General features: G+C 34.5%; 4 protein-coding genes across 5 annotated transcripts in view; 3 read left to right on the plus strand and 1 right to left on the minus strand.

The window, feature by feature from the left end:
* The window catches only part of LOC18589678 (beta-glucosidase 12), a 7,105-nt gene extending 5,458 nt beyond the window's left edge, over positions 1-1,647 (plus strand). Inside the window, exons 10-13 of the mRNA XM_007014752.2 lie at positions 21-52; positions 207-309; positions 1,209-1,317; positions 1,409-1,647. Coding sequence (XP_007014814.1) covers positions 21-52; positions 207-309; positions 1,209-1,317; positions 1,409-1,577 — 413 coding nt within the window. The 3' untranslated portion in view covers positions 1,578-1,647. The remainder of the gene's footprint in view (positions 1-20; positions 53-206; positions 310-1,208; positions 1,318-1,408) is intronic.
* Positions 14,910-30,265, plus strand: LOC18589722 (actin-related protein 4). Its single transcript, XM_007014818.2, has 20 exons — positions 14,910-15,150; positions 15,276-15,367; positions 15,490-15,645; positions 15,750-15,904; positions 15,989-16,049; positions 16,126-16,175; positions 16,702-16,756; positions 17,912-17,989; positions 18,106-18,159; positions 23,133-23,186; positions 23,268-23,328; positions 23,703-23,754; positions 24,021-24,087; positions 25,334-25,396; positions 25,500-25,562; positions 27,023-27,085; positions 28,297-28,361; positions 29,356-29,424; positions 29,623-29,700; positions 29,779-30,265. The coding sequence occupies exons 1-19, from the start codon at positions 15,138-15,140 to the stop codon at positions 29,666-29,668; spliced, it is 1,317 nt and encodes a 438-aa protein (XP_007014880.2). The 5' UTR covers positions 14,910-15,137; the 3' UTR covers positions 29,669-29,700; positions 29,779-30,265.
* On the plus strand, positions 31,434-36,135 carry LOC18589723 (beta-glucosidase 12). Of its 2 annotated transcripts, XM_007014820.2 has the most exons (13): positions 31,434-31,776; positions 31,955-32,024; positions 32,546-32,604; positions 33,424-33,499; positions 33,885-33,962; positions 34,065-34,152; positions 34,263-34,518; positions 34,609-34,724; positions 34,881-35,098; positions 35,212-35,243; positions 35,357-35,459; positions 35,634-35,742; positions 35,835-36,135. In XM_007014820.2, the coding sequence occupies exons 1-13, from the start codon at positions 31,618-31,620 to the stop codon at positions 36,022-36,024; spliced, it is 1,554 nt and encodes a 517-aa protein (XP_007014882.2). In that variant the 5' UTR covers positions 31,434-31,617; the 3' UTR covers positions 36,025-36,135. The 2 variants fall into 2 exon arrangements, with proteins under 2 accessions (XP_007014882.2, XP_017983197.1); XM_018127708.1 differs by lacking the exon at positions 33,885-33,962.
* On the minus strand, positions 52,430-58,243 carry LOC18589726 (linoleate 13S-lipoxygenase 2-1, chloroplastic). Its single transcript, XM_018127915.1, has 9 exons — positions 57,816-58,243; positions 57,366-57,634; positions 55,953-56,190; positions 54,912-55,232; positions 54,595-54,680; positions 54,158-54,268; positions 53,759-54,060; positions 53,413-53,679; positions 52,430-53,323 (listed from the first exon to the last, which is right to left on the minus strand). The coding sequence occupies exons 1-9, from the start codon at positions 58,156-58,158 to the stop codon at positions 52,564-52,566; spliced, it is 2,697 nt and encodes an 898-aa protein (XP_017983404.1). The 5' UTR covers positions 58,159-58,243; the 3' UTR covers positions 52,430-52,563.

The raw sequence follows: 72,089 nt of genomic DNA on the forward strand, positions 1-72,089 counted from the left end.
ATTTGTTCACTTTATTGCAGCTAAGCGTCATGGTATTCCAATTGGCCAGATGGTGAGGACAACAATAATCAACCTTAACTTCACATGTTTTGCAAATTGCATAAGAATTAGTCTTCCCATATTAATAATTTCGGATAGTTTTTTCCTTTTAAAAACTCAATTAAATCTTTTTTTCTTCAATTTCCTTGCATGAAATATTGTTGCAGGCAGGTTCAAATTGGCTCTATGTATATCCAAGAGGAGTTCGAGATCTTTTGCTTTATATAAAGGAAAAGTACAACAATCCTTTAATCTATATTACTGAGAATGGTAGGTCAACTTTATCTCTTTTCCATTAACATAATGTTATAATGTGTGTGTGTGTGTATATTAGGAGAGAAGGAAAATGTAAGACTCTTTTTGGTTGCTAATTTTTCTATTTACTATATGTTTTTTTTTAGACAATTTAGCTATATGCTTTTATTTGTTAGAAAAGGAAACAAAAGCCGATTTTAGAAAAGTAAAATCATAATTGATTATTAATAAACAAACTAATGTTTTTCAAAAAAAAAAAAACTAATATAAAGTGCAGCACCAATTTTAACAAAATTATTCTAACTAAAAGTAAAATAATATATTTTCTATAAAAGAAAATTTTCTCTCTCTTCTCGTATCTCTTTAAGTTGAATATCATTGAACTAATACTCAAATGTTTTTTTTCTCATATGTATTTCATATAAGAGATACAAAAAAATGACAGAGATAAGCTGGGTAAAATTATAATTTTGGTGTAGTAAATAAGTAAGTTGATTTTTCTTTTGATCTTTTTCTTCTAGTATTTGGTTGAAGGAAAAGTGTTTGCAAATGTAAAGATGCAGATTTTTTCCTTTTTTTCATTTTCACTATTCCTTCATCTTTGCAGTACAATTGCACATGTTGATTACTTAGTCCTAGTTATTGAAAGAATTTCATGTATAGAACGGAAGGAAACTAGAATTAGGTAATGATTTTCATTTTTATACATAAATTGATATAACACATGGAAGCAAGAAACTGGATAGAGCAATTTCAAAGACTCATAATTAGCTATAGGAAAATTTGTCATGTTTACAAACTCTTGCTATTGTTTCTTGTTGGGAGAGCCTTTAATTCCATATGGTTCCCGTTTTCTTTATTTAAAAAAAAATTAAGTCGGACAATAATGAAAAATATAATTCAATGCATTGTAGGCGTTGATGAGGTTAACAATGCCACATTGCCACTGAAGGAAGCCCTTATTGACAACATGAGGATTAATTACCACCGTGCACATCTTTCCTTCATTCAACTTGCAATTAAGTAAGTGCTTTTCTCTTTGATATATGTCTCCCTCACTCTTTTTCGTCGGTCCTAAAGATAATTATTTATCATGTTTTTGCTTCATGCATAGGGATGGTGTGGACGTCAAAGGGTACTTTGCATGGTCCTTGTTGGATAACTTTGAATGGATGAATGGTTATACCGTGAGATTTGGCATCAACTTTGTTGATTACAAAGATGGGTTGAAAAGATACCCGAAACTATCTGCCCATTGGTTCAAGAATTTTCTCAAGCATTAGAGCCATGATGCTCGATGTTGGAATCTCGTAATACTGACAACTTTTTTTATTAATAAAATATTATTAACTATTTCTAAGTGTAAAATGATTGTATGATAATAGAAGTCACATAAAAGATGCATTTAAAGAAGAAAAAAAGCTATACTTCATTGATAGCTCATGGGGTGAAGAAGCTGAATCAAAGACAGCTCCTCACCCATGTATACAAAAGAGTAGGAATAAGGACCTGCAAGAAAACACAAGCTCAATCAAAAATCAACCCCTGTACAATAATTCCCCATTGTCAACAAAAGCTCAATAAAACCAACACCTGTACGATCATTCCCCACTGCAAAAAAATGCTCACAGTTGATATCTCTGCAATTACTGGAGCAATCTCATACATATTTCTCAAATACAACCTCCATACTCCACAAGTACCGATCATATGCGAACCAAAACACATGCCAACTCTATCGACTCAGCACAGCCAATTCGATAATTAAAGTTCAAAGTGAAATATTAATTAAATTTCACTGGAGTAAAATTAAAATTTGGTTAAACTAAATTATATTAATAATTATATAATACTATTGGGCAAAAATTTGGGAGCAAACTTGGCAATTTAATTTTGATCAAACAATTAAAGGGCTCTCACCTCTGTTACTTTAGAACAAGGATGAAGGACAAATTACTGCAAATTTATTTTTAATTTTGTTTTTTATGAAAAGTGATTATATTAACACTAACATTAGCATGTCAGTTAAATTTTCAAAGCAGTTTGTTAGGGCTTCTATTAGCATCAAACCTGATTTATGCAATAAGGAAAAAGGAAATCTTTTTTAGCCTTTAAAAATAACGTGTTTTTGAAAATATGCCTCAAGATAATTTTAATTGTTTTTAACCACGAGAATAGATTTTGGGATAAAAATGCCCTTAATGAGCCATCTTCATTGACGTGCACTTGCAAACAGGCGAAAAATGGGAAAACAAATATGCGAAGAATTTGTGAACATCTAATTTTGTACAAAACATCCATTTTGTTTTGCACAAAATTTTTTTTTTGCGAAGCTTGTGCAAAACAAAATAATGTTACATGAGATAGTTTAGAGATTTTGGATATGGTATTCAGATAATAGGAGAAGAGTGATATTAAACCGAATGAGGAACCGGTCGTGATGAATCGAAAACTTGGAGAATGATGTGAAACTAGAAATCCCTGATACGGTGGCGAATCAAAAGGAGAAAGATGTGAATCCAAAGCACGTAATGGTTGTGCTACAGCAGGCCATATGTGACACGACTGTGGCAGGGTAGGGTTTAGAGTTTGTGAAACGGCATGTTGGGAATGTGTGACACGGCATGGTGGGAATGTGTGACACGGCAGGGTTCAAAGTTTGTAACACGCCATGGAGGGAATCTGTGACACGGTAGCGTTCAGAGTTTGTGACACGCGATGGAAGGAATCTGTGATACGACAAGGTTCAGAGTTTGTGACACGCCATGGAGGGAATCTGTGACATTGCAGCATTTAGAGTTTGAGACATGCCATGGAGGGAATTTGTGACACGGTAGGGTTTAGAGTTTGTGACACTCCATGGAGGGAATTTGTGACACAGTAACTTTTAAAGTTTGTGACACGCCATAAAGAGAATCTGTGACACGACAGGGTTCAGAGTTTGTGACACGCCATGGAGGGAATTTGTGATACGGCAGCGTTCAGAGTTTGTGACACGCCATGGAGGGAATCTAGGACACGGCAGCGTTCAGAGTTTGTGACACGCCATGGAAGGAATCTGTGACACGGCAGTATTCAGAGTTTGTCAAACTCCATGGAGATCTGTGACACGACAATGTTTATAGTGTGTGACACGGCATGGCTTGAACATGTGACACGACATGGTTTGAAAAAGAAAAAAAAACAGGCAAATAACGAAGAAACCGATTGGACTTCCACTAAATGAATTCAATGAATAAATGAATATTTATAAAGGAAATTGTGAGGCCATTTCATTTTAATTAAATATTTTTCAAAAATCGTAAATGTTTATGTGAAAGAATTTAAAGAGTTTGATTTGATTCATTCCTCATTCCCAAAGGTACCAAAGTGTTCGAATTTGTTCTTTGCAAGCTTGATGACACCACAACAACAATGTCGATTATCAGTGAAGAGGTCAGTCAGTCTGAAAAATAAAACTTTCTTCTGTTCGTTAATTTTTTGTTGGGTTTGTGTGATATGTTCGTGTCTTTTTCAATCTTTTTCAATTGTTATGTTTAAACTCTTTTCTTCCCAGTTTTATGGTCATACCAAAGTTTTGAACTACAACAGATATGGCGTGTAGTGGGTTAACTACTTTTTGATGTTTTTAGCGTGTCACGACATTGGTTATTTTAAGGCAGTTCGTGTAACAAGTCAGTAATTACACTAATTGGCATGTCAGCATTGGCGTGTAATAACAATTGACTTGATATGCATGGCGTGTAACAACATTTTACTTGATATGCATGGCGTGTAACAACATTTGACTTGATACGCATGGCGTGTTACAACACTTTATGTTATATGCATGGTGTGTAATAAAATTTTACGTTATATGTATGGCATGTAACAACATTTTACTGGATATGTATGGCGTGTAACAACATTTATTTCTTTCTTCAATATACCTTGTTGCACATTATGGGTTAACTAACTCGTGCATGTGTGCCATATTTTGCAGATGCAATCTAGACAGTATGAGGATCTTGACAGTTTGCTTATTATGCTGAGGGAGAAGTGGGCGTTCAATGTCTCTATTAACACCCATTGTAAGTGGTCGCAACTGCATTACATCAACGAGACTCTCTAAGAGAAAGGGGAGTACGATGGAGTGAAGCGTACGTGCTTCGGAATGTTGCTGGACGTATATCTTCAAGGCTACATTTGCATTGGTCTCTTGCATAACATCATGATTCGTCGAATCAATATGACAGATTCAATGGAGTATGAGCTATGGTTTGCCATTGGCAAAAGCAAGGTACGCATATCAAAACAGGAGTTCTGCCTTATCACCATATTGAAGTTTGGTCAAATGCCTGATATGTTCACATGATCGTACAAGGTTGTTGCAGACAAAATTCATGCGAGATATTGGAACAGGTAGTAGAGCGTTAAGCTGCAGGCATTGCTTAATATGTTTTGTGGAGGTAACTTTCAGTTACCAGGAGACGCCACTAAGATGGCACTCATCTTGATCACAAATAACATTTTATTTGGTCAAGACTATCGTAGACGAGTGACGCCTTGACTCTTGTCATTGGTGGAGGACATCGACACTTGGAATGTCTTCCCATGGGGTCACTATGTTTGGAGGCTGACCTTAGACTACCTTTTGAAGGGGTTCGAAGTGCCTGCCTCAAACTTGTAGAAAGATCATTTATGGTACAACATTTACGAATTCCCGTGGGTGATACAAGTACTATCACGCAACATTTTTCAATTTTCTTTTGAAATAATAATTTATGGTTGCACTCGTTTATCATTTACGGTTTTATAATGGTTACATTTGACTTGTAGTTCTAGGCAATTGAGGTAATTTCGGCCTTGCAAAAGATAGTTGCCCCCTATACTCCGAAGGACAACGTCTACCCATGTATGTGTAAATGGAAATGCAATCAGAAGCCAAAAGACTTCTACAAGATAGTTGAGATGTTGGAGTCATCTCAGCATGTGAGTGAACAGCTACTAATTTCTGTTGTGAATTTGTATAATAATTTTTCCTAAAATTTAATCACAATCTTTATTTTGCAGTTATGGGCAGTGGAGACCTTAGAGCCCACCCCGGATGAGGCCAGCTGGGAGTGTTTTGTGGACATCGATGTCCCGTTATTTGAGAGCCAACAATGCATGCCAATAGGGCACATGGAGGATCGGGCGAACTAGGGCTTAGGTGTGAGGGAAATAAGGAAAAACTTGAAGTAGAAAAGAGCCACTGGTGCCATGAAATGGAGGTGCACTGCCGCTGTTGGAGTCAATGAGCTGTCGGGCCCCAAGTTGATGAAAGAAGGGGACAACCATGGCAATGGCAGTGAAGAGCCAATAAGGACGGTTCTAACAGTTTGTGTTCAACAATTTCATATGTGATTATCGAATAACATATCTGTATTTGTAGTTTGACCATGCGACGATAACTCCACAACCACTGAAAGGTCCTCTTTAGACTCACAATGCTAACGAGCCTTCGATAAGATCGGTTCTAATGGTTTGTGTTAAAAAATTCCATATGTGATTATCCAATAACATATTTGTGTTTGTAGTTGGACCATGCAATGACAGCTCTTCAACCACCAAGAGGTCTTTCTTAGACGCACAGTGCTAACGAGTCCTCGGTAAGATCAGTTTTAATAGTTTATGTTTGACAATTCCATATGTGATTATCGAATAGCATATATGTGTTTGCAGTTGGACCATGCGACGACAGCTCCTCAACCACTAAGAGGTCCTCTTCAGACGCACAGTGCTAACGACTCGTCAATAAGATCGGTTATAACGATTTGTGTTCAACATTTCCACATATGTTTATCAAGTAACACAGTAATTTCTATTATTGCAGTTGAGGGAGTCGACGATAGCTTCTTAACCACTGATTGGTTCTGCTCAATCGCACAATGGTAACTAGCCGCCGGTAAGGATATTAAAGTTTTAATAGTTAATGTTCAACAATTCCATATATGATTATTGAATAACACAGTAATATATGTTATTGCAGTTGACCCATTCGGCAATAGTCAATGACGAAGTAGTCACGAAGTGTCAGCTGCGACGGATCATGCGCTAGTATAAAAAAGACATATTGGAGCTGATGGCTTCAATTCAGTCATTGACTCTGGCAACGCAGACGTTTGAGAACTGTATCGTTGCTTGGATTCTAGACGGCCTAAAATCACAGGTACATTATTCTATCTTTGCTCATATATTGGTTATTTACGTTTAGTACGTGTAGTTTTATTTTTTGTTTTTGGTTTATGGTTTGTGGTATTTTATGAGCTAACAAATTTTCCCATTTGTCTCGTTCTGTAGGGCAGTCCTTTGTTGGTTCCATTAGTTTTTGATGATAATAAAACATTCCCATTTCATTTGTGTCTAACATTTCTACCTAAGTGTGCAAGACAAAAAGTCATATGAAATAATAAATCAACCTTTCAAATGTATATATCAAAATTCATGAAAATGAAGAAAAACGATTGATCAACCAAAAGAAAGGTCTTTAGTTAAATAATGAAGAATGTTGGTTGACTAAAATTCAAATTGGAGAAATGACGGGCTGAAGAATATTGAGAAACAGAACCAACTTAGTAGACCAAGATGAGAGTTAGTCGACTAAGGAGCTACTGTCAAAATTTGGACTTCAAGACAGAACCAACTTAGTCGACCAAAAAATGAGTTAGTCGACTAAATGCTCTCTGCTAGATTTTGCGACCAGAAGACAGAACCTACTTAGTCAACCAAGAAGAAAGTTAGTCGAATAAGAGCTCTTTGTCTGCAATTTGAACCAGAGCACTAAAAGACAGATTAATGGCTAGAACCAACTCGCAATTATTTTTAACAGTCATAAATTGCCAAACTGCCATCAGAGTTATTTCTCCATGTATAAAAGGGTCTTTCAATTGTTAGAAATTAGTTTTTGGAAGTGTTGAAGAGATTTGAGTCATATAGAGCTGAAAAACCAGAAAATCTCCTCTGCACCTTTCTGCACTTAAACGCCAATCTTTTGTATTTGTATTTTGCACTCAACCTTGTACCATTTAGATCAACCTTGTGATCATAGGTACTTTCTTTTACTTCTCTTTTTGTATTCTTAGAGTGAGTGAGTCACTCTAAGTGTTTGTTTCAAGCTAGGATTGCTTGAATGTGTTAAGGTTATAACTTAGCATTGAAAAGTTAGGTGTTGGATTTTAGTTTAACCCGTGAAAAAATATTGTGAAAGGTTTTAGCTGAGCTTGGCAAAAGCCATTGTAAAGCTTGGTGGAAGCTTGTGAATTTCACCGTTCATAGGAGATTAGTTTGAAAAATTCTTGGTTGAATAATCAAGGTAGTTGATGTAGGTTTTGGACTGAACCACTCTAAATTCTTGCGCATTGTCTACTTTGTTTTTATTTTTATTGTTTTTAAAATTAGTTCCCCATCTTGCCAAGATCCAAAAAGTGCTATTCACCCCCCTCTAGCACATTTGTTTGGAACCAACATCCTTCATCTCACAATGATGCTGATGATGGACAACATGATCAACCTGGTGTTCACATTCACGATGACATTGTTGATGCTGATGGAGACCCTATTCCTGAGGTCAATTTGGATGATGCTATGGCAAGGGATGTGACCCTTCAATCAAATGATACTGAAGGAGACCCTGTTCTTAAGGCTGATTCGGTTATCGATGCATCTACGAGAGGTGAGGGGGACCTTCACTCAGTCATGGCTGAAGGAGAGCATCTTCCTCAAGCTGATGCATTAGTCGAGGCAACAACGGTAGGTGATGGGAACCTTGCATCACTTCAAGCTGAAGGGAACTATCTTCCTCAGAGCACTCTTGAAGCCAACGGGTCACAATTGCGGTCATTAGAGTTGTCTGATGTCCATCATCATGCTGTAGAAATTTCAAACCAACTGAGTTGGCACGGGTCAAAATGGTAAGCAAGTACATGGCAAGCCCGTACGTCGACCCCTCATTGAGCAGTCGGGATTTAAAGAACTCAATGGTGGAAGCATACGAAGCTTTCAAGAAAGACGAGTGTAAGAGGTAAGCTCATAAATAACATTACAAATATTGTTTTTTAATGAAACATTAATCCACCAACGCTTTTGAAATTCATTCTGTTACATATGGAGGCGTAACATCTGGATCTTAAGGGATCAAGGGGATGACTTTTTCACAACATTAGAGGATCCCAAAGAGGAAATGACAAGTGAACAAATAGACGCATGCCTCAGTGTACTCTGTAAGTGGATGATAGGGCCAAAGTCCAAGCTGTACAATACTCGTGCATGCGTGGTTGACACGATATTCTTCGTAAGTTTATTTGAAACTTTTTCAATTTTGTAAATACTAAGTTTTTGATTGCATTAAGTGTAAGCTAATGTATACATGTTTTACAGGACACCATCCATATGCTACACACCACATTTCCAACTGAAGATGGCCAGTCCACTAAACTAAATAGCAAACTTTTTATGAAAATTAATTAATTAAAAGCCTATGATTTATAATATCCCTTAACACTTCATCTGAATTTTATCTCTTTCTCTTGACTTACTTTTAATAAACAAAGTTACTAACCTAGAGATCCTAAATTATTTATCTGTCTCCATCGAGTTTTTTATAAAAAATATCCCTCTCAATCAAATTACTATAGGTCTATGTAATTTAAATTGAAAAAAGATTTATTAAGTTTATGCTCCAATCTTAGTTACATATAATATATAGGTATATGCCTATCTTATATGCTAATAAAATCAATCATCTCATGCAATTGATATCAAACATATGCTATTCCATTCATAGTCTACACCAAACTCCCTCTATCAAGTTGCATTTAGGTTTCTAGATCAATCTAATTGGTAATTAGGTAATTAAATGTATTAAACACAAAATTAAAATAAACAACTCAAATTCCATAAAACTTAAACAAAGAAAGATTAAAAATTTAAACTAAAATTTGAGTTTAATTGTAATCTTAGAAAAAGTAAATTAGTTCTCCATAATAATTAAAAACCTCATTTGAAAAAATTTAACCATAATAGCAAACAAGAAAAGTATAAATACAATAAAAGAAGAAAGGACTCGAAGGCTTGTCAAGCCTTCGATCTTCAATCGCCAAGAATTTCTTTAGCCTTCTTGCTTGCTTATTTGGCTTTTCTTTAGGGAAAAACTTATATAATTGTTGCTTAATTCATATTCCATAAGTGCTTTGAAAGGATGCTTAAATAGGCTCATGATTATGTCAAAATAGAAGTCCAAAGGCACAATAAGTCCTTTCCTAGGTTTAATCCTCTTTATATTTTTTTTTTTGCTTTTTCTCTTCGGTGCTGTTATACCTCCTGGAAGCCCTTACAGCATTGTTGGACATCAGAGCACCGTGGCATTGGTCCCATGGTGGCCGTGACGCCGAGACGTCTGACTTGGTCTTCAGGCTTAGTTGTAGTGTTCCAAATTCCAATGCGATTTTCTCTAACTTCAAGGCCAAATTAGGTAGAATGGTAATTATGAAAATGGTAGCTCTACCTCTTATCTTTCCATAAGTCAAGAATCACATCAATTGGACTTCTATAGTGAAAGATATGCTTAAAATACCAGAACATATCCAATGGAAGTCTTCACCTTAAATGCATTTCCTTCACAAATTAAACCTCTTTTGCATTGGTTTCCTACAAAAGCAACAATTCTTAAGTAATAACAAATGCAAATAACAAAATAACATAAAATAACTTGCATTAAAAGAACTTAACATAAATTACTAAATTAAAATAAATAAATAGAAATACTCAATATTGAAATTAAATCTCAAGGACTTAGCTACTTTAATAGTCAAAATTGTAACACAATAACTCTATAAAATAGAGTTATCATGCATAAGGTGTCTTTTTTTCCTTCTTAATAAAACCCACATGTTTCCTTCTTAATAGAATCCCTTTTTTCTTATGCAGATTCTATCACATTAGTAAGATTTACATTGGCCTATTGATTTAATTAAGTTGTTTTCTAAATAATTAGATTTTTCAATGTGTTAGTTCAAATGTCCCAAAAGGCATACATGCACTTTTTATCTATTAGTTCAATCAATTCAACACCATAAATCAGACACACAAAAAACAATCAACTTAAACATTAACCAAATGCTCTCGTGAGGTTCAATTTTTTTATTGGAGAAAGAACATTTTGAACCAACTCTAAATATGCTCAAGTGTCTTTTTTTTTTCATTGTTTGATGTTCTAAGCTTGCTTTGCTACAGTCCTATTTTTCTTCTTTGTTTAATGTCTTGGGCTTACAGTTGTGAGTTTCAGTTTATTTGCAAATATATATATATATATATATATATAAACAAATGTTTGTTAGGTGCTCAACATTTAATATTCGTATTATTTATTAAAAATCTAACTTGACATATATTGTTTTTATTATTATATATGTTATATATTGAAAAAAAGCATATTGTGTTTTTTTGTTAATATTTAACATGGGGTCAATAATAAACTATAAATGGGCTACGCAAGGTATTTTGTTTAAAACTAAAATGGCTAGATAAAAGTGTATATAATATTGTAATATATATATATATATATATATATATATAAACAGCATACTATAAAAGGAAAATAGAAATTTATCTAAAATGGATTGTGGAGCAATATAAGCATCCTTATCTAGGATAGGCACTAGGATGTTGGTCTTTCTTTTCATAAAATGATTAAAAATAAATGTTTCTTATTTGATGTACCATAAAACAAACCAACCTTATAGATTGGTCATTAACTATTTACAACGCTTGTTTTATTTGTAGATCCTATCAATTATTACCATTGTCATGATATTGATGAAAATATAAAAGAGGCTGAAATTAAGTTCAACAAAAGTGTTGAAACTTACGTAAACATCCAACAAAAAGCTCAAGAGTTGAATGGGATGTTAAATCAGATAGAAGGATATGGAAAGGGTTCTTGCTTCAATCAAACTTCTTGAATCTCAAACTCTTATGTTTGTGTTTTAGTATTTCACCTGATCGAAGACTTGAATGATTGAGAATGTTTCTTACTGACCGTTGAGCTCGGATAGTGTTGAAACTTATTGTGAAGGTAAGTTCATGAAATTGCAACTTTTTGACACTTGTGGTTGATATTGATGCTAACTATGAGGTTCATTGGTTTGAAACTTTTTGAGCTTATTGTTGTGCTATTTGGTTGAATACCCCATAAATATTTGATGGTTGATTTTTGCTATTGTTGGTAGTACAATGATCAATTTATGCATGATGTTATTGGTGCTACCTTGTTGGTTTTATGTTGATTTTAGAATATGTTTAGGAGATGGCTAGTTGTTTATCTATTGTGACATAGTTGTCTTCAGGTGTAAGACGTAAATTAGTGCAAAAGGATGACTATTCATCCATTTTTTTTCCAAAGCCAGTGTATTTTTGTAAACTGGACCTTGGCTTTTGTATCTTGAATTTATAATATAATGACATGTGGGGGTGTATGTATTGAACAGATGGTGTGGAATTTGGTGTTGGTGTCATATGTATTAAACAAGTGACTAGTATGTGCTAGTAATTGTTAGTGTAAGCCTTGCAAGCCAATCGGTTTTGTGCTTGTAAAATAGTAAATTAATTAGTCATATTTCATGTTAAATACATTATGGATATTTTATATAATGTGTAAAGTATTTCTTTATCCACGAGTTTATTTATAAAGTGTTATGAGAGACTTATGTAGATAAAGCCCTGGGAACATAATAGCTTTGCAAATAATTATAAGGGTTATAATTATGAAATTCTTGTGCATCAAAGCCTTGTTCCTAAATATGTTCCTAGTAATTACATTGTCAAGAATAAAGGCATTGACAACGCTCAAAGACTAATACATGCTAAGCCTCTTTACATTGGAAGTAAGCAATCGATCTCATAGGTTGAAGTATGTGAGATACTTGGGGATAGTATGTGGGTGCTTGCTAAATAACAAGTTCACTGAATATGACTCACTATGAGAGTTCCATTTGGTATTTCATTTAAGTGTATGTGGAAATACTTTTATTTGTCAATAGTGTAAGTAATCCTTAAACTTGTGATACCGGATCATCTTGTATGTGAATTGTCATGCTTTGATTTCACTCCTATGGGTCTAGAGGCGACTATATGCCTAAATAAGGTGCTTTTAGGTGAGGTATGAAACATGCGAAGATGAATAAGTAGTCTAGAGAGGATTTATCACCCCAAATGATTTGAAAGGAATATATTTTATTTGCTCTTGACTTATATTGATTGAAAGTCCTTAACCAAGGCAATCTTGACAGGTCAATATGAAAGTTGCAAGACTAATATAGATATGTTAGAAAATAGACACCGTGCCAGGGTTTTTATCTATCAAAGATATATGATGAAAGGATTGAATTACAGAAAGATACTGTACATTGAAAGATTAGTCAAACCATATTGACTCTTTTAACATTTGAATAGTCATGACATGTTGCTAGATGTTGTTCATGATCTATAAATATAAATATAAATTCTTAATTGAATTGATTTATATTTATTGTCAATTGTTAGGGACCTAATAAGTCACACATAATAAGATGATAATGTGAAATTAAAATGGGACTGATATTTAATTGAAAATTAGGAATTCCAATATGGACTTAATTAAATTGTTTAATTAAATGAAAGGATTAAAATGGAATAAACCAAAAGTTGGATTAGCATTTTAATTTAACTATAAATGCCTTTTATATGTGTGCCGCACTTGGTAAGAAAGTAGAGAGAAAAGACGACAGAAAAATAAAAGAGAAAAAACCTAAGCCTTAGTAGCCATTTTCTTAAGAAAAATTGTTCTTGTCATCTTTTCAAGCCAAAAACAAATCATTTTTGAGAGGTGAGAATTTTCAAAAAACTTAGCTACTTGCATAGCATCACAGCACCACATAATCTCAAACTAGTGTAGGTTTTCAATTGATAGTTGTGTGGACACCATTAGAGGTTGGACACATAGATAGCTTTGGTTTGTGACAATTGGGCTTTGGTGTACAATCAAGTGAAGGGATTTTGACACGTGATTTTCAAAAATCACTTATCAAGGGGTATGGCTGAACATATTTTTGTTATATTTGCTTTAAATAGATAAATAAAGCAACGTAAATGATCCAAGGGTGGTTTTGGTTTTGCATGATTATATTCCGCTGTGTTATATGAATGTAATTTCTTCTTTGAGCACGCCCTAAATCCTTTAGTAACAAGGTTGACTTCATTTCATGTGCAAATCAATTTGATGTGAATTAATATGTTACAATTATGATTTTGCTGTATGACACTCTACTGTTGGAAAAAACTTGGATTGAAAGAGATGGATTTGGAATATGAGAAACATTTAAAGGTAGCCTTTTATGGCTGGTTGATGATTGACATTATGGATTAAATTGATGTTATTGCTCGGGCCACAGTTCTAGGGTAGTGATGGTGTTATCTTAATTGAATTTCAATCAAAGTAATGAGAGACTTTCATGGTGCACACCTCGTTCTTCCATCATTTTTTCTTTTCAACTTTTTCGCTCCACTACTTCAATTTATACTTTCTTTCATGTGCTATCTAATTTTTTTTTTCTTGAGAAGATAGGATTAAGAATTGTTCTATTTGGTTATAAATATATATATGTTCTACCTAAGGAAAGTAGATTTAATATTAAAATTTTCCAATCATGTAGTTGTTGTATACTAGTAATTTTACTACACAAGGAGTAGTCTAATCAAATTGAATGGTGTGGAAATGGTTATTTGAAGGGGGACGGGAGGGAAAATCTTGGCATTGCTAGCACAATGACCGCCGTCTCGCTCTAATAAATAACCCAATGTGGTTTTCACTCGACTATTGTCTTAGTCAAATACATTGACATTTTTGGTTCTTGTCTTCATATTACACAAAGTTTCTAACCTTTCTTATTACTTATTTGCCCTTTTTACTGTTATTCGGTAACTAACAAGTCTAATTTTATCACTATTAATCTATTTTTAACTTGTTGCACTCATTAATGAAAAGTGAGCGCAATAATTAAATTCTAATTAATCAATCATAATTATAAATAATAGAAGAATTAAGTAATCATAATTTTATCATTTGGCATAAATATGTAATAAAAATATAATCAAAAGTAATTTTGTCTATTTGTAAAAATATGAGAGTAAATTATAATTAAGATTATTTCTGACATTTTAGGATAAATATGTGATTAAATTATATCGAGGGTTTAAATTATAATCAAGGTAATTTTGTTTTTTACAAAAATAAATTCTATTATAATAAAGGTTTTTTTGTTATTTTTTCATTTATTTTTTTATTTTAATGCTATTCTTACTAATCAAAGATTGAAATAAATCATAAAAGCAATTCTTACCTTATTATACTTCATAAATCAAATTATATAATAATTATATTATTATATTCTCACATAATACCTATTGTATCCGAATCCTACCTGTTCTGCAAATCCAACTTTAACTTGTGTTAATTTTGCAGCAGAACTTACAGTAAAGGCCGTAAAAGGGTTCAAAGAAAAATGGTTTGGGCCTTGTTCTGAAAGACTGCGAAGTCGAAACCTAAAAGCCCAAATCGCAATCAAAGAAAAATAAAGAATACTTTCTGCCCCTTCGCTCTACGCGGCGCCTCTCTTCCCAACGCTGCCGACGACAGTTCCTGCGCCGTTGCTCCCTTTCTCTCTCTCTCTCTCTCTCCCGTCTCCCCTCTCGCCCGTGCCTAAAGACGGCTCCTGACTCTGCGGCTCTTCTCTCTCCTACGCGCCTCTCTCTTCCCGCCGGTTTCGCCTCCGTCACTGTGAGTTGCAGCCATGTACGGAGGGGGTGAGTATGGACAAATTTTGTTTTCATTTTGCTTTGTATTTGTTTGTTACTGTGTTACTGTGTTGGTTTACTTACAAATTTATTAAATCTTGAAATTGAATAGTAATACGTTATAATATCCACAGATGAAGTGTCAGCTATAGTCATAGACTTAGGGTCTCACACTTGCAAAGCTGGTTATGCCGGCGAAGATGCTCCCAAGGCTGTTTTTCCTTCTGTAAGTCGAGTCCAAGCCTCTTTCTGTTTAATTTTCTGCATTGCGATTTTCGACCTACCCACATTATTCTTCATTGGTCATTTTTCATGTTCATTTATTTTTTTTGGTGTTTGTTTGTTAAGGTTGTGGGGTCAATCGATCAAATGGATGCCGATGATGACAATGAAAACAACGATTCTAAGACTAACAACAATAATGTTGACTCAAACAAACCAAGAGGGAAACGCAGATTGTATGTAGGATCTCAAGCTTTAGGTTTTCGCCGTGACCATATGGAGGTCAGCTCCATTCTTGCTGCTGCTGGTTTTACCTTATTAGTATTTCTTTCTTTATTATTATTTTTTTGCTGATTAGTTAGTTAACAGCTGCTTGCTTAATTCAGGTGCTGTCTCCTTTAAAGGATGGGGTGGTTGTTGATTGGGATATTGTTGACAGCATATGGGATCACGCTTTCAAGGAGTGTTTGCTCATTGATCCTAAGGAACATCCGATGCTACTTGCTGAGCCTTCTTTCAACACTCAACAACAGAGGGAGAGGTCAAAATTTCCTCATACTCAAGCTTAATCAATCTATTTGTTGTATCTGGATATATGATGTTTGACTTTGATACTATCTAACAGGACAGCAGAACTTATGTTTGAAAAGTACAAAGTTCCTGCTTTGTTTTTGGCCAAGAATGCGGTATTACTATTTTCCCAATTTCCAACTCCTTCTGCTTTGTTATTTGGTTTCTAATTGTAATACTTTTAATTGCCAGGTTCTCACATCTTTTGCATCAGGACGTGCTACCTCTGTAGTTGTTGATAGGTAGGATTTATATCCTTAATTTGTGTATATTTACATATATACATATGTGTATCCATTTGGCAATGCATTTTGGTTCATTATGTTTTTGCACAATTTACATATATTAGAGAGTGAACTTGCTTGAGCATTGAGATCAGGATATTTTACCTTAATGCTTGGTTGATCAGGTTGAATTGTATTTGCGTCAAATCGTACTCCTAACTTTGCCATCCTTCTCTTTCGGCTTTCTTTGGGACTTGTGCCCAGCTGCCAATAGTAGTCTGTCAAATGTTGAATATAGAACCACAGGAGGTTTCATGGAAGAGTAACAATCATTCAGCTTAACTAGTAAACAATAGGAAAGCAAGAGAACCATGGAAGATTACTTATTTTCAAAATTTGGACACTTAATTTTGAGAAGTTGAGTTTTGTTGATAAGTTGGCTTTGTCTACTTCCGTTTAAATAGAGTAGAGCAGAATCTTCACTACTTTTTTTCCCCTTTCTGTGTCCTAACATTTTATTATGTGTAATTATCAACTCTTTTAGTGGTGGAGGATCAACTACAGTTGCCCCGGTGCATGATGGTTATGTTCTTCAAAAGGTATAACTCTTTTCCTGGAACAAGGAAAATGAATGATTTGCCAATTAATATAACTTTTTATAATATTCTATTGACCTATATGCTAAACTTTTGTCCCAGAATTGCTTATTAAAGAAATTGATATAAAATTTTTAAATGAAGTCATTTTAAAATGCATCCATCATTTCAAAGCGCGTCCTTCATATCAAAATGCATCAATTTAAAATGCAATTGTGTTGTTTGCATAATTACCTTTTAGAATGAAATTTTAAGTATTGGAAGTTGATGAGATAAAGAAAATAATTCTTATAAAAAGGGAACAATGATATTAGTTGATAGAAAAAGAAAAATATGGAGAAAACATGCGATATGGATATCAATAGATTTGTGAAAATGGGTAGATGCTACTAATGATATGAACAAAAATCAAAAATTATTTTTAAAAATGAGTTTTTTATGTTTAGAGTGGACAAAAAAATACAAGTTACATCAAAAAAGGAAAGAGAATAAAAGCTGATATGCTGGTGAATAACCAAGGAATTTTACAAATTCCACCACGTGAGGTGTCATTTGAAATGAGAATTTGGGCTCTTCAAAATCCCTCATCCAAATATGAAGAATTTGACAATTCTAACTTTATTTTGGCAAATAAGGTAATTTTATTTAGAATTTTGAGCTTCTCCCTATGAATGAAATCTCTCATCCACACTCTAAGAGAATCAAATTTTGATATCAAGTTTGGTACTTTTGTTGTGGCTGTAGGAGATTTTTTGGGAAATTTTCTAACTTGATGTGCTTCATCGGAACTAGAATAAAACTTTTTTTCTTTTGAACCCACAATTTGACAATGCTTTGGTAGCTATGTTGAGTTGCAAATTCCTTTTTTTAAAATGTTTATAACTGAGTCGAGAATATGCACTGTGGCTTTATAAGTTGATTGTTGCAGCCTTCCAGTTTTTTATGCCAAATATTGATATGCTAGAAAAGTAAAATTGTTCAATGTTGCAATTGATTATTCTGAAAATGTGTTTTCTGTTTGATGGAATAATATTTCTCTGTGACCTTTATGCATTTGAATTGCTTCTTAGTTCTTACCACAATGTTAGCTTTTTCTAGACTGATGATCCCTTTCTTTGTTCCTCCCCTTTACCCTGTTATCTTTTTTTGCAAAAATAGGCAGTGTCGTCTTCTCCTATTGGAGGAGAATTTCTTACTGATTGCTTGATGAAAAGCTTGGAAAGCAAAGGTATTGTGGTAAGTGATGTTGTATATGAGTTTTTGCTTTCTTTGAAAGAAAAGTAATTGGTGAGATTTGCTGTATGATTTCTCATTGCTTCAATTTAAAAATGTTTCGTCACTGGTGTTTGTAGATAAAACCTAGGTACTCTTTTAAGAGAAAGGAGATACAACCAGGGGTGTTCCAGGTATTTTATAATGTCACTGGCATGTATTTGAGGTTCATGCCATTCTTTGCTTTTGTTTCTCGAATTTCATGCATACATATCATCCCAAATTGAACTTGTACCTGTAGGATCAGTATGTGTTGAAACATAATATAAAAATTCAATAATAACTTATAAAAAACCTTCTTTGCTAGAATCGAGATTTGTGTCCATTACTATTAAGTAATCAAATTTTCAATTGTGTTTTTGTGTAATGGGTGAAAGGAAAAATGGTATTTCTATTTTAGTCCAGATAGCAATGTTACATGGGCTTGGGTATGAGTATCCGATATGGGTATGTGTACATGTGTCAAGACTCATCGTTTGCTAAAATGTTTGGACTAACGGATTTGGGTAAGAAGTGTCTAAAAAAATGATACAGATACGGGGATCCTTCTAAAGTTTGTGGGAAATATAATAATACTGCTTGTATAAGTTAGAAAATTTGAAAAATCAATTTGACTCAAACATAACCTTGTGTTTATAGGGTCCTAATATGAGAAGAGTAAAAACAAATTGGGCCTATCTTACCCTAAAACCAACTTAAGCTCATATTCTTCTTTACTCTCATTTTCTAAATGGGCTTATGATGACATAATAACAATGCTATATGGGCTTGAATTGTGCTTTTCACCTATCTAACAGAAACCCAAAAACTAATTATAAGGCAAAAGCCACAAAAACCAACTATGTGCTCCCATCTGTCATATGTCTGTCTAGAATTTTCTTCTTGTCTCTTAATCTCCCTTCTCTTCTCTATAACAATTTCATTTCCTTATTATTTTTCTTTTGTTTTCCTCCTTTTCTTAATCTTCTTTCTCTCTTTTCCCAGAATGCTTCCTCTTATACTTACTCTCGTGCTCTCTTTCACTGTGCCATTTGGTTATCCTTTTTTTGGTCAATTTGTGGATTGGGTTTTTGTCAATTTGCTTCTTATGTGAAAGAGCCAAGTCTGAATAAGCAGTGCTATATCAGACACGTATTCGGCACCCGAATCCATGTTGTGTCGTGTTGACTCAGGTATGTTGCTCCAGATTGCTGAGTCCGTGTAACACGTGGAAAAAATTATGGATTGGAATGCTCAAAATGATTTCCATTTCTCAAGTTTTACCCAAAGAATTGGAACGGAGAAACCTCAAATCATAAATTGCTCCAATGGCCATTTCTGCTACGTAGTTTTTAATCCCACTGTCCACTTTGTCCTTGTCAAGCTTCCACCAAGTCTAGGCATAGTACGTCCTCAACCAAGATGAACATCACCCTTCAGAATCTTGTCTCACTTCTGCAAACTTATTCTTCTGAAACTAGAAAATTTTCTAGTCAGTGTTGTTTCAAATTTGCATATTCTTTTCCCAGATATTGTTATAAATTTGACAAGCCTGCCTCGTGTGAAGGCCTAAGATAATACAATCTCTTTGTCACTTTGTTTTGTGCCAATGAGCATATGTTCTTCTGGACTGAAAGAATTTGTAGACTCAATATTGCTGCAAATAGATGGGTCTTGTTTTGGTGAGATACTGCCTGGTGCTTTAGTGCCACAGATGATTGAGTGGGAGGAGTTGGTGGTTGGTGGTTGTGGAATCCCTCATGCTGCTTGATTGTGACAACTGGGAGATTGCATTTCTTCCCTGCGATTTGTGTGATTAAGACATATCCAACCTACTGGAGTCAAAAATAGCAAAAATATAATGCCTTTTAGAAGTATTAATATTAACTAGTACTGAGTAGTAGTTAGGAAAAAAAAAAAAGAAACCCTGGTAAAACATCCCTTCTGTTTCATTTTGTTATGGTATGAAAAAGATCCGTTACATAAAAATATATAATATCTATAACTCTATATAAAAGGAAGCCCTGTTGGTTTGGCCACGTCATCATAAGGGGGTGGGGATTCGGTGAGTGAGTTCATGATAGGTGAAAATGGACTCACAATTGAAATGGTCTAAAAGGATGAGAACCATGTCGAGCTCCCTTTCCCAATGGGGATTCAAAGAGATTGAACTCAAGGGTTCCATGTATTTCTAATCGTGCCTCTCCCTTTTTTATTTATTATTGTAATTTTGGTGAAAGCTTCTCTCGTTGTCTTTTCATTCTTTTTGTTTTTTGTACAGTTGGATAGAGTTAATTATAAAAATAGAATAATTATATTTTATATTAGATATAGAAAGAGAAGGAAAGAAATTGCTTTTCCTTATTAGTTATATTAGTTTTATATTGCTACATGAGATCAAAAAAATGGAAGTAATAAAAATAATTTTAGTTGTAAAATTGTAATAAAATAATGAACTTTAATTAAATGAGTGTCCCTTTCCATTGACGATACACCTCATCTCCTTAACTTTTTCTACTTAAAAGTAATCAAAATTATACCATCACCATTGGTAATGATTATTAATAATACCATAATTCAAAGGTAACATTGCCAAAAAAAAAGAGAGTTCTAAAACTAGAAACTTATTTGGAATAATTCACATATTATCAAATAGCGAGAGAATTAAAGAGAAAGATTACAAGATTATAATATTGATTTGGTTCCTTGATCTTAATTCACTACCTTAATAGCTTTTATTAAAAATTTTAAATTTCAACTATGTTTATATCAATAAAGTTAATAGTGTCAACCAAAGTTTTATCATATAATTTATTTCAAATCCAAAAATCCAAATATGAATGACATGTTTAATTCGGGGAATGAAATTGTCATTCTTCCTTATTTTTTATTTTCTTTCTATAATATTGTTTATTTCAGGAAATGATCATTTGTTAGAATGATCTAAAATAAATTTCGATTGAATTTAGCTCTATAAATTATAATGTTAAAGCTGCTAATAATCTAGATAAGTATATTCAATTGAGAAATTTCACATTTATAACACATTTTAGACAATTCTAGAGATTTTCAAAATATTGAATTTGAAATTCACATGATTGAGCAGACTTTACTTGAATTAGGGTTTAGGGTTTAGGGTGGAAGTTATTTATTTTTCCAAATCATATTGAATATGCTTTGAGGTTTAGAGAGGCTATCATGATATTTTCTAAATAAAATTGCTTTGACTTAATAATGCCAGTATAGAATTGCTGGATAGCCCTTACTACATATCAGAAGGAGATGAAGAAGATGATGACATGCCATTGAATACTGATGTTGAGAAACCTGATAGGGGAGGAAGTGCTGACGCGGAAGATTCACAGCAAGAGCCAAGAGGGAGATAGAATGATGGAGATAATATTGAGACAGATAGCTATTTGCAACTTAAAAAATAAGATAGCTATTTGCAAAGAATTGACCTAGCAAAAATAGTTAGGAACTTGGTGAGTAGGGATACTTGCACACATAGTAAAAAAGATTTGGTAGTTGGTAGAGATTTGAAAGGCCACTCGAATGTGAAAAGATTTGAAAGGCGACTTGGATGTAAATAGAAGGGAAGCTATAAGGGTTCAAATGGGAAGATGAAACAAAAAGTATTTTGTTTGTCCCATAAATACTATTGAAACTAAATGTTTTTTGGGTTCCAAATTAAATATCTATCTTTATCTAGACAATGTTGAAACTAAATTCCTTGCGTTTTGTTAAAAGCTTATGATTTTTATTCTTTCAAAATTTCATATTTTTGTCTTTAACATTAATGAAAGGAAGCTCCATAAGCCATGGCTCTTCCAGCAAAGGTTATAATGTTTAACAAATCGGACTATCAAAGTCTTGCTTGCTTGGTTTCTTTACTGGTTGAAATGCAGCCGTATCAAAGTCTAACATTCAATTCATTATCAATGTCTAACAGTCAATTCATTTTAACATATTTATCTTCACTCATTAATGGGCATTGAAAAAAGATCACTTGGTAGATTTTTCTCTTAGGGTTCATTCTCTTCTTGCTTCAAACCTAATGCTTGATATGGCCTTGATCTGGGGTACTACGGTTCCAAGCATAATAGGTATCCTTGATATTTCTTAATTATATCCTTGATTTGTAATGCTATGTTTTCAAGCATAATGCTTGATATCCTTGATCTGAGGTGCTACAGTTCTAATTATAATGCTTGATATCCTTGATATGTCGTGATATCTACTTGATATCCACTGTTTAATTAATTATCTTTGATTTGTAGTGATATGATTTCAGGCAAAATGCCCAATATCCTTGATTTGAAGTCTCATGGTTCCATGTATAATAGATGATATCCATTACTTAATAATATCTTTGATCTGTAGTGCTACGTTTCCAAGCACAATGCTTGGTATCTTTGAGCTGGGGTGCTGCAATTCCAAGCATAATAGATGATATTCTTAATATAGGGTGTTATGGTACCAACCATAATGCTTGATATCTTTAACTTATAGTAATACAGTTCAAATAATTATACTTGATATCCTTGATTTGTAGTGCTACGCTTCCAAGCCTAATGCTTGATATCCTTGATCTGGGGTATTCCTGTTCCAAGCATAATAGATGATATCCTTGATATTGCTTAATTATATCCTTGATTTGTAGTGTTATGTTTCCAAGCATAATGCTCGATATCCTTGATTTGAGGTGCTACAGTTCCAATTATAATACTGGATATCATTGATTTGTCTTGATATCTATTTGATATCCATTGCTTAATTAATTACCCTTGATTTGTCGTGATACCTACAAAAAGTTGTAGAATGAAAAATATGATAAACACTACATGTATTATTGTATCTGTGTGCAACGCATGGGTACATTTCTAGTAGTTATAACTTAAATCTAACTTCACAAGAGTTGCACTTACAGTGGAGAACTATGCTTGTCTTCTCTTCTTAGTTCAATTAATTTGCCAAAGTGGAAGATTTCTTCTCTTGAAACTGCAATGTTCTCTGGTTGAAATTTACCCCAGCTGCTGTTTCACTTTTTCTTGTTCCTATTAATTTCTAGGTAATTACCTACATTGCTTTTTGACAATTCTCTTTATTTTTGTTTTGGGGATCTCAGACTGTAGATATTGATTTTCCAAATACAACAGAATCCTACAAGCTTTACTCCCAGGTCTGTATTTGATCATTGTTACCCCTTTGCAAATGGACAAGTTTGTGCACCTAATACCTGGTGTTTATCGTTTTCCAACAGAGAGTAATTGCAAGTGATATCAAGGAATGTGTGTGTCGAGCTCCAGATACTCCATATGATGGTTTGTGTTACTTCATCAGTTTCTTGTTTTGTTTGTTTACCATGTGACCTTTACTTTGTCATCCTATATACATACATACACATATACATAGATGCATACATACATATATATATATATATTAAGTTGATAATTATAGAAACCGCCTCCAATAATATCTCAAAGATCCTTGTTTGCTGTAATAAGATCCTACCAATGATATTAATGCTTTTTAAAATCTTTTTTGAGTTAGGTTGTTGATGTTGTTTCTTCTACAGCTTTATGGAATTTCAAAATCCTGCTAGTTTTCAATTCCTGAGTAATTCTAAACATTTGATTTTGAAGTTTGCAAATGCTGACTGCTCTTAGCAATTAATATGATTGCCTTTTCTTTGCAGAAAGTGCATATTCAAATATCCCAATGACCCCATATGAGCTTCCTGATGGCCAGTAAGTTCTTTACAAGTTTATTAGCATGGTTTCATTATGTCATGATTATGTTGCTTGCTATGCATCCGTAATTTGTTGAGTGATAAACAGCTTTGCTATTTGCTAGTTGCTTCTTTTTGTTTTGCATTATAACACTGCATTCACCAGCCAAACAGGTGCATTGTCTAGCCCTGTTTAGCTACAAGATAATTGTCTTTGGGTCATTGCTCCCATTTTATTATTACTAATATTTAACTAAACCTGCATTTTCTATTATGTTTATTCAGGACAATTGAAATTGGTGCTGATAGATTTAAGATCCCTGATGTTCTGTTCAATCCATCTTTGGCTCAGGTGGGTGGCCTGCATACTTGCAGGATCCTAGATTCTTTTGTTTTCTTTCATACTGTTGGAGCACTTGTCAGTGTCTTTTTTTTTTAAAAAAAGTTAATATTTATCTTTATCCAAACTTTGTTTTGGCATTTGGCATGAGCATGTGATGTCAGACATGAATGGGTAAGAAGCTCAAAACAGAGATCAGCGGAAAAATTAGAGATTTAAGAAATTAGGGAGAGCTAGAGGAAATTGGGGAAGAAATTGAAGAATCAGGGAGAGGATACCAGATAGAATGGAGGTGAAGAGAATTCTCAAACTCAGTATTTCAAAATGTCAATAATTCATAATTCAATGCCAACTAGAAATTGAAGTAGCATAGGTAGCCAAACCTGAAACCCTAATTTAGATGCAAAATGCTAATATAACACCAAAGCCCTAATACTTAGGAAATAAGTATAACACTAACAAATTTAAAATCGCCTACGTTCTCTAAGAAATCCTAGATCTAGTTTTTTAATACAATTAAACTCATAAAATATAATAAATAAAAAATGTCTTGAGGAGTATAATCCATCAAGCAGCTTCTATCCATCATGCTTCATCAGCATGTTTCTTGTCAATTGATGTTCTTTTGGATGTGTTATATTTGCAGTTTTTTTTTTCCCAAAGGTTTATACATTTTGCATATTGTTGATGGGAATTATAAGATCTTGTCTATTTTTTTAAGCTGTTATTATAGATTGATCAATGTATGTGCTTTTGAATTTTCCTTTCTTTCTGTTGTGTTTGCTTGGCAAGATTCTTTATTCTTGTATTGGTGGAATACATTGGAGTTATTGGCTGTAACTTGATTGGTCTACAGTCCTTATTCCTCTGGGAATGATGGGTAGCCTTCGTTATCCTTGCTGAATAATTAGGTTGACGGAGTTGTGGAATGGTGATCCTGGAAATTGTTGCTATAGGAGCATAAAATTTGGAAGCTTAGTTCTAAGTGCTATCAACAGGCCATTATATCTTTCAAAATTTTATTGATTTATTGATGTCATTCTCTGGAACTTCATTGTGCCCTTGTCAATTGTTCACTTCTGGTTTTGCAGTGGAGCTGTAATTCTTGATAATAACATGAATATTGCAATCAAGTTGTTGGATTATTTTGTAGTTTATTTAATATTTTTGCAGACATAACCTGGCTATGTTGTTTCTTTTCTAATCAGAATTTCTGTGTATATGTTGATATCATATCTAATTTCCTGTTTATTATTAGACAATTCCCGGGATGAACAACTTTGCAGAGATTTCTCCATCGTTTCGTGGTTTGCCACAAATGGTATGTTGATTCTTGTTGACCTCTATGCATTGGCCTTTAAATCTCTCTCTTTCTTGTATTTTTATAAGGATTAGTTAATTAAGCATTTTTGTATCTTTTGCAGGTAATAGAAAGCATTAATAGATGTGATGTGGACATTCGGAAAGAATTGTTTGGTAGTATACTGGTAAAGTCAATCACACCCAAGCCTTTACTTGAGTGCCGGGATCATTTTTCTGATCCACTGTTTCCTTTTTTGAGTATTAATATTAGAGGTAGCAATTGGGCAGACCGGGCTGGGTTTGGGCAGGGTCACTTCGGGTCGGATTATTTTAGGTTGAAAGAAGTTTGGGTCATTTTTGGGTACGGGTCATTCTGGTTTTAGGTTATTTCAAGTTCGGACATCAACAGATTTGGGTCATTCAGGTTCGAATCATTTTAGGTTCACGTGGTTGACTTTTAAAGTAAAAGCAATTTAATTTCAGGTTGTTTTGGGTTAGACTTTCAGGTCGTTAAAGTTTAGGTCATTCAGGGTTCAAGTCAATTCGAGTTCAAGTAGACCTGACAATTCGTGTTAACGTGTCGTAAACGTGTCAGACACGATTAGATATGAAATACGTTAAGGCTAAACACGAACATGACACGTATAATATTCGTGTTTTAAATTTGAAACACGTACACGTACACGTTTAATACACGTGTAATAAGACACGATACGATTAACATGTTTATTAAACGTGTTAATGTACGACACGACACCATTAATAACATGTTTAACACGATTAACACGTTTAATACAATTAAATAAAAATATTTACAATTAAATATAATTTTATTATTTAAATTTAAAATCTATAATTATAAAAATAATTATAATAAAACAAAAATAATAATAGTATCAAATAATCACTAAAAGTTAAAAATTAAGATTAAGCATGTATAATTACATTATACCCTTTATAAAATTAAAAAAACTTATTAAAATAATTATTTAAAATTATTTATATAAGATTAAAATAGTTTTTAACTATTAATTTTTAATAGGTTAATAAATGTGTCACGTATACACGTTTAAACACGATAACACGATTAAATACGATAACACGATTAAGTAAATGTGTTTAAATGTGTTTTAAACGTGTTTGTCGTGTCAGACACGTTAAGACACGGAAATTTCATGTCTTAATGTGTCTGACACGATTAGACACGAAATACGTTAACACTAAACTCAAAACCTGTTTAACCTGTGTCTTCTCGTGTCGTGTTAACGTGTCGGGTTCAAAATTGCCAAGTCTAAGTTCAAGTTGTTTCAGGTTTAGGTCATTTTGGGTTGGAGTCATTTCAGGTTTAAGTCATTTTCGAGTTTGGATTGTTGCGGGTTCAGGTCAAACGTGTTCTGATTGTTGATTTTTCTTGGTCAAATCAGGTTGGGTTGGGTTGGGTTCAGGTTAAGACCATCTTTAGGTTTTGAGTCAGTTTTTTCAACTCTAATTATTATATTAAAAATGAGTAACTTATTCATGTATGGTGAGTGGATGGAATTTACCTGCTTATTAATAAGCTAATTCATAAACATGAATTATATTTTAATTCCTTAGTTCTTTCTTGTAGCTGATATCGTTACTTCTATCCTCCCTTATAACGCAGCTTGCTGGTGGCACAGCATCAATGCAACAGTTGAAAGAACGTCTTGAGAAAGACTTGCTGGAGGTAATCTTTTCCTTGTTTTTCATTTATGCACAATGTCAAGTCTTGTACACTTGTTTAGACCTTAAAGCTTGATTTATTATGTTGCAATTATAATTTCTTTTGCACTACTAGTTTTTGATGGTTTGATGTAGTCCACTAAAACTTGGTTTCATATTATCATAGTTTATGGTTTTGTTCACCTTTAATTCCATCCTTTAATGCCATTTTTGTTGCTGTAAGGGAAAAAATTGGAAAAGTTCATTGTATCATGAGTTAGGAAGCAACGACACATGACAGAGGTACAATGATATGGATATGGTGATGCAGCAACTTTTAAAAAATAGGATATGGCAATAAAAATACACATACAGACACAGGCACACATTTGTGTGTGCAATTTTTGATTAATCTTAACTAAAGATACACTTAAGTCTTCCATTAAGAAAAAGTTCTTTCCAAATTAGTAAAATTAAGCTAGTTATTAAGTAATTTATTATTTTGCAAATAGGTTTTCTAGTTTGAATAGCTTTTAGTTTTGGGCTCTGTAGAAACTAAATGCAGATGCTAATATATGAGCTCGGCTCAATGAGCTCAAAAATACACCCTGCCTAAGTTAGATGCCCAAAGTTATTTTAGTTGTTGCAAGCTTCTGTCTTCTCTTGCAGACCCAGCTGACTTGCCTTCTCCCTTTCAAATCTTGTCACCACTGTCCAGTGTTTCCTCTATCTTCTCCGATTTATGCTAAGATCAAAATTATGGGAGGAAAATGATGATGACCATTGTGACACCCCTGCCAGCCTTTCTTCTTTCCCCTTCGTTGCTTTTATTCCTCTGCATGCCATAGTTGTTTCCGAATAAAGGATATAATTTATTTATATTTTGTCACTGTATCCAACCACGTTGGATATGTGTCCCGGTATGTTGAACTTGTATCCATATCCGACGTGGATATGACACTGGTATGAAGGGGGCTGCAACTGGTCCTTGTGTCATAGATCATGAGGTAGATCTCTCTTTCGCTCTGTCACAAACATGCATGCACATGCTATCACACAAATTCACTCACTCTTGATACTTAGAGGCCTGATTTGAAATGAGTTGTACCAATAATTTTCATGGAAAAATAATTCTCATGTTGAATGTATGAGGGAGATTATTTGAGGTTAGATTGAATTTAGTAGAACAAACTTAATTTTTAGTCAAAGAATAACTCTATTGTTGTCTCTCAATAGGAGTCTCCTCAAGCTGCTAGAGTTAAAGTATTAGCAAGTGGAAATGCAACAGAAAGAAGATTCAGGTTGGTTGGGTTTTCTTTTATCTTTTTTTTTGGTGTTTTTTTTTTTAATTTCATTTCTTTTTTTGCTTCTACATGTTTTACTTTGTCTTTTGCTTGGCCGAGTTTCTAATCTATTCAAGTCCTGAGAAATGTTTTTCTGAGCATGGGTTTATTGCTTTATTCCATGTATGAACTCACTTCTATCAAATTCTCTAAATTCTTTTATACTGGTCTGGTAAATATGTCAAAAAAGGATGGTTGTGTATTTTTTTCCCACGGTTGAATCTGATCAGTGGGTTTCTGTTAAGTGATTGCAGAAAGCCTGAAATGTATGATGCAGGTTGGCTGTTGCCCTTGTTAGAAACTCAAGACTTGTACCTTAAGATCGATCATATGTACTCTTGGTAATGCGAGAGCCAGTAACTACTTTCTGACCTTTGATTTGGCCATCAGCATGATTTTAACTAAGAAACCAACCTGCAATTGGAAAGATTTAGCGAGTGGGAAGACGAATAAGATTCCATTTCTTGATTTATGTTGAGTGGAGATGGTCAAGAAGATAAACTTGGGAAACCAGAAATAAAATCTGCTATAAGTTTTGAAGTGGGTGCATCCACCATTATCATTGCTAGGGTGCGGTGAATTTGGCTATATTAACTGGGTGAGTTGAAAATACAGGGAAAAGCAGCTATTGTCAAGAAGTTGCTGGCCCCATCTGTGAGGATTTTATTGAAAATGGAAGTGAGAAGAGGAAAAAGAAAAAACAAAGAAAAAAATATTTAGAGTTGTTGCAGCTATAAGATGAATGATTTAAACAATAGTGATTTACCATCTATTGATTAACATTGCCAAAGCAAACAGCATTTTGTCCACTCATTGCCAGATTATAAGAAGGTTATACCTTGTCTAGTTTGCTACATTGTCTTATGCGTAACCTTGTGTGCTTGTGTAAATTTTCTTAAAAGAATTTTGTTTGTCTTGCTCTCATTAAATGCTGCTAACATGTATAAAACAGTGTTTGGATAGGAGGCAGCATATTGGCATCTCTTGGTTCATTCCAGCAAATGTGGTTCTCCAAGTCTGAGTAAGCATCATGTTTCACATTCAGATCTCTTTTGGACAATTGCCCCTTTTTTTCCTTGTTGCAGATGCATATTTGTCTAGTTTTTCTTGTGTTCTTGTCATTGCAACCTGTATCAAAACATGTACCGGTAAATACATAGTTGATAATAGTTTTATCTTAAATTATTTCATTTTAATCTTAAGTGGGTGCATCTGACAGGTATGAAGAGCATGGAGCTTCATATATACAAAGAAAATGCCCTTAAGATGACTCTAATTGGCTGCATTTCTTGTCATGGTAAAGTCAACGCTTTAGGAACAAATAAAAACTTTTGTGTCTCTGATTTGCTAATAAGCTCTTTTTCATCTTTTTTAGGTATGAGACCCGTTTTGGCTCCTAAGTTGGCCCGTTTGTGCTTAACAGTAGTCAGATGGATGTTGCTTGTAGGTCTGTAAAGTAGTTTACGTACAAAAGAACTCATTAGCTTACACTGTGCCATTATCATCCTACTGCAGCTGATGTCCCTGTTTTCTGTTAAATTATTTAATCCTGTAGCCTTAATGACCATCTTTATTATTATGTGATGAGCTAACATATTTTGCATGAACTAAAAAAGTGGAAATCGGTTAAAAGAGTGTAATACCTACTAGCGTTGATGGGCATCAGGAGAGAGGGTTTTTTCGTATTCAGTTTTTGTTAGTATCTAATTTATGTTGATACCGGTGTCTGCTTCCGTCCTTGTGTATTTGGGTTTGTGTATGTTAAGCATGGTTTATTTTGCACATAATGATGGATGGTTGGTTAACATTGTGGGCCTTTCATTAAGAACCGAAAGTGATTGAATACAAGTGATTTATGAACTTGCATTAATTAGTTTGTGTTGAGCAGGTAAATAGTCATAGTGATTCAATCACCTTCCCCCTTTTTCATTGTGGGGAGGGAAACAGGAAAAGAAGTTATTTGTACTAGTTTCTTTAGAAAATGATATGGCTATTATTTGTATGTTGTTCTAATAATACTGGGCTCACTTTAGATGTGGCTTGCCTGGGCTGGGCTGGGCTGGGCTGCACAACAACATCGTTTTTAAGTTAAATGGAGGTGATCTTTGTTTTCCCATGCTGTATGCAAAGCCAAGTCTATCAAGAGTTTTATATTCATTGTTTTGCTTATGGAATATATAATACTAGCTGTGAGCTTCCTTTTGGGCCTTGTTGATATATTAAACAATTTTTTCCCCTATTTTAAGACTAAAGTCAAAATATCTTAACTATTTTACAAGCATAAAGAAATGTTATACACTGGCTATTCAAAGGGATTAAAATATTAGCAAAATTAAAGATAGAAGAAATAAATAGTTGGTAGAAAATTTGAATGTGTATTTGTTTTTAGGATGATGAAAATTAAAATATTGTTGACGGCAAAACACGTCAACACAGAATTGGATATAGTTTGAATTCTTGAAAAAGGAAAAAGAGGAATGGGAATGAGTAGAAAAGTCACGCGAAATTGGGCAAAGCTGGCTGGTAAGCCTCATATATGGTGTTGATGAGCACAGGATAAGATCCTTTGATTTTTCTTCTTCTGTTGTAATTTTGAAGACCCAATTCATTTGGGAATGAGGCTAGTGGCAGTAGCACGTAAACACTTCCGAATCTAACTACCATTCTTTTTAATGAATTTACATTTTCAATTAAAATAAATCAATTCTCTATCCATATAACATAATTGTTTTATTTGTTATCAAAAACTAAATAATTTAATAAATTAACAACAAATTAAACGAAATCATACATAAGAGAAATTAAGATCATGAGATGTCTTAAAAACATCAAAGACTCTTTCTCGTCATCGAAACAATGTGCTAAGCCCGAAGGAGGAGGAGAAGTAGATAGATTTGGTTTTTTTTCAAAAGCTATTATCCAAATAATCCAAAGCAATTCGATGGTAACACGTAAACATGAAATAAAAAGCTTTCTACTTATGACTAGTGGTGCAATATTTGTTTCCCAAGTTGAAGAGCAATTAAAGCAAGGCGTGGGAATTCCACCTTTCTCAAATCAAATCTGACCTTTTCGTGGGAGCTAATTAAGCCTGTTTTTTTTATACCAAATTAAAAATCCTTCTTCTTCATTCCAATAGCCTAATGCTATTGTCTCTTCCTAGCTAGGTAGCAGCTCAAATAAATAAACCCATCATTTCTTAAGTAGTTTTAGAATGGAAAGTGAGGGATGTCAATGCCTCTACATCCTCCTACTTGTTCTCGGATCAATCACTCACATCAATGCTGTAACACCTCTTAACCTCATCGCTTCCCTTAATCGCACTAGTTTTCCTGACGGCTTTATTTTCGGAACTGCATCCTCAGCTTACCAGGTGAACCCTTGTTTTCTTTTCTTTTTTTGTTAATAAATTTTTGATTGGTATATTATTTAAACTCGACAATAAGTGTATATAAATAATGTAGGCTAGGAGACTATTTGATAATTTTCTCTACATATTTTGAGCTGTCATGAATTAATTATTTATACGTCCGTACGTATATATATTTCAGTACGAAGGAGCAGCAAGTGAAGGAGGTAGAGGACCCAGTATATGGGACACTTATACTCACAAATATCCAGGTACTCTCTTTCAACCATTAATTTTTGATTTGTGTATTTGGGCTACAAAAAATGGAATGTTTCTTTGGAGTATAAAATGAAGCGAATAAAGCGTAGAAGTATATATCGTTGTTGTTTTAAAAGAAATATATGATTTTGAAAAGTAAATGAACAAACCATTTTTCATTTATATTTGTCTACAAACAAGGGATATAAAATATTGTTCTTTATAATTTTATGAAAGTATTAGAAAATACAAATTTTTAAAGAAGAAATGAAAGTTGTTTCAAGCTATGTATTTATTGGAAAATTTAAGTATTATTGTTATATTAAAAGAGGATAATATATATTATATATTTGAAATGGAATAAAAAATAGAATTACATATAACAAAAAAAAAAAAGAATGTAAGTGTATGACTTTGCATTTGATGAAGCTTAAGTAATAATGTGTTCCATGTCTTTTTTAAAATTAATACTGGAAAGTAATACTGTATTCAATCTTGTTAAAATGTTTGAACATAATTAATTAGCTCTTTGCAGATAAAATAGCTGATGGAAGAAATGGAGATGTAGCAGTTGATTCCTATAACCGTTACAAGGTAAGACATATAGACAAGTAGCCACAAGTGGTAAGATCATATATTAGGAAAAATAATTTAAACTTAAGATACTATCTCTAAAGAGAGAAAATAATAATAAAAATAATAAAAGAATAAAGTTCAGCTAAAAAGAGCGAAGTTTCTATCGGGTAACTTGGACTTGCCACATGCTAGCTTTGAGAATAGTCTTTTAATCCCAAACGTGCATACCTTGTTCGGCTTATTTTATTAATAATTATTAAAATTTAATTTAGAAATATATTTTTAAAATATTAATATAACTTATTATTATTATTATTACTGCTTTAAAAATAAAATGATACTTAGATGGATGGGCGAGATAAATCATACTGATCTGGAACTTGACTTTACAAAAGGAAGCCGTATAACCCCGAACTGAGTGAGAGCCGATCTTGATTAATCATGAACATTTGTAATTACAATAATTACAATAGTAGTTTAGTCCACTTAGCTTATATTCAATATGGTACAAACATTTAAATGGTTTGTCATATTTGGGCATGTTTTTGCTTTAGATTTACCTCATTTAAGGCAAACTTGAGGTTTAATCCATCAGATTTGGGGTCTAACCGATTAGTATGCTTGAATTTTCTGGAGTTGTTTAATTTACTGTTTATTCTTACATGATAACTTTCATGGGTTATTCTTTGTGTTTTACTTTGCTACCAAAATGAGAATCACTAATTTATTGTCAAATGAAACAATGTTTGAAATTCTATATATGCAAAACAAATTGAAACAATGTTCACTTTCCTAATACGTATTTAATTTTTCCTTTTGTATTATATTGCTTTACAGGAAGATGTTGGGATTATGAAAGAAATGGGCTTAGATGCGTACAGATTCTCGATCTCATGGTCCAGAATTTTGCCAAGTAAGCTAATTGTACATGGCTTCAATTAATGCACCAAGGCACAGAGTATAAATTGAAAATTTATGGAGGTTATAATAAATATTTTTCTTGAAAGCTATTGATGGATTCCATTAACTACATCTATACAGTACACATAAGGGGGAGAAAATTTGAAACTTTTACATTTCCACTTAATATGATACTACAAAAGCTAGCTTGCTTCTAATTAATTAATATGATCAGAGCTTGTTGCCTGTGGCTCAAATATATATATATATATATATATATATATANCCAATATATATATATATATATATATATATATATTGGTCATAATTAATACTATGTTAACTGATTAATAATACCAACTAAATTTCGATTTTTGGTTTGTTTGACCTTGTTTTAGATGGAAAGCTGAGTGGGGGAGTCAACTTGGAAGGAATTAGATACTACAACAATCTCATAGATGAGCTCTTAGCAAATGGTCACGATTCACTCATACTCAAAATTTTCTCATCTTCTTTCTACTGTGAACATAGCTTCCTTAGGCTATTGCTATAACCTAGTTCATGCTTCTCACCTGTAGGACTACAGCCTTATGTGACTCTTTTCCACTGGGATCTTCCCCAAGCCTTGGAAGATGAATATGGTGGTTTCTTGAGTTCCCACATCGTGTAAGCATATATAGTAGTTAAAATTAGCAATCATTTATTAGCTTTTAGATTTTATTTTCATGTGGACAATCTTAACATACTAAATTAAGTGCCAATTGTGTTAATTTCAGGGACCATTTTCGAGATTATGTAGAGGTTTGCTTTGACGAATTTGGTGACAGAGTGAAAAATTGGATTACATTGAATGAGCCTTGGAGCTATAGCAATTGGGGCTATGCAGTCGGTTCGCTTGCACCAGGTCGTTGTTCTGATTGGCAACAACTCAATTGCACGGGCGGAGACTCGGGGATTGAACCATACCTCGTGTCACACCACCAACTTCTTGCTCATGCAACTGCTGTAAAATTGTACAGGCAGAAATATCAGGTTAAACAAGGCCCTGATATTAGTGTTTGAGAGGGTAATTATACTTTGTTTTTGACAATATTAATAAAGGAGGGTTGAAATTTTTTGCAGGCAACTCAAAAGGGTGTCATAGGAATCACACTAATAGCTCACTGGTTTGTACCATTCTCTAAAGAGAGGAACGACAAAGATGCAGCCCAACGAGCACTTGATTTTATGTTTGGATGGTGAATTTTACCTATAATTTCTTTTCCCTACTTACTCATAATTTTGTTTATGCTATTGGATATATAATATAAGTCTTTGTTACTTTTCATTTTTTGTTTCATAAGATAATTTGCACGTACTAATTAAATTTGGTATATTTTATTATGTCCTCGTAGGTTCATGGATCCAATAACTAGCGGGGAGTATCCAAAAAGCATGCAATCCCTTGTTGGAGATCGGTTACCCCGATTCTCAAAAGAAGAATCAAAGATGCTTAAAGGGTCATTTGATTTTCTTGGATTGAACTATTACACTGCCAATTATGCAGCTGATGCACCTAAGCATGGTCCTGGAAAGCCAAGCTACTTGACTGATGCTTCTGCTAAACTTTCAAGTATATATAATTTGACACATGTAGCACACATTTTTAATTTTCTTAGTTACTATATATATATATATATAGATATATCCACTCTGATGAGAGCTTTGCATTTTTCATTGTGGCAGCTGAGCGCGACGGAGTCCCAATTGGTCCAACAGTATGCATATTCCTTGATCAATTTTTAGGTTTTCGACGTACTTTAAATCCAAATTATAAACTAAAATGACGCCGGTTTTTTTCTTCTATATATATTCCATTGAAATATTGCAGACTGCTTCGGATTGGCTATATGTATATCCAAAAGGATTTTATGAGCTTTTACTCTACACAAAGAGCAAGTACAATAATCCAATCATTTATATCACTGAGAATGGTAAGTGTAATTTTTTTTTCTACATAATATAAAATCAACCATGCAAGTTCTAACGTTATCAATATGACAAAGTTTGAACTAAACTCAAGTAGTTCTAAGCTATTTTAAGTGATAGTAATTGATGGAATGAGATGTTGGTTGGACATTGAACACCATTTGTGCTACATATGGTAGGGGTGGATGAGGCCAGTAATGCCACATTGTCACTAGAGGAAGCCCTCGTCGACAATATGAGAATAGAGTACTATGATCAACATCTTTCTTTCCTCCGAAATGCCATTGGGTAAAATGCTTCTTCCTATCCTTTTTTTTTTCTTTCATGAACAAATAAATGTGTGTGTGTGATATGATTTCCCTGGTTGCTTATGATGATAGGGATGGTGTGGATGTCAAAGGATATTTTGCATGGTCGTTGTTGGACAACTTTGAATGGGCTAATGGTTACACTGTGCGCTTTGGGATTAACTATGTTGATTATGAGCATGGCTTGAAAAGATATCCTAAACTCTCAGCCCGTTGGTTCAAGAATTTTCTAAAGACCACAACCACACACAATGCGGTTTGAATTCGTTGAGCCGGCTGGGCTGGATAATAGATTGTTCTCTACTATTATTTTTTATACTTTTGAATTTATTTATAATTATTTTTAATATATAAATAAATAAAATAATTTTAATCCAAATGTAAAAATTTCAAAATTAAATTTAGATATAATATTTAATATTGTTGCATGCTATTTACGTTTTCGTTATTCGTTTTTCATGTTACCCTGTGAGTGTTGTAAGTTTTTATTTTTGAAACTATAATTTTTTTGTCAAATATATGATTTTCAATTTCTTGAAAATTATCAGCTTTTTTTATTATAAAAATGTTTAGAACAAAAAACAAAGTTCAACAACTATTAATTTTATGTAATGATTTAGATTTTTTTTATTTTAGTTTTTATATTATTATTATTATTATATTTTAAAATTTTATTTTTATTTAATAATAAATAATGAAAGAAAGCCTTTGTATTGATTTTTTTTAAATCGTCTCACTTTTGATGGAGTTTTAGAAATTTTGTTGGTTTAAAAATTGATGACAGCTTTCTCCCTTATTCTCCTTCTCTCTTTCCTTACTTTGAATGCCTCCATCCCTTTCTTATGGTCTTCGATAAAATCTGAAAGACAATTAACTTGTCCTCGTCAGAAAATGTGCTATTGCGTAGACTAACAATTGTCAAGTCTTGGAAGAATTTTCAAACTTTCTATGCGCGGGGACAAGAATAATGAGGAAAGTTACCCTTTGGGTGAAGAAGTGAGTGAAGCCTTCTAGAAAGCATAAAGCATATTGCAGAAAAGGGAAATTGTGAGAAAAGGACCTCTTGATAAGGCGATTTCAAAAATAACTCCATATATAAAGTTATCTGTTTCTAGCCAAAAATAAGCATGAGAAGACAAAAATGCTCTTAAAAATATCGTTTCAAATAAATGCTTAGTTGTTTGAGCTATCTGCCTCCCGCTAAAGAGAAAATAGAAAAAAATAAAAATAAATGAGCTCAGCTGTTTGAGCTCGGTCATCTTTCTCTCTCAACTCTCTGAATTGTCTCAACTCTGGCAAGTCTTTGTTGAGCACCATTGTCGTCAACTCTCTCAAATCTCTGAACTGTATGAGCTCTGTCAACTCTCTATTGAGCACCATCGTCATCGAGCTGTGGTCTATCTCTCGGCATCTAGCCACATTGTCGTAGATTAACAGACCCTATAGCAGAGATGACATCAAAGTACCTGTTATTGGATTTATTTCTGCAACACATTTAAATTTTTGAAACATTTAGTGTAAATTAGAAGATGGATTAGAAACATTGCCTAGAGTTGTTACACGCCATGCATTTATAACATGTGTTAGCATTATTTTAGTGTCACGGCTGTTCTTGGCATGTAGTGGGTTAACTAGTTTTTTGGGTTATTAGCGTGTCACGGCTGTTCCTGGCGTGTTGTGGATAAACTGGTTTTTTGGGTTTTTAGCGTGTCACGGTTGTTGGTGTAACGAGTCAGTAATTACAGTGATTGGCGTGTCACGACTGTTGGTGTAACGAGTTAGTAATTACAATGATTGGCATGTTACGACAGTGATGCATAGCGTGTCACGACATTTGACTTGATATGCATGGCGTGTTATAATATTTTACGTTATATGCATGGCGTGTAACAACATGACTGACAAATTTTTGATCAGGGCATGTATTGTGTAAAATAATTGACAATATATATATATTTTTTTTTCAAAATTTCAGTGGGGTTCCAATTGTGCGACTTGTGATAAGACACGGTGGTTAGTGGGTGGATGGCAATTATAAAGGTGGTGAGTCACAAATGCGGAGGGTTAAGAGTGATTTGTCGTATGAGGGCTTGATGAAGCTGGTTGAAGATGTTGTTGGGGTAAACTCAGAAATTGACGAGATTGAGTTACATGCCTTGATCAGTACACCCGAAGAGCTATCACGGCCAATTATCAAGGATGATGAAGATGCTGCATTAATTTTACTAGAACAGAGGAATGTTCCGGCTGTGTATGTTAGCATTAAGGGATGCCAAACAAATGTTATGTCACATGAAGAAGTTGGACAACATGGTAATCAACTCAATCAAAATGAGATTTACAATGCTTCACATATACCACAGCATTCGATCTAGAACCCACAACAATGGCAATTGAGGTATGCACAAGACAAGAGTTTTTGTAGCGCGGTAGACAGACGACATTCACAAAACAATTGGCTGCACAATTCCGATCAGGATGTGCATCAAACCAATTTCTTGCTTCTCTAAAAAAAAATGCAACGATCGGGTGAAATTGTAGAGTGCGTAATGCCATTGTCAAATGAGAATACGACACTTGAAGATAACAATGTGAGGTTGGAGGGTGACACTGCGACACTGGAGGATAATACTGCATTTGATGAGGGAAATGAGGATTTGTTCGTTGCCGGTGAAGATAGATTTGATGACACTTCAGATGATGGGCTTGAACAATGGCAAGATGACAGTTCAGACGATGATTACCTTTATGATAGTGACATTCCAATTTGTAATAATGTTGAAGGCGAAACGGAACCTGTTAGAGGTGTTGATGTAAGAGATGTTTAATGTGATGACAATGATCAAGAAAAAGGAAATGCAGGGATATCTCGTACGTGGGTAATTGCAGATGCAGAAAGGTTCTCCTTCCAAACAATTACCATTGAGGAGTCGACATGTGCCGAAGATCGCTTATACAAAGGAAGAATGTTTTCGTCCAAGGCTGAGTTGAAACAAGCTTTGAACATGTTGGTTATAGTAGAGAAGTTTGCGATAAGAGTAAAAAGGTCATGTAAAGCTCGTTATGAGGTTGGTTGCAAGGACAAGGCATGCAAGTTTAGTGTGCGTGTAATGAAGTTACCTGATAGAGGAGAATATTGGCAAGTTTGAACATTCCACAAAGTACACACCTGTGTCGTTGATGGTTTGCAAAGGTGGTTTCCAACTACAAGTGCGAAATGATTGGTAAACTTATGTCACATAAGCTTTGGGCTAATGGAGTAGCATTGAGACCTAAGGACATAATTTGTGAGATGAGGGTTCAGTGGGGATTGGAATGCTTGCATGGTAAGGTTTGGCAAGCGAAGGAGTATGCAGAGAGGCTTGTTTTCGGTCCACTAGAGGAGTCATTTCAACTACTACCCTCGTATTTTTATATGTTGGAACAAGAAAATCCTGGCACAGTGACTGTAGTGGCTACTGATGAGGAAGAAAGATTCAAATATTGTTTCTGGTCATACGGGGCTTGTATTCGGGGGTTTAGCGATGTAATGCGTCCTACAGTTGCAATTGATGCGACACATCTGAAAGGCAGGTTCAAGGGTGTTCTCTTTGTCGCTGTATGCAAAGATGTGAACGAGTGCGTATATCCAGTTGGGTTTGGCATCGGCCATGTTGAGGATGAAGACTCGTGGACATGGTTTCTTAGCAAGCTGCGTGATGCGGTTGGTTGTCATGAAAACACTATGTTCATTTCTAATCAGCATCTCGGCATTAAGAAAGCAATCCAAAATGCATACCTAGAAGCGCACCATGGTTGATGTGGTTACCACTTGAAAAAAACTTTAAAAACAAGTTCAAACGCGACTATGTTTGTATGCTTTTCACCCTTGCTCGAGATTGCTATAAGGTGGCCGATTTCAATAGACATATGAACCAATTACAGCAGATTCACCTTGGAGCCCACGCTGACCTTATGAGAATAGGGCCTGAGAAATGGGCACATGCATGTTCACCGGCAAGGCGATACCAAATGATGACATCCAACATTGCGAAATGTGTTAACTTATGCTTGAAGCATGCAAGACAAGTGTCGATCACTGTTTTGATCGAGTTCATCAAAGACATGTTCCAGCGTTGGTTCCATGACCGGTACGAGGAGGCCGTCAAGGTGACCAAGCTCCTCAGCCCTTGGGTTGCCAGGCAATTGAGTAAACGGTTCAATGATGCACATCGCTTTGTAGTTAAGCCTATCAATCGAGTGAAGTTTGAAGTTAAAGACGGGAAGATGGACGGACTTGTAAACTTGTCTAGGAAGACGTGTTCATGTTGTGAGTTCCAAACAGATTTACTGCCATGTAAGCATGCCATTGCATCAATAAGATCAGAATATCTTTATTTCTTATTTAAACCATAATTGACATAGTATTTACATTGTGCTTGAAGATTGAGTTTATTGTTTTTTTCAGTAAATGCAATCGTGAAGCCATTGAATTTTGCGCTGACTACTACAAGACAATCATTTTAGTGGAGGGTTATTCGGGATCCATTAGGTTGGTAGGGCATCCTAGTGAGTGGGACATCCTTTTTCATGTGAAACAAATTATTGTCTTGCCCCCACCTTGGCAAAGCCAAACGGGAAGACCTAGGAGAAGAAAGATTCCATCAGCTAGTGAAGGCAGTCGAGCACAGAGATGTTCATAATGCAAGAGGTACAAGCATAACAAAGAGAACTACCCATCCCTATTTGTAGTTCCATCCACAAATCCAACACCATCTCCAAGTCAATCGGCTCCTCCACGAATGCGTCGACCTAAAACATGTTCAAGTTACAGATAAACCGGTCACACACGCAACAATTGTCCAATACGAAGGACAATGTATGAAAATGTAGGGTGTGTCGTGGATGAAGACAGCTTGTCTGCCTAACTAAATGTGTCTTAAAATTGTAGTTGAACTGGTTTTGCTTTACGGATTTGTCTGCTCGGTCATTTTATGAGCCACTTTTAGTTACAGACTTTGCTGCCAAACATTTCAAGCAAATAAGCCTGTCAAGGCCTCTGTCTGATCAAGATTGTGTTAAAGTACATTCTTACATTGCTTGTAAGAATGTTTCCGATTACAATCTCCGTCAGACAAGATCTTTGACAGGCTTAGCTACCTGAAATGTTTGGCAATAAATTTCGTAACTAAAGGTGGATCATAGAATGACCGAGCGGACAAATCCGTAAAGCAAAACCAATTTGACTACAATTTAAGAGATAAAGTCCCTATACTGTTACCCCATTTGTCACATTTTATTACCACTTGTATTAAACAATTAATGATTTGATTTAATTCCTTTCTATTTCATTTGATTTAACCGTTCATGTTGTTACAATGAAATTCCTTTCTATTTCATGAGTAATTAAATTTCGCCAATATCGGTTAGTCGACTAAGAGCATTCTGCTTGCAAGTCTTGTGGTGACATGCTAAGTGAATGCAGACTTATGATGTGACACGCAGACCTGTTGCAGTCTTGGCGGGTGACACGGCATGAGCCAATTGTGGTGACACGTTGAGTGCAAGCAGACTTATAGCGTGACACGCTAAGTTAATTCAGACTTATGGTGTGACACGGCTGACTTGGTGCAGTATCGTCAGGTCACACGCGACGACCCAATTGTTATGACACGCTGAGTGGAAGTAGATTTATGGCGTCACACACTGAGTATCTGCAGATTTCTGGTGTGACATGACAAGGCCCAATTGTTCTCACATGCTGAGTGGAAGCGGATTTATGGGCTGACACGCTGAGTGTTAGTGGATTTACAACATGACACGCTGACTTCTTACAGATTTATGGGGTGACACGCTAAGTGCAAGCAGATGTATGCGGAGACACGCTGATTGGTAGCAGATTTATGGCGTCACACGCTGACTTCTTGCGATTGTGTATCAAATTAAATATATTGTGTATACAAAAGAAAAAAAATTCTTCGTATAAAATTAATTGTGTATAGGAAAAAATTTATGTATAAATATATTGTGTATACAAAAAGATCTAATTCTGTATACAATGAATTGTATAAAATAAATTATGTATACAAAAAATTTGTGTATAAAATTAATTATATAAAAATAATTCTGTATAAAAAAAAAGTATAGACAAAGGTCAATATGTTCAAGGTTCGCTCTCACAACTGTTGGAAAAAATTTCTAGAGCGTATTACCGACGCATTTTTGCAATCATATTCTGTTTAACTCTGATCTGTTTTGATTGCAAAATAGCGTCCATGTACCCTATCATGAACATACTGCAACTGACACTATCATTTTGCCAATGCATTTTAGCTTTTGGCAAATGAATATCCAATGGCATCGGCGTCAAATCCCGTCTCTTTCAACGTGTTCTGCTGAAATAACTGGCTTGGTGGTAGATGATTGGCATCATTGTCATCAAGGGTGTCATCTGAGCCACACGAACTCCGTTATCCTTAGCATCCGAAGTTCTTGCAGAGTCCATCACCTTCATTGTCCACCTCACCAAGTCGATCTTTGCAACCACCCAATGCCCTACAACGTTGCAAGGTGTAAGGATGAAATCCACATCTTCCCATTTTTTGCCGTATATCGACCTTTCACCTTCCACGAACCCTCGCAACTCATCTAAAATTTGCATTGTGCCCCGGGCATCTTCTGTTGGTAATTCGTGTGTAGCATACGGATGGCGTCCTGTGAAACATGTAAACATTAGCTTACACCTCATGCAATCAAAAGCTTAGTATTTATAGAATTGAACAATTTTCAAATAAACATACGAAGAATGTCGTGTCAACCACGCATGCACGGGTAGCGTACAGCTTCAACTTCGGCCCTGTCATCCCCTTGCCAAGTACACTGAGGCATGCGTCGATATATTCACTTGTCATTTGCTCATCGGGATCTTCTAAGATTATGAAAAAGTCAGCCTTTTGATCCCCTAAGATGTCGACGTTACGCTTGCATAGATAACATAATGAATTTCATAAGTCTTGGTGGATTAATGTTTGATTAAAAAACAATATTTGTAATGTTATTTATGAGCTTACCTCGCGGACTTGTTTTTCTTGAAATCTTAGTAGGCTTCTACGATTGTATCCTTCAGATCTCGACAGCTCACTAAGGGGTCGACGTACAGGCTTGCCATGTATTTGCTCGTCAGTTTCAACCGTGCCTGCTCAGTTTGGTCTAAAATTTCTGTTGCACCATGATGGATAGCAGATGACTCTGGTGAAGAGGATCGTGTCTCAACTGCATCAAGAGTGCTCTGATAAAGCACCATAGCTCCTGCTGCTACCTCGACGAATGCATCGGTCGGAGGAAGATGCTCTCCTTCAGCTATGACTGAGTCAGGGTCCCCCTTCCTTCCAGCAGATGCATTGATAATGGACTCGGGCAAAGAAGCATGCTTTCCTTCAGCATCATCTGATTGAAGGGTGACATCCCCTGCCACAGCTTCATCGACGATGTCATCGACATGAGTTACGTGCTCTCCGTCAGCACCAAGAACGTCATTTTGAATGTGACCACCAAGTTCATGATGCTACCCATTATCAGCATCATTGTGCTACAGACCAGCAATGTGAGATAAAGGACCACCTTACAAAATGGGAAAAACTGTTAGTTAGCTCATAAAATACCACAAACCATAACAAGTAAAATGTTGTGACATGCCATGCATAACAAGTAAAATGTTGTGACACGCCATGGATAATACGCAAAATGTTTTGACACGCCATGCATAACAAGTTAAACGTTGTGACACACCATGCAACACAAGCAAAATGTTCTGACATGCCATGGATGCCCTACAAAATGTTCTGACACGCCATCTATAACAAGTGAAACGTTGTGACACGCCATGCATAACAAGTAAATTGTTCTGACACGCCATGCATAACAAGTAAAATGTTGTCACAAGCTAACGCTGACACGCCAATAACTAACTATAAAACAAATGTCCTAACCTGCTAATTACCAAAAACCAATTAAACCACTACCACTTAACACCAAAAACCATCAAACCAGTAAGAAAAAATAGTCTAAACAGTTGCTAAACGTAAACCACCAAAATACAAGCGAAAATAGAATAACGTACTTATGATTTAAGGCCGTCAAGAATCCGAGCAACGATACGGTCTTCAAGCGTCTACATTGCTAGAGTCAATGACTGAATTGAAGTCTTCAGCTCTAACATCTCTTTTTCATGCTTACGCATGATCCGTCGGAGCTGACGGGTTGTGACTGCTCCGTCATTGACTCTTATCGACTGAGTCAACTGCAATAACATATATAACTGTGTTATTCAATAATCATATATGGAATTGTTGAATATTAACCGTTACAACTTTAATGTCCTTACCGACGGCTCGTTAGCAGTTTACGATGGAGTCGGACCCATCGGTGCTTGAAGACTTGTCGTCGCTTCTGTAAACTGCAATAACAGAAATTATTGTGTTACTCGATAAACATATGTGGAAATGTAGAACACAAATTGTTAGAACCCATTTTACCGACAGGTCATTTCCACTGTGCATCTGAGGAGGAGAGGTGGGTGGTTTTGGAGCTGCCGGCGCATGGTCCAACTGCAAACATAGATATGTTATTCGATAATCACATATGGAATTGGAGAACACAAAACCATTAGAACTGTCCTTATCGGTTGTTCACTGCCTTGACCATGGTTATCCCCTTCATCCATCAACTAAGGGCCCGACAGCACATCAACTAAACTAGTGGTGGTGTGCGTCTGCTTCGTGCCACCAGAGGCTCTTTTCTCTTTCAAGCTTCTCATTTTTTGCCTCGCATCTAAGCCCCAATCCGATCGATCCTCTATGTGCCCTATTGGCACATACTCATGGCCCTCCGATAACGGGACATCAAGGTCCATAAAATACTTTCGGCTGGCCTCATCCGCGGTGGGTTCCAACGTCTCCAGTGCCCACAACTGCAAATAAACAAATAAAATATTGTGATTATCGAATACGAAAAATTATTATACAAATATAAAGTAAAAATTAGTAGCTGTTCACTCACATGCTTAGATGACTCTAACTTCTGAATTACCGTGTAGAAGTCTTTTGGCTTCTGATTGCAATCCTATTTGCACATTCGTGGGTAGACGTTGTCCTTTGGACCAGATGGGGTAACTATTTTTTGTAAGGCTGGAATTGCCTCTATTGCCCAGAACTGCAAGTCAAATGTAACCATTATCATACCATATATCATAAACGAGTGCATCCATAAATTATTAAAGCAAAAAAGAAACTGAAAAATGTTACGTGATAGTACTTGTATCACCCACGCGAATCTGTAAATGTTGTAGCGTAACCTAGTTTCCTTTGTCACGCTTGAGTCAAGCACTTTGAACCCCTTCAAAAGGTAGTCCAAGGTCAGCTTTCAAACATAGTGCCCCCATGGGAAGACATTCCAAGCGTCGATGTCCTCCACCAATGACAGCAACCAAGGCGTCACCCGTTTATGGTAATCTTGACCAAATAAAATGTTATTGGCGATCAAGACGAGTGCCATCTTGGTCGTGTCTCCTGGTCGTTGGAAGTTGCCCCCGCGAAACGTATTGAGCAAAGCCTACAGCTTAACGCTCTCCTGCCCGTTTCAGTATCTAGCATGAATTTCGTCTGCAGCAACCTAGTACGGTCGTTTGAACACATCGGGCATTGGACCAAACTTTAGCCAGGTGATGAGGCAGAACTCCTGCTTTGATAGTCGCGCCTTGCTCTTGCCAATGGCAAACCATAGCTCGTGGTCCATTGACTGGCTCTCAGTGATCCGACGAAGCATGATACTGTGCAGGAGACCGACGCAAAAGTACCCTTGTGGATAGACGTCCAGGATCCTTCCGAAGCACATACTCTTCACTGCATCATACTCCCCCTTCTGTTGGAGAGTTTTTGTGATGTAATGCAGTTGCGACCACTTACAGTGGGTGTTAATTGTGACGTTGAACGCCCACTTCTCCCTCGGCACGATCAACAAACTGTCAAAATCCTTATACTGTCCACACTAGATCTGTAAAATATGGCACACATGCACCAATGAGTTAAGCTGTAATGTGCAACAAGGTATACTGAAGACATAAATAAGGAATAAATGTTGTGAAACGCCAAGCATAACAAGCAAAATATTGTGACACGCCATGCATCGCAAGCAAACTGTTGTGACACGCCATGCATAACAAGTAAAATATTGTGACACGCCATGCATATCAAGTAAAATGTTGTGACATACAATGCCTAACAAGTAAAATGTTGTGACACGCCATGCATAACAAGTAAAATCTTGTAACACGCCATGCATATCAAGTCAAATGTTGTGACACGCCATGCATATCAAGTAAAATGTTGTGATACGCCATGCATATCAAGTAAAATGTTGTAACATGTCATGAATATCAAGTCAAATGTTGTGACACGCCATGCATATCAAGTCAAATGTTGTCAAACGCCATGCATATCGAGTCAAATATTGTCACACGCCAAGCATATCGAGTCAAATGTTGTCACATGCTAACAATACTGTGACACAGTAAACACCAAAAAATCTCTAAAATCACTACGACTTAACCCCAAAAACCATCAAACCGGTAAGAAAACACAGTGTACACATTTGTAAAATAAAACAAAAAATACGAACATATCAAACAAACCCAGCAAAAAAGTAAAAAATTAAAGAACATAAGAATGTTTTAATTTGAGACTTACTGACCTCTTCGCTCATAGCCGACGACATTGTTGCTGGTGCTGTGCTGTCGTTACGCTTGCAAAAAGCCTTCTCGAACACTCCGGTACCGACGGGAATGAGAAATGAATCACACAAACGTTAGTAATTTTGAAAAATAACTGTTTAAAATGAAAAATGCCCTTATAATATTCTTATTCGTTTCACTAAGGGAGTGGAAGTTCAAACGATTACCACAATAACTGCCCACTTTTTTTTTCCTCTCTCTATTTCAAACCATGACGTGTCAGCCGTTCAAGAAATGCCGCGTCACACACTCTAAACCAAGCAATGCCGTGTCACACACTCTAAACCATGGCGTGTCAACTTAACAAGCAATGCTGTGTCACACACTCTAAACATGGCGTGTCACCAACTCTGAACTCTAGCTTGTCACAACTTCCTTCCATGGCGTGTCACTAACTCTGAACTCTAACATGTCATAAATTCCTTCCATGCCGTCTCACCAACTCTGAACGCTGACGTGTCACAGATTTCCTCCATGCCGTGTCACCAACTCTAAACTCTGGCTTGTCACAGATTCCTTCCATGGCGTCACACCAACTCTGAACGCTGATGTGCCACAAATTCCCTCCATGGCGTCACACCAACTTTGAACTCTAGCGTGTCATAGATTCCCTCCATGTTGTCTCACCAACTTTGAATGCTGACGTGTCACAGATTCCCTCCATGCTGTGTCACCAACTCTGAACTCTAGCATGTCACAAATTCCCTCCATGACGTCTCAACAACTTTGAACGCTAGAGTGTCACAGATTCCCTCCATGTCATGTCACCAACTCTGAACTCTGACGTGTCACAGATTCCCTCCATGGCGTCTCACAAATTCCCACCATGACGTGTCACCAACTCTTTACACTAACATGTCACAGATTCCCTCCATGGCGTCTTACCAACTCTGAATGTTGGCGTGTCACAACCGTGTCACACATTCCCAACATGACGTTTCACGAACTCTAAACCTTGTCCTGCCACAGTAATCTCACATATGGCCTGCTATAGCAGGACCATTTTCTGCTTTGGATTCACATCTTTCTCCTTTCAATTCACCACCGTATCAAGGATTTCTAATTTCACATCATTAGCCAAGCTTTCCATTCATCACGAACGTTTCCTCGATCGGTTTAATATCACTTTTCTTTTCTTATTTGAATGCCATGACCCAAATCTCTAAAAAATCATCTCATGCAACATTATTTCTTTTTGCATAACCTTTGGAAAAAAAAATGAATGTTTTGCACAAAATTAGATGTTCGCAAAATTCTTTGCATATTTATTTATTCTTTCCCATTTTTTACTTGTTTGAGAGTGCTCGCTAAAGAAGATGGCTCATTAAAGGCATTTTTATCCCAAAATCTATTTGGGTGGCTAAAAACAGTTAAAATTATCCCGAGGGTTATTTACAAAAACATATTATTTTCAAGGGCTAAAAAAAAAAAAATTCCCCTACAGAAAATGCATGGAAAAGGCAAAGCTAACCTTGCGGACAATGGGCATGTGAAATTAAGGCTTTTGGTTGTATTTCAATGATGTTTTTTTTCTTTAGTCATCAAAATAGATCCACTCAAACTAATTTAATGACGTAGATTATGTTAGCAGATGACAAACAATTTTTGTACGTTTCTTATTTAGTTAGAAGTTTTATTAAGAATTATAGGTATAATAGAATTTCTTTTCTTATTTTAATGTACTTGGAAGATAAGTTTAGGAATTTACTTCTCTTTTACACTAAGGAAGTCTAAGGTAAAATACTTCCTTATTTGAATTTATTTTACTTGCACTCTAAGTTTAGGTCAAGTAAGATTATACTATTATAAATAGCACCCTTAGACTTAGTTGTTAGACAATTTTAATTTTTTGAATTATTGAATAACATTATGTTTTCTTTCAAATTTTGAGATTAAGTTTCGACGTTTAAAACTTAATTATCAATTTTAAAAGCTCTGTCGAGTGCTAGCTTTTGTTTTCATGCTAACTTACTGTGTTGATTGGTATCAGAGCTAGAAAAAAAAACTCACTTAATCTATGGCAGGTGACCTAGTCATGGTTGGTGGCGGTTCTCATAGCGAAGATTATGAAATTGAGACCTTGTGATCTACAATGTAAGATTAAGGGGTGGTGTTGAAAGCTTTGGAGTAATGAATGGATTTCAGATTCTAACGTTTGGAACGATGCTTTGAAGAAATTGCATATCGATTTGATGCTTTAGGTGTAAATGCCAATAGAAATCGAAATGATGAAAGGCCATGTACTAAACAACAAGTCTATTGAACAAGTCTACATGGAAGATTCAAATAAAGAAATTGATTATTTGGTAGAACTTGTGAAATACGCTGGATATGGAAGGAATAATTATGGTGATTGAGATACCAGAGATTTCAGATTAAAGGTGAATATTCCTTGCTTTAATGGGAGTTTAAATATTGAAGAATTTCTAGATTTGATTGTAGAAATAGATAAATTTTTTGAATAAATGGAGATTCTCGAAAGAAAAAGGGTGAGACTTCTCACTTGCAAATTGAAAGGTGCAACTTCTGCATGGTGGGAAAGGTTATAGTTCAGAAGGAAATGTGCAGGGAAAACACCAATTAGAACTTGGTATAAGATGAAGCAACTGTTACAGAAAGATTTTCTTTTTTTTAATTATGAGCAGAATTTGTTCTAAAAGTACTAGAGATGCCATCAAGGTCAACAAACTATACATAAGTATATTGTAGAATTTATGAGGTTAGTTGAGAGAAATGACTTAAGGGAGATTGAAGGGCAATACGTTGTCAAGTATCTAGAGGGGTTGAAACACGTTATCAGAGACAAGATGAGGGTATAGATATTGCGAAATTTATCTAAAGCATGAAATATTGCTTTAAAGGTTTAATTGATGTTGTAAGAAAAGAACAAACTTGATTATTCTTGCAAGAGTTGGAACAAGGATAATTATAAAACGTCTAATGACAAGAATAAATCAATTCATGATAATTCTGCATGTAATGACCAGTACATGGAAGAGAAGACGGTTGGAAAGTAAAAGGTGACAAATGCGAAGGAAGGGCAGAAAGTTGTAAATCCCTATGCTAAACGAATCCTAGGAAAGTATTTTAAATGCAATCAACCTGGTCATAGATCCAGTGACTATCCTCTCAGAAAAGTAGTCCATGTAGTGGAACGAGAAGAAGAGGATGATGAGATTTTCTATGGTCCAAATGGGGATGATGACGAGTATGAAGATTATAACAATGACCAGAATTATGTGGTAAGAAGAATGATGTTGTCTCTAAAACAAGAGGATAACACTTAGCGGAATTAGTTATTTTGAACTAGGTGCACTATCAGTAACTATTTATTTGATGTGATTATTGATAGGGAAGTTGTGAGAATATTATCAGAACGGATGTTGTGGAAAGTCTAAAAAACTCCCTAATCCATACCCTATTGGTTGGATACCTTTTTTCATAGGCAAATACAAGGATGAGGTATATTTTGATATTGTGGATATGGATGCTTGTCACTTGTTATTTGGTAAACCCTGGTAATTTGATGTTGTAGCGCAACATGATGGGAGAGAAAACACCTACAAATTAGAGAAAGATGGCATAAAGTTTACTTTAGTGCCAATGAAATGAATTGTCAAAACTAAAGCTCCTAAAATGGAAAGGCAAACTTTCTTTATCCTTACTCATTCAAGTAATGAGATAGAGGCTATTTTCAAGGAGTCAAAAGAAATGTATGCTCTGATTATGAAGTAGGTGTTGTCAATTGAAGAGAATAAAAAAATAGTAGCGCATCCAGAAGCAGTCAAACTGTTACTAAAAAATTTAGTGAGGTGATGCTAGAAGATTTACCTAACTGTTTACCACTTATGAGGGATATTCAGTACCATTTTGATTTGATTCCTAATGCTTGTTTACTAAATTTGCCTTATTATAGGATGAGCCCAAAAGAAAGTAAGATTCTCAAGGAGAAAGTGGAGGAATTACGATACAAAGGACATATCTAAGAGAGCATGAGTCTATGTGCAGTTTCGGCCTTACTGACCCCAACAAAAGATAGAAGTTGGAGGATGTGTGTAGATAGCCGAGCCATCAACAAGATTACTGTTGGATACAAGTTTCCAATTCCTAGACTAGATGACATGCTTGATAGATTTTCTAAAATGGCGTACTTTATATCTGGCAAGAAGACTTCAAATGCAAGTGAAATAGTCAAATTGTTTTTCAAAGAGATTGTTTGTCTGCATGGTGTGCTTAAAACCATCACTTCAGATTGGGATAACAAGTTTCTTAGCCATTTTTGAAGGACTTTGTGGAAGATGTTTGATTCATCCTTGAATTACAACAGCACAACTCATCCACAAACTGATGGTCAAATTGAATCAGTGAACAAAACCCTTTGGCAATCTAATTCGCAATATTTGTGGTGATAGACCGAAGTAGTGGGACTTTGCATTGGCACAAGCAATGTTTGCTTATAATCGTGCTGTTCATAGTACCATAGGAAAATCTCCTATTTCTATTGCATACATAAAGTCGCCACAACATGCTCTTGATGTGATCAAGCTACCTAAAATTCCTGGATTAAGTGTAGTTTCAGAAAATATAATATGGCTAATCAGTTTCAAGATGTTCAAGCTGAGGTAAAATAGAAATTAGAGCAAGCTAACGCCAAGTATAAAAAAGTTGTAGACCAACATTGTAGAAAGTAGATTTTTGAAGTAGGAGATTAGGTGATGATGTTTCTATGAAAAGAAAGGTTTCTAGTGGGAACTTATAGTAAGTTATAGCCTAAGAAGTATGAACCATACTATATTTTGAAGAAGATCAATGACAATGCATATGTTGTGGATCTGCTAGACATAATGGGAATTTTTGAAAAATTTAATGTAACGGATATTTACTCATTTCATTCATCAAATGAACCTTTATATTCAGATGTACAAGTTAACTCGAGGTCGAGTTTTTTTAAAGTGGAGGGGATTGACGTAGATTTTGCTAGCAGATGACAAATAAGTTTAGTATTTTTCTTATTTAGTTAGGAGTCCTATTAAGAATTATAGGTATGATAGAATTTCTCGTTTTAATTTAATTTACTTGGACAACAAGTAAGCATAGATTTAAGAATTTACTTTTCTGGTACTCTAAGAACGTCTAGGATAAAATGCTTTCTTATTTGAATTTACTTTACTTGCACTCTAAGTTTAAGTCAAGTAAGATTAAGCTATTATAAATAGCATCTTTAGGCTTAGTTGTTAGATAATTTTAATTTTTTTAATTATTGAATAATATATTGTTTTGTTTTAAATTTTGAGTTTAAGTTTCTACGTTTGAAACTTGATTATTAACCTTAAATGCTCTGTCGAGTGTAATTTTTATTTTCACGTTAACTTGCAACGTCACTAAATTTGAGAGCAAACTTTTAATAGAGCTTGTAGGTTAGAGAGAGTTGTCGGAAGGGCCAACATCAAGAGCACTACTTAATACTAGCCAGAGCTAGATACAAACTTTGGAGAAACAAAATGAGCAAAAACTAAGCAGTACCTTAACCATATAAATGAGCACAGAAGCTGAAATAAGGCACTAAGATCTGTAACTTTCAACAATCAGCTGCACACTGAACAAGCACTAGAACCATATTTCTTATAGAGATTGTTTTGTTTACTTTTATTTCAGCCAGCTGATGTTCAAGCAAGAATATTAGATAGCTTGTCTAAGTTGGCTGCCATATTAATTAATGAAGTGCCATGTCAGAATTGGTGATTAAAGAAGGAAATATTAGTCCTTACACTCGTTCAAACTACTTTGTAGTTTGCTGCATAGTTTGCCTTGTTTCATTGCAGGCAAAGCCAGCTTTGTTGTACTAGCTAGTAGCATATCTTTCCTGCTGCTTATTTTGGAAAAGTAAAATCACAATTTTCCAAAAATAAAAAAAGTGTCCAAATAATTGAGATGAAAATGTTAATGGGCAGTTATGGCAGATACATTCGGAAATTTCATTACATCTCTTATTTATTTTATGGTCTCTTAAGAGAAGTTCAATGAGCATCTTATACTTCATATTGAGATGCTGTACGGAACTCCTTTTCCTGTAACACCAGGCTCAGAAAATGGCTTCAAAAGCTCATATGGTACAATCCCAGCTCCACTTCTGTTTTTCCAACTGCCGTTTGCATTCCTTTCATCAATGATCCCTTCAATCTCCTTCAATTTCCCATTAAGTTTTTCAAATGCTGCCTTTATAATTGGATCTTCACCCCACGATGGCTCCATTTTCTCTCCTAAGTACTCCTCATCCGGTGAATGATTCGATAGCACATCCAAAACAGCCATCACTTTAGTAGCTTGCATTCGAGAAGGGAAGCATTGCAGAAGCACAGCTTCTGGATTTTTCTGAAAAAGATTCCATTCTTCGTCGGAGGGGTCCTCAGTGGGCATTTGGGTTCTAGCAATGGTAGGCTTATTAGGAAAATAGCCTGCATACGCATATTGTCCAAAGTTCACTGCTGCATGGTGACCTGAGGTTACCCAAATTATAGTAGTGATGATATCAATCAGGTCTTGTGGGGTTCTGAGAGTAGGCCACCATGGTTCATCCTTTTTGTCAGCATGACCAACTGTACGAATTTCTGTCCACCATTCTTGAAGCTCTTCATCTGACTCCACAAGACTTGCATTTGGATAGTAATGATTCACATAAGCAGAAACCCATTGTTTGAGGGCATCCCATATAAGTAGACCATCATTGGCGAAAGGATAGTCGTTGATTGTTAGTCTTAAACCGTGAGGTGCATTCGGATCCTCCTCAGCCATCCCTCTAGCATCAATGAAGTTATAAAAAGAGATATATCAAGATTAGGGAAGAGCTTATAGGCATTTGAGTACCCAAATTTGCAGCTAGATTACCTGCTAACTAAATCTGCAGGTAGAGCCTGATGATCAAATCGCCACTCTAAGTCATAGGCTATAGCACAAAGCTCCATGGAGTACTTGCCAGGGGTGAATGAGTTTTCAATTATCCCATCAGCATTGATCAGTGATTCTCGAGCTAGCGCATTAATCTCTATAGTGTATCGGAAATGAGGATGTAACAGCCTATAGATTGGGTGCATCACGCTGAGTCGCCGATTGGTTGCAATAATATAAGTTTCGGTGACACAATGAGTCCTTAACCTGAAAACAGATCAAAGGGGTTTCAATTTAGTGCCACATAAAGAGCCCCCATTCAAAGAAAAGAAATGCACCTACGTACCAATGACTGACTAGTTGATGATAGCCTGCATCATGAGCAAGGACATGAGCTTTAGCGAGCCGCCAGAGCCAACAGGCTGTCGAATCCCAAGAAGGTGCATAAACTTGTTTCCACTGTGGCTTTCCGTCCAATGGTGGCCGTACCAACTCAATGGCTAGTGGCCTCAATGTGTCATTAGAGTTTAAGAAAAATAGAGCTCTTGATCCATACAATGTCGTGCCTTTAAGCTCTCTGACTTTCTCGACATATGGTAAATATAAGTCATGGTAATCTAGGATGAATAACTTTTTTTGTTTTATAGCCTGCACAAAACCAAATTCCAAATTGATATACAAATTAATTGATGAGATATGCTGGTGCTTTTAGTTGTCTAATCTTCAACTAAGTCTTTTATGGCACCTGCTCTACCGTCATCACTCCGACGATCTCTTGCTCAATCATTTCTGTGGTGATTGCGGACTCTGCCGGACCATAGATCTTAGGATCCAGTTTGCTCTTCAATGGCCATTCCTGCAAGAAGTTTATACAATTTTAAAGCTTGGAAGGAAAAGAATATTGCTTGTGCTAGCCAAGCTAAACCCCTTCCCTCCTTTTTAATTTTTTTCTTTTTATCTAAGTCCTGTTTTAATCAGATGCTTTATAAAGCAAATGTTAGGTGATATTCTTTTGCAAGATATGCTTTGAACAATATTATGGTCTTTAGATGAGTTTGTCTCGGATAGCCTGCTAAATGTTTGTCTATTATGGGCCCTTGAGCCTGTTAGATCAGTGGTTTCAAGCGTAATGTTGGTATCAGGAAGTGTGTTGGTATATAGTATAATGTTTGCATATCATACCGTAACTAGCCGAATGCTATATGGATTTAGACCAGCAAGTGTTTGCCGAGCAAACTCCTCATCCCTAAACCAGAAGAACTTGTCCCCTGCAAACACAAAATCAACATATATAAGTACATGTGCCTTCCAATTTTTTAATAAGTATAATTTTTGAAAAAGAGAGAATTCGAACTCAGCTCTTTGACCAGTACCATGGAGCCAAATGCTCAAGTGCAATAAGCCTAAATTTAAATCATATCCTCTAGGCTTAGTAGAACTACCCTGTACATATATATGCCTTTATGTGTGTTTATCATTAAAAGATTGAGAATGCTCACTAGCCATTGTGTCAGGGGCCTCGAACCGTAGCACATCCTCACTTCCCTCACCGATAGCCTTGAAAAGTCTAGGCAGGACAGTGTTCCAAATTCCTTGTTTCTGGAGGGGAGGCAAGTTAATTCCTTCGCTGAAAAGTGAGTCCACAGCATTGATGTGCGGAAATCCCATATCGGGGTCGACAATTGTGTTCTCAACAGTTGGTATCAGGCAATGCATCAATGAGTATACAGTCTTTGCCGAAAATGTTAGCTGCTTTATCTCTGAGAAGCATTCATCTCTAGGTACGTAGAAGTGGCCGGTTCTTTTCTCCGACAATGGATCTGCAGCAACACTAGAGGTTATTGCATTGCAACCAAAACAGTAATAAAGTTCAACTCGTCGGAATTTGATGATAGCTTATAGCTGAATGTAAAAAGAATTTTGAAAGGAATAATCATTTTGTTAACTTATCATTAGAGGCGCCCGAGTACACAAGACTAAGCTACTAAGCACGGAAACAGATCCCCAAAGAATCTATAACCAAGCGCTTAAATCTTTACCAGCACCTTGCTTTTGCCAGGGACTGGGAGTATTCAAAACCATCTTTAATCCTTTTTTTTTTTTTTTGCTTGAAACGAAAAAAAAAAAAAAAAGGAAGTATCCATTCCAAATTTGACTATAAGAAGCAAATACATCTGCCTTGCTAAATTTAGAAAGTTTAAATAACTTCATTAAATTTTATGACGAAAATTAAAGAAAGTTCCATAACTTCATTAAAAAAGGTCACTTGATGAATTGTATATTTTATGGAAAATGTTGGGATTAAATCTTTTATTCTTGTTTCTTTTCTTTGTCTTTTTTAAATGATTTTTTATACTTTTTGTTTTTATTTTTTTTATTTTTTTAAAATAAATAAAAATTTTTGATATGTATGTGTGTGTGTGTGTGTATAGATGTATGTATGTATAAAGAAGCTCTTGAAATCATTAGGGTAAAAGAAAACGGAAAAATTAAAAAGGCCAACTTTTAGTTGTAGGTGTAGCATTTGGCATGTAGGATACCTGTTTCACATGGAGGCCTTCCAGTTCGGCAGCGTCTAGGGTAGGGAAAGTGTTTACCACCCAGTACAGGTCTTTTGAGGCCGAGATCTTTATCAGGCTCTCCAAGATCATTGTAAACGTCATAATCATATATCCTTTCGTAGCGTTGGCGCTCTCCCATGCCATTCCCTCGCAAACTCGCAAGTTCTTCCTCTCTTAGCCTCTTCAGTCCATTTGGAGTCTCTGATGGCAAATACGACTGCTTCTCCCAAATACAAAACATTACTTATGGATTTTACAAATTCTTAACAACATTTGAGATTGTTGTTTCCTTCTTTTATTTTTTATTTCTATTACCCGATCTTTTATTTTTGGTATAATATTTAAAAAGTCTCTAAATTATTTTAAAAAATTTAAATAAATCTTTATTCTTTTATTACATTCAATCAAATTTTTATACTTTTATTTTAAACTAAATAAACTCTTATATATATTTTTGAGCTAAATAAGTTTTTATAACTAATATTCAATTTAGTTAAAATATCATTTATCATTGTATGCCACGTGATATTGTTGACATACTATAATAAATGATAATGTGACATGATAATATAATCATGTAACATTTTTTACTATCCACATCAACACTATATGAGCATAAAATTATAAGTGACATTTGACTTAATAATAATTAGTTAATTATTAGTTATAAGGTTTGTTTGATTTAAAATGAAAATATAAAAATTTGATTGAAAATAATAAAAAAATAAATATTTATTTGAATAATTTTAAATAACTTAGAATTTTTTAAAATTTTTAATAAAATAAATATAAATTATCACTGAAATGAAACCTTAGCTCGTGAGAATGACAAGTCACAGGCCTTAGTCCATTGTGGTACCAAACGTTGGACCACCTAGGACCGAAGAAAAAGACGCATATGTACACCATCACAAAGCAACGACAAACGAGCAGTACCAGGATTAATCCTCGCTTCCCTTCCACAAAAATCATCACAAATTATCTCATCTGCTGTTTCCTAGATCTTACAAATTGTTAGGCCAGATAATATTATTTACATTCATAATTTGACATGTTATTTTTTAAAATTACTTTTCTTTTAGCAAATCATCAGTGAGCAACTTTCAAAATAAAATACTTTGACAATTAGAATTTGACATTTTTTAATGTGAAAATCTCTGATTCAAATCATTTAAGAGTGATGGTGTTTGTTGAAACAAACTTATAATGTAGCTAATATTAATGAAAAGTATAATTACAAAGGCGAAAGAAAATTTATTTAACTTAATATATATATATATATATATTAAATTTATGTTTAAGCATTTCAACGAAAATTTTCATCAAATGCATTTAAAAGTTAAGGTGTTAAATGATAATGTGCGAATGGTTTGAAGGAGCTAAAATCCAGACCTTGTTGGTGAAGAAGACTCTCTTTTGAAGATGCTCAAATTTAGAGTGAACCCAGGAAGCACAGTTCACCTTGACGGGGCCACTGGGAAAGCCATCAATGACTATATCATCCACATACATCTCTCTGTGGTGCTCATTCTCCACAAAAACTGCTCCAAGCTCCCCAAACTCCATCGGAACTTCAAACTCTGCTTCGTACTTCACATCCTCACCCTTGTTAGCCATCCGGTGCGCGAATGCTTTGATCGTCTTCCTTTCTAATCCCGTGGCTACACAGATTAAAGCAATAAATCAATTCCCTCACCCCATATACAAGATTATTATTCATTTGCTTTTATTTTTCTCTTCTCTAACACTTTTTAGAAAATTCTTTTCATCTACCCAAAGCTGAATAAAATCCACAACCGTACGTTAACCATGCCAAAATATAAAGCCATAGCAAATACTTACTAGGGTCCAGCTCCTTGCTAACAAGCTCCAATAGAATTGATTTACCAAGCAAATCTTGTATATCATCTAGCCCTCGGTCTAGCCTTAGGTGAGTGACTATGTCACCTACACTTTCTGTGACATTGACAATGGCCTTTACACGAAGACATTTCTCTGTAGCTGTTGCAACCGCTTTTACTTTCCTCAAGGCAGCGGTAACTCGAACAGCTCTGCTTGTTTTGTTGAACGACGGCCAAGAGTAAAGGGGAAGCAGAGCCCGGTCACTTCCGTGGAGAAATAGGTTGCGAAGTGGGAATAAAGTTTTGATGGAGTAGTGACGCTGGTGAACTTGTGATTTTAACATTGTTTTGGGCTTGAGGAGATATGCAAGCTCTGGATTCTGAGCTGTTCGTTTTATACAAGTGGAGGAGAGAAAGACAAAGAGAAGCGTGATTTGATTTTATTTTATTGCCAGTATGGTAATTAAATCTGACAGATTAAATCCCAGAGATGGAAATGTTTCTTTCTTTTTAAAAGGAAGATTTCACATTGGGTCTTTTACTTTAGAAAAATATGCAATGTGATATTTGTATCAAGAGATGTTTAATTATATGATATTTTAATTTTTATTTATTAATTTATGTATTTTGAAATTTAACACTGATGGTATATTTATCAACCAATAAAAATTTGGCATGTGATTATATAAATGACAAATCATTGTATGAATTATTTTGATATGTACACTGGCACACCTGTTTTATATGTAATAAAATAATTAAATATTTATTTTTGCGAAATTTAATGTATTGATTTTATATATTATCAATAAAAAAATTATCATTTTATTAATCAACAAATTTAAAAAATTTAAAATTTTCGAAAATACGTATACAAGACTGTTTTTGTGATCAAGAAGATGAATTTTTTTGGGGACTAACTAGCCTAGTGTGTCGGGGAGTTGTAGAGATCCCTCAAATCATCACCAACTCCAAAACCAAACCAAACCATGAAGTTTCCCTTTTTCTTTCACTCAACTTGAATTGCTGGGTTTGAGTTTTTCTCACACAAAAACCCTAAACCACCCTCATTGTTTAATTACTGTTTATATTTAGGGTAAAATTTTTGATTATAATTACACGCGAGTGTATCATTTTTCAAAATAAACACTCCATCTTAAAAGAATATTTTTTGCTAGATACAAAAGTCTAGTATTTAGTCTACTATTAGTATTTTTCTTAATTTAATGACCTAATAATATTAAAAAAATAATATTACTCCTCATGAATTTTAAAAATTATTATATTATAAATTTTTTTAAAAAATACCTCCCATCGATCTGATCTAACCGAACAGCGTCAGATCCAGGAGTACCACGATCTGGTGCTCTCAAGGGGAGCATCATGATCTGGTGCTTCTTGGGGATTAGTAATTTGGTGCTCCCAAGAGGGCACTGGGAGCACCAGATCGACGCTCCCCAATTCTAGTGCTCCTTTGGAGTGATTGGTCGAAATAAGGAAATATTGTTAACCGGTTGAAAAGAAAAGAAAAGATTAAAAAATAAAAAAAAATATTTTAGATATTTCATATTTCAATAGTATCGTCATTTATCTAAAATTTTAAAATTCTATCGCTTTAACCTTTCTTAATTTATCTACGCCTGTAGCCCTTCTCACCGTTTGCAAGCTAGTCAATGAAAACTCAGGAACATTCTGGATTTTCAAGCTTATGTGAACAGCATAGTGATGGGTTTTTGGTGAATTTCATTCTCCAACTATTAATATGGCGTTTGGGGTTGTGGGTATTTGATGATGATGATGATGATAACGAGCTTGTACTCAAACAAGTTGCTTTTACTGCAACCATATCCATGGGCCTTTATTTTTTCTGAATTCGCAATCAAAATTTTGTTGAATATGGGAAATCGTTATCGAAGCTTGGTATGGGATTTGTCTTTTGCCCGAGCAGGACATGCATTCTTGTGCTCGACAATGGATTTAAATAATGATGAAAACTATTCTGAATGTAAAGAAAAATGCACTGATCTACGGTTCTTTTCTTGTGTTTCTGGTTGATGCCCAATAAAGGAAAATATTTTCCTATACTATTTTCCTTTTGGCTTTCTAGAGACGATCACATGACATTTTAGTAGTCATGTCTTAATTTTTGTCTGGTTGATGGACAAGTCAATAAACTTTTTTGATGGTGTTAGTGGTTCAGTTATATTGATATATATTTAGAATAAAAGTTGAGATATGATATTAAACATTTCCTTAAATTATAAAAATTAAATGTGATACTATCAAACATTGAATTATATATGACATTTATGATTAAAGTAATCTTTCATCTCTCTCTTTTTTTAAAATCCAATTAGAGCCTTTAAGGTTTACTAATTATTAAGATGTCTTTTCAAGACATTTATGAACAAAATATGTCAAGCCGAAAAAAAAACCATTTTCTTTCTCAAGTTAATATAAGGAAAATGTACTTTACACCTTAAATCATGGGTAAAATAATAAGCTTAGGAGTAAAATTTTTAAGATCTTGAGGAAAGAAAAATGAAAGAAAATGAATTCTATCTACTTAATGATCAATTTGGTTCATCCCATATTTAATCTAAAAAAAGAAAAAAAAAGGAAGTATGCCTTGGTTTCCTCAGTTGAACTAAGTATTGGTTAAGTTTCAATTAGATAAATTTTAACATTTTTAGTCATATATATGTCTTCAATCGGATTTAACAGAAAAAGCCTCTCACTAAAATATTTGTAAGCATAAACTATAAAGTGAGAGCATTATATAAAAAATCCAAAGTATGTTTATTCAATGTCAGAAAAAACTGGTCCTACAGACTCCTTGATATGATAACTTTTATGTCTGCCACTGCATAACATATAAATTAAATTTTCTATTTTATCACAAGCACAAAGATACGGACACCATGTGTGAGAGACTATGACAGCGACAACATAATGGCCATTTGTCATACTAAGCTCAAATTATTAATGTTTGGAAATTTCAGCTGCCATTTTTGGATGACAATCAGAGACGATGAGCTCGATAATTTTGTAGTTCCCCTTTCGGGCTACCCATCGTGGATCTTAATGGAAGTCTTGAAGATGGATGATACATAAGTATATTATTATATTATTGTTTAAGTTGCACATAAAAATTATAGAGTAAAATAAGAGTTTAGTCTATTTAGGAATTGTAAGAATCTCACATGAGAAAATAAAAAAACTCTATTTTTTAAGAATAATTATATAAAGTCTTATTGGATTAATTGTTAGATAATCAAATAGAGAATAAATTAAGAATATTGTTTTTAAATAAGAAATGCCTATTTTTTCTTTTTTCTAGACTCTTTTAAAAAATGCAAAAGGTTCTAGTATCTTTGGTTTGACCAACCAAAATGGGAGTTTAGTTATTTTTCACCTTAGTGAGTTTTTAATCTCGCCAAGATTGTTGTTCATCTTATTGGGGTTTTGACACAATGAGTTAACCTGAAAACAAAGGTTAGCACTCGATAGAGCCTTTAAAATTATTAACCAAGTTTCAAACGCAGAAACTTATTCTCAAAATTTGAGAAAAAATATAATATCATTCAATAAGTTAAAAAAAATAAGTTATCTAATAACTAAGCCTAAGGGTGCTATTTATAGTGGTATAATTGTACTTAACCTAAACTTGGAGTGCAAGTAAAGTAAATTAAAATAAAAAAGTATTATACCTTAGATTTCCTTGGAATATAAGAAAAGTAAATTCTTAAACCCATATTTACTTGTCGTCCAAGTAAAATAAAATTTTAAAAAAATCCTAAATAAAAAATACTAAATAAAAAATATTAAATATTAAAATTACTTGTTAAACTATTAGACTATCTACGTCATTCTCCTCTACTTGAGAAAACCTCGACCTCAAGTTAACTTGTATATCTGAATATAAGGGTTCATTGGATAAATAAAATAGGTAAATATCCACCACATTAAATGTTTTGAAAATTCTCATTGTGTTTGGCAGATCCACAACATATGAATTGTCATTGATTTTCTTCAAAATCTAGTATCGTCCATATTTCTTAGGCTACAACTTACTATAAGTCCCCACTGGAAACCTTTTTTTTCATAGAAACACCATCATCTGATCCCCTACTTCAAAATCTGCATTCTGCGATGTTGGTCTACAACTTTCTTATATTTGGCATTAGCTTGCTCTAGTTTCTGTTTCACCTCTGCTTGAACATCTTGCATTTGATTAACCATATTTCCAACAACTACACTAAATCCAAGAACTTTAGGCAACTTGTCAAGTCAAGAGCATGCTGTGGCAACTTTGTGTACACAATAGAAAATGAAGATTTGCTTGTGGCATTATGCACAACACTATTATAAGTAAATTTTGCTTGTGCCAATGCAAAGTCCCACTAATTTGGTCTATTTCCACAAATACTGCGAATTAGATTACTAAGGGCTCTATTCATCAATTCAGTTTGGCCATCAGTTTGTGGATGAGTTGTGCTACTATAATTTAAAGATGAATCAAACATCTTCCACAAAGTCCTCAAAAATTAGCCAAGAAATTTGCTATCTTGATATGAAGTGATGGTTTTAGGCACACCTTCTAAACGAACAACCTCCTTGAAAAACAATTTGGCTATTTCGCTTGCATTTGAAGTCTTCTTGCAAGGGATAAAGTGTGTCATTTTTTAAAACCTATCAAGCATGTCATCTAGCCTAGGAATTGGAAACTTGTATGGCTATCCACACACATCCTCTAACTCCCATCCTTCTTTGGGGTTAATAAGGCGAGAATTGCACATGGACTTATGCTATCTTGGATATACTCTTTACGTAGTAATTCCTCCATTTTCTCCTTGAGAATCTTGTTTTTCTTTGGGTTCATCCTATAATGAGACAAGTTTGGTAAATAACACCAGGAATCAAATCAATATGGTGTTGAATATCCCTCATGGGTGGTAAATCGTTAGATAGATCTTTTGGCATCACCTCACTAAATTCTTCTAGTAACAGTTTAACTATTTTTGGATGCTCTGCTATTTTTTGATCCTCTTCAATTAACAACACTTTCTTCACAATAAGAGTATGCACCTTTTTTGACTCATTGAAAGCAGCCTCTAACTCATTCTCTGAATGAGTAACGGTAAAGAAAGTTCATCCCTCCACTTTATAAGCTTTGTTTGTGACATTTCTTTTCATGGGCAATAAAGTAAACTTTATGCCATCCTTCTCCAATCTGTAAGTGTCTTTTCTCCCATCATGTTGTGCTGCAACATCAAATTGCCAAGGTCTACCAAATAACAAGTGACAAGCATCCATATCCACAATACCACAATATACCTCATCTTTGTATTTACTAATGAAAAAAGGTACCTTACATCGTTCTGTTACCAAAATCTTCTCTTTTGCCTTAATCCAACCAATAGTGGATGGATTGGGGTGTTTTTTAGTTTTAAAACCCAAACTCTCCACAACATCTTTACTAATAATATACTCTCAACTACCATTATCAATAATCACATCAAAAAAACAATTAATGATAGTGCACTTGGTTCGAAATAATTGATTTCGCTGATTGTTATCTTTCTGTTTTGGGGACAACATCTTCTTCTAGCCACACAGTTCTAGCCATCGTCATAATCCTCATACTTGTCATTATCCTCATCGGATCATAACAAATCTCATCATCATCTTCTCCTTATTCCTTCACATGATTTGCTTTTTTGAGAGGACAATTACTGGATCTGTGACCAGGTTGATTGCATTTAAAACACTTTCTCGAGGTTGGTTTGACAAAGGGATTTGTAATTTTCTGCCCTTCTCTCATATCTATCACTTTCTGCTTTTCAATTGCCCTCTCCTTTCTGTATTAGTCATTGTGTGCAGAACTATCATGAATTGATTTATTCTTATTGTTGAATGCCCTATAATTATCCCCATTGTAACTTTATGAGAATAATCATATTTGTTCTTTTCCTACAACATCAGTTTAGCCTTTAAAGCAATATTTTGTGCTTCCAATAAATTTTGTAATACCTGTACCCCTATCTTTTCTTTGATAACTAGCTTCAGCCCTTCAAGATATTAGGCAACCTATTGCCCTTCGGTCTCCCTTAGGTCATTCCTCTTTGCCAATCTCATAAATTCAGTAGTATACTCATATACAGTTTTTTGACCTTGATGGCATTTTTAGTGCTTTGGAACAAAATTTGCTCATAATCAAGAGAAAGAAAATCCTTCTGTAACAGTTGCTTCATCTTGTACCAAGTTCTAATTGGTGTTTCTTTTCACAATTTCTTCTAGAATGTAATCTTTCCCACCATGCAAAAGCTTCACCTTTTAATCGGCAAACGACAAGTCTCACCCTTTTTCATTTTAGAATCTTTATATATTCAAAAAATTTGTCTATTTCTGTAATCCAATCCAAAAATTCTTCAATATTTAGATTCCCATTAAAGCATGGAATATCCACATTTAATCTGAAATCTTTGGTATCTCGATCACCATAATCATTCTTTCCATGTCCAGCGTATCTCATAGGTTGTGTAAAATAATCATCTTCTTCATCTGAATCGTTCATGTAGACATGTTGTCTACATCTATTTTCAAGAACAGGTTTTTTGATAGGCTGTCTGTGAGCTACATCATCTCCGATACATGGCCTTTCGTCATCCTAGTTTCTGTTGGCAATTTTGCCTAGAGAATCAAATCGATTTGCAATTTTTTCGAAACGTCGTTTAAAACGCTAGAATTTAAGATCCATTCGTTGCTCCAAAACTTTCAATGTCACCCCTTGATTTTGCATTACAGATCACAAGGTCTCAGTTCCATGATCTTCGTTATAAGAATCACCGTCTACCATAACTGGGTCACTTGCCATTAGGTTATGGGAGTTTTTCCCTGCTTTGATACTAACTAATGCAGTGAGTTAATGTGAAAACAAAAGCTAGCACTCGATAGAGCCTTTAAAATTGATAACCAAGTTTCAAACGTAGAAACTTACACTAAAAATTTGAATACAAATATAATATCATTCAATAATTCAAAAAAAAAAAGTTATCTAATAACTAAGCCTAAGAGTGCTATTTATAATAGTCTAATCCTACTTAACCTAAACTTGAAGTACAAGTAAAGTAAATTAAAATAAAGAAGTATTCTACCTTAGACTTCCTTGGAGTACAAGAAAAATAAATTCTTAAACCCATATTTACTTGTTGTCCAAGTAAAACAAAATTAAAAGGTAAAATCCAAAATATTGAATACTAAATAAGAAAAATATTAAATATTAAAATTATTTGTTAGACTATTAGACTATCTATGTCAGGTTTCTAACCTCTCCAAAATCGATATCTTCACGACACCCCGACGTTAGTTTGGCATTAAAGCTAAGCTGGATTATTGTTTGTTGCGTAGTTCGGGTTCTTGTTGCTATTAGGTTTTAACTCTCCTTGTTCGAGGTAATTTTGTCTCTTTCATTGTTTCATAGTTCTATCATTTTTTTTGCATCATCATATCGTCATCACCATATCATCAATGCCATAATTGTCGTTCCTTATATGAGCCAACAAAATGCTACCAAGACATCAAAATGTTTGTCAAATAAATGTTCATGAGGTCAAGATTGATGAATTACATTGTCAAGTTCAAGAATTACAAGAGCAGCTCGCAAGACATGATGTTGCTCAAATCAATAATAGTAGCTCCAGTGATGAAAATTATATTATCAACCCTTTCCATCAAAATTTGTTAAATGATAAAGAAGTGCCTATATGTTGTCTAAGAATTGCTGTTACTAGAGATTTGGGAATCAAGGTTGACATTCCTAAGTTTGAAGGAAACTTCACCCTAATAACTTTTTTGACTGGCTATGTACAATGGAAAGAGTTTTTGAGCTCAAAGATATTCTTGATGAAAAACGCGTAAAGCTTGTAGCAACTAAATTAAAGAAATAGCCTCTATTTTTTTCAAACCTTAAAATTATGTTTATGGAATCCTATTCATGCTTATATGGCATATTCCTTTGATATTCATTAGCCATGATTGATTTTTACTGCCAATACGCTTACATGTGACGGATAAGCCGTCCTCCATTATTATCCTTTATAATATTCTTGCCACCTTTATTACTTAATGAAATTCCATGCAAACTTAGTTTTTCCAGTTCCTTTTACGATCACCTAACTCATATAAAATTTCATGTGTGAATTATCAAAGATCGCATGGCACTTTTTTATGCGCACATGCAAGTTTTCCTTTACATGCATGCTATTTGTCCCTTATGGCCGACCACATTCACAAAGAAATGTCCTTCTCTGTGTTTAATTATACTTATCTTAAATTGTGATTTACTAACATATGCATTTATGCACATGTGATATATTATAATATAATATACCATTAGATTCATATACTCTTATTAAATTAATGTGCATGCATTATATTTATAAAACATGCATATCACAACTACTCCCCCACTTAGACTAACCATACAAATCACATCTTCATGTAAGCATGGCTAATTTGGCATTTCATAAAACAATATTATTTTGTTATTAAAATATTATTTTATTTTCCATGTCACCTTTTTCACTTCTACATATCTTTTCACATTATCAATATCTATAACTCATCTTAATTGGCAACATATTTCCATTAAATTAACATTTCAGGGGAATGGGATGTTATAGTCTCAATGTTGAAATTGCAGATGTTGTTTTGTTGCTCCATTAGTTTTTGATGATAATAAAACATTCCCACTCATTTATGTCTAACTTTACTACTTGAGTGTGTAGGACAAAAATGTATGTCATTAATAAATTAATCACTAAAAAGCAAATATCAAAACTCATGAGAATGAGGAGCTATAATTGAGCCACAAAATATAAGCTTCTTAGTCGAGTAATCAAGGGAGTTAGTCAAGTAAAACTCAAAAATGAAGATGGTCGGTTCAGAGACAGAGACGACTTAATCAACTAAGAAGCATAGTTAGTTGACTAAGAGCTTACTGCTGGAAACCAGGTTCAGAGACAAAGATGACTTAATCGACTAAGAAGCATAGTTAGTCGACTAAGAGTTTACTGCCAGAAATCGGGTTCAAAGACAAAGACAACTTAATTGACTAAGAAGCATAGTTAGTCGACTAAGAGCATTTTGTCTGAAAATTTGAATTTGAATGCTAGAAGACAAATTAACGACTAGAACTAACTCCAAACTATTTTTCAATGGTCAGAAACTGTCAAACATCCATCAAAATTGATCTTTCAAGTATAAAAACCCTCCCTAATGGCTAAGAACAAGATCATATGCTTCTAAGATTAAAAAGAGCTCAAAAACAGCAAAAACTCTCTGCATACTTTCTGCACTTCACTCTTATCCTTGTAATAGAGTTAAACACTTCATCTTGTACCATTCAGATCAAATTAATGATCATAGGTACATCTTTCTTTTTGTTCTCCCTGTTTACTTAGAGTGTGCGAGTCACGTTAAGGGGATTAATCGAGCTTGTGTTGCTTGAGTAGTTGTATAGGTTCTAACTCAGCCTAGAAAGGTTAGTTTTGGATTTTGATTGATCCCGGGAAAAACCATTGTTAAAGGTTGTGGCTGAGCTTGTGAAAAGCCATTGTAAAAGCTTGGTGGGAGCTTGGAAATTTCACTGTTTATAATAATTTGGTTTGGAAAATCCTTGATTGAGCAATCAAGGTAGTGAATGTAGGTCTTTGACCAAACCACTAGAAATCTTTGTGTATTGTCTCCTCTGTTTTAGTTTTCATTTTCATTCTTTCTTAAATCATTCCTTCATCTTGCATCGAACTTCTCATTATTGACCTTCAACTTGCCCCTAATTAGAAATTAAGTTTAGTGAGAGCTAAAAAGTACTATTTACCCCCTCTCTAGCACATTTATTTGGGACCAATAAGTGGTATCAGAGCTTATCCCTCTTTCTTAAGGCTTAACAACTTAAGGGAGATTTTAATGGCTCTTAAAAAATCAGTAGTTGTTGAGGGACAGTTCACAAATAGACCATCTCTGTTTGATGGCTCAAATTACCCTTATTGGAGCATTAGAATGTCAATCTATATAAAGGCAATAGATTATGAAATGTGGGATGTTATCATGGATGGACCCTTCATTCCCTCAACCATAAATGTAGTGACCAATGAAATGATTCCTAAGCCAAGGTTTGAATGGACTGAAGCTGAAACAAAGAAGGTCTAGTCAAATTTTAAGGCAATAAACACTTTGCATTGTGCTTTAACTCTTACTGAGATTAACAAAGTGTCAAGTTGTACCACTGCTAAACAAGTATGGGACAAACTTAGAGTTATCCATGATGGGACTTCACAAGTCAAGGAGTCCAAAATATATCTTCTAACTCATAATTATGGAATGTTCAAAATGGAATCTAGTGAGGACATCACTAGCATGCTTGATAGGTTCAAAAACATTACCAATAAACTTAGTCAGTTAAGCAAGCCATTCCCTGAACATGAACTAGTAAAAAGACTTCTTAGAAGCCTACCTAAAACTTAGAAGCCAAAAGTGATTGCCATTAGAGAAACTAAGGATTTAAATGTCATGACACTTGATGAAATATGCGGGTCTCTTCTTACTCATGAGCTAGAGTTGAAAGAAGAAGAAGAAGAAGGCAAAAGAGAAGTAAAAAAATGAAGAAAAGCATTGCCTTAAAAGCAAGTACTCTTGAAGAAGAATTGGATAACTTATCATGTGATGATGATGAAGAATTAGCTATGGTAGCAAGAAGATTCAGAAAACTTATGGGACAAAGAGATAGGAGGCTGGCTAAGAAAGGTTATAGAAGAAAACAAAGTTATTCATGGAAAAATAGAAGTAGAAACGAATCCAACAAGAAGAAATATGTCATTTGTTATGAATGCTAGAAGCCTAGACACTTTAGATCAGAATGCCCTATGTTGAAAGAGGAAACTCCCAAGAAAAATAGAAAATCAAAGAAAGCTATGGTGGCTGCAACTTGGTCGGATAGTGATGCTTCAAGTTCAGATGTTAAAGAAGAGAAAGTAAAGGAAAGAGCAAACTTATGTTTGACAGCTAGAGATGATGAATTCGAGGTATTTTCTGCTCTTTGTGATATTTTAATTAATGAAATTCAAGAAGAATATGAATGCCTCTATGATGAATCTGAAAATCTGGCATCAAAATATAAGGCTTTAAAATGAAAGACTACATCTCTTGAAAATGATTTGGAATAGTTAAGACATGAGTTCAACTCTGTTTTTGAACAAATAAATTTTCTTCAAACTAAATTAGAACATTCAAAAACAAATTTTGAAGTTCTGAAATTGGAATTGGATAACAGAATTGAAGCTTTACAAAAAACAATTGATGAAAATATTACTCTTAAGAGTTTGAAAAAGGAAACATCAAGAAGAAACAAATACTTTAAGAAAAATTTTGATAATTTCTCATCTAGATGTTATGTTTGTGATATACTTGGTCATCTATCTTATGATTGTTATAGAAGAAAAAACACACAGAAAACAAAAAAGATTTGGGTTCCAAAAGGATCCTGTGTAGCTGCTAACCTTCAAGAACTTATCAAGGTATAGGTACCAGTTAAGAAAAATTAAAAATCTGTCTTGCAGGTTGAGCCAAACTAAGAAGACATATGTTCAAGAGCTCAACTGAAAGAGAAGTAACCATAGTACATGGATAGTGGCTGTTCAAGACATATGACTAGAAACGATTGTTTGCTTAGTTGGACAAGAAAAAAGGAGGTACTGTATCTTTTGGAGATGATTCAAAAGGCAGAATTTATGGTATAGGAACTGTTGGTAAGAACTCTCATGCTCAAATTAATCATGTGCTGTTTGTTAAAGGATTAAAACACAATCTCTTAAGCATTAGTCAACTATGTGACAAAGGATTTCAGGTATGTTTTGATTGACATAAATGTAAAGTCATAGATATTAGTACTAACAAAATTTCATTCTAGAAAAAAGAATAAAAAACATGTATGTCATAGTTCTTGAAGATCTTGAATTAAATTATGAAACATGTCTTATGGCAAATGATGGAAATGATAGTTGGTTATGCATAGAAGACTTGGACATGTAAGCATGCATACCATCTCAAAATTGATCAGAAAAAATCTGGTTATAGGATTGCTTGAATTTAAATTTGAGAATGATCAGATTTGTGATACTTGTCAATTAGGTAAACAAGTTAGAACTTCCTTCAAAACCAAGAAGATTATTTCAACCTCTAGACCTCTTGAATTGCTACATATTGATTTATTTGGTCCAATCAACATAACTAGTCTAGGAGGTAAATCTTATGGTTTTGTGATAGTTGATGACTACTCTAGGTACACTTGGGTCTACTTCCTTTCTCATAAAAATGATGCGTTACCTACATTTGCAAATCATTGTAAGAAGGTTCAGAATGAAAAAAGACTTGTCATTGTTAGTATTAGAAGTGATCATGGAGATGAGTTTGAAGGAGATGATTTTCAAAATTTTTGTAATGAAAAAAGGTTAGATCACAACTTTTCTGCACCTAGAACACCTTAGCAAAATGAGGTTGTAGAAAGGAAGAATCGAACTTTAAAAGAAATGGCTAGAACTATGCTTTGTGAAAACAATCGACCAAAGTACTTTTGAGCATAAGCTGTCAACACAGTAGCCTACATTCTTAACAAAGTTTCTATAAGGGCCATGATTTTTAAAACCCCTATGAATTGTACAAAGTTAGGAAACCAAACATATCTCATTTTACAAGTTTTGGCTGCAAATGCTTTGTATTGAACAATGGAAAACATTTTCTTGGAAAGTTTGATGCTAAGAGTGATTAGGCAATATTTTTAGGATATGCATTAAACTCAAAAGCTTATAGAGTTTTTAACAAAAGAACCCTAACAGTTGAAGAGTCTATCCATGTAGTTTTTGATGAATATAATGCCTTGCAAAAGGAAGTTCTTGCTGATGAAAATTATGTAGAGGACTTTAAAAGACAAATGGAAGAAATGAGTCTAGAAAACAAGAAAAATAGTGTAAAAAACTCCCTCGAAAGAGAAACAGAACCTCCATCCTTAGAAACTCTACAAAGGACTGGATGTCAATACAATGATCTTCCAAAGAGCTGGAAGTATATCAAAGATCATCCACAAGAGCAGATCATTGGTGATATTTCACAAGGAGTCAAAACCAGGAGAGAAATTGAAGAAACATGTGAATTCACAACTTTTATCTCACAAATCGAGCTTAAAAGTTTTGAAGAGGCAGAAAAAGAGGAAAGCTAGATATTGACCATGCAAGAAGAACTTGAACAATTTGAAAGAAACTGTGTATGGACACTAGTTTCTAGGCCATTCAGTCACCCATTTGTTGGCACAAAGTGGGTGTTCAAGAATAAGGTAGATGAGCAAGGTAATGTTATTAGAAACAAAGCTAGGTTAGTGGCTCAAGAATAAAACCAAGAAGAAGGCATTGACTATGATGAAACATTTGCTCCTGTTGCTTGAATAGAAGTCATAAAATTATTTCTTTCATTTGCATGTTTCATGAACTTCAAATTATTTCAAATGGATGTAAAAAGTGCATTTTTAAGTTGTCTTATTCAAGAAGAAGTTTATGTCAAATAACCCCTTAGATTTGAGGACTTTAAAAAACCTGATTATGTTTTCAAATTACATAAGGCCTTATATGGATTAAAACAAACTCGTAGAGCTTGTTATGAAAGGCTTTCAAAGTTCATAGTTGAAAAAGGGTATATTAGAGGAAGCATAGATACAACACTATTCATTAAGAAATACTTGAATTATTTAATTGTTGTTCAAATTTATGTGGATGATATTGTATTTGGTGCTACTAATGAGGTTTTGTGCAAGAACTTTGCTAAAGAAATGTAGGGTGAGCTCGAAATGAGCATGATGGGTGAACTAAAATTCTTTCTTGGCCTTTAAATCAAACAATGCAAGAATGGTATCTTTATCAATCAAGAATGATATATTCAAGACATGTTGAAAAAGTTTGATGTGATGAAGCTGAAGCCAATCAGCACTCCAATGAGTCCCTCTACCAGGCTTGATAAAGATGAAAAAGAAAAGAGTGTTGATCAAAAGCTTTATAGAGGTATGATTGGATCTTTGCTTTACTTAACTGCTAGCAGGCCTGATATTCAATTTAGTGTATGCTTGTGTGCACAGTTTCAATCACAACCTAAAGAGTCACACTTAATTGCAATAAAAAAAATCTTTAGGTACTTATTGGACACACAAAGTCTAGGACTATGGTATCCAAGA

The sequence above is a fragment of the Theobroma cacao genome, chromosome 9 (assembly GCF_000208745.1).
Source record: "Theobroma cacao cultivar B97-61/B2 chromosome 9, Criollo_cocoa_genome_V2, whole genome shotgun sequence".
NCBI classification, from domain to species: domain Eukaryota; kingdom Viridiplantae; phylum Streptophyta; class Magnoliopsida; order Malvales; family Malvaceae; genus Theobroma; species Theobroma cacao.

Coding starts and splice junctions, on each gene's coding strand:
- LOC18589722 (XM_007014818.2), top strand. Junction 15,905..15,988: donor ACTCAACAACAGAGGGAGAG/GTCAAAATTTCC, acceptor ACTATCTAACAG/GACAGCAGAACTTATGTTTG. Junction 23,187..23,267: donor CCTACAAGCTTTACTCCCAG/GTCTGTATTTGA, acceptor GTTTTCCAACAG/AGAGTAATTGCAAGTGATAT.
- LOC18589723 (XM_007014820.2), top strand. CDS start 31,618: ATGGAAAGTGAGGGATGTCAATGCCTCTACATCCTCCTACTTGTTCTC. Junction 31,777..31,954: donor CTGCATCCTCAGCTTACCAG/GTGAACCCTTGT, acceptor TATATATTTCAG/TACGAAGGAGCAGCAAGTGA. Junction 34,519..34,608: donor TGTACAGGCAGAAATATCAG/GTTAAACAAGGC, acceptor AATTTTTTGCAG/GCAACTCAAAAGGGTGTCAT.
- LOC18589726 (XM_018127915.1), bottom strand. CDS start 58,158: ATGTTAAAATCACAAGTTCACCAGCGTCACTACTCCATCAAAACTTTA. Junction 57,635..57,815: donor TAGCAAGGAGCTGGACCCTA/GTAAGTATTTGC, acceptor TAATCTGTGTAG/CCACGGGATTAGAAAGGAAG. Junction 54,269..54,594: donor ATAGCATTCGGCTAGTTACG/GTATGATATGCA, acceptor AACTTCTTGCAG/GAATGGCCATTGAAGAGCAA.